At 40.5% G+C, this 53,424-nt stretch overlaps 4 protein-coding genes across 5 annotated transcripts; all 4 read right to left on the reverse strand.

The window, feature by feature from the left end:
- Positions 1-2,714: 2,714 nt before the first annotated feature.
- LOC121942087 (lysyl oxidase homolog 4-like) lies at positions 2,715-25,885 on the reverse strand. The gene is made up of 15 exons (XM_042485183.1): positions 25,799-25,885; positions 24,612-24,880; positions 23,861-24,516; positions 23,009-23,220; positions 15,727-15,765; positions 15,418-15,625; positions 13,578-13,758; positions 11,911-12,065; positions 11,659-11,826; positions 10,955-11,117; positions 8,978-9,221; positions 7,547-7,662; positions 7,035-7,171; positions 3,154-3,265; positions 2,715-3,045 (listed from the first exon to the last, which is right to left on the reverse strand). The coding sequence occupies exons 2-15, from the start codon at positions 24,877-24,879 to the stop codon at positions 2,975-2,977; spliced, it is 2,730 nt and encodes a 909-aa protein (XP_042341117.1). The 5' UTR covers position 24,880; positions 25,799-25,885; the 3' UTR covers positions 2,715-2,974.
- Positions 25,886-27,577: 1,692 nt separating this feature from the next.
- tekt4 (tektin 4) lies at positions 27,578-31,433 on the reverse strand. The gene is made up of 7 exons (XM_042485549.1): positions 30,819-31,433; positions 30,108-30,178; positions 29,857-30,000; positions 29,678-29,764; positions 28,773-28,908; positions 28,547-28,701; positions 27,578-28,437 (listed from the first exon to the last, which is right to left on the reverse strand). Exons 1-7 carry the CDS (start codon positions 31,344-31,346, stop codon positions 28,224-28,226), a joined length of 1,335 nt encoding a protein of 444 aa, XP_042341483.1. The 5' UTR covers positions 31,347-31,433; the 3' UTR covers positions 27,578-28,223.
- Positions 31,434-34,530: 3,097 nt separating this feature from the next.
- On the reverse strand, positions 34,531-39,979 carry LOC121941495 (polymeric immunoglobulin receptor-like). 2 transcript variants are annotated; one of them, XM_042484296.1, is made up of 8 exons: positions 39,886-39,979; positions 39,277-39,603; positions 38,571-38,894; positions 38,021-38,320; positions 36,661-36,756; positions 36,254-36,358; positions 36,048-36,118; positions 34,531-35,120 (listed from the first exon to the last, which is right to left on the reverse strand). In XM_042484296.1, the coding sequence occupies exons 1-8, from the start codon at positions 39,926-39,928 to the stop codon at positions 34,962-34,964; spliced, it is 1,425 nt and encodes a 474-aa protein (XP_042340230.1). In that variant the 5' UTR covers positions 39,929-39,979; the 3' UTR covers positions 34,531-34,961. The 2 variants fall into 2 exon arrangements, with proteins under 2 accessions (XP_042340230.1, XP_042340231.1); XM_042484297.1 differs by having other exon boundaries at positions 34,532-35,120; positions 36,048-36,115.
- A 3,351-nt stretch (positions 39,980-43,330) lies between these two features.
- Positions 43,331-50,272, reverse strand: metrnlb (meteorin like, glial cell differentiation regulator b). Its single transcript, XM_042485190.1, has 5 exons — positions 49,856-50,272; positions 46,629-46,812; positions 46,309-46,534; positions 44,771-44,830; positions 43,331-44,227 (listed from the first exon to the last, which is right to left on the reverse strand). The coding sequence occupies exons 1-5, from the start codon at positions 49,948-49,950 to the stop codon at positions 43,911-43,913; spliced, it is 882 nt and encodes a 293-aa protein (XP_042341124.1). The 5' UTR covers positions 49,951-50,272; the 3' UTR covers positions 43,331-43,910.
- Positions 50,273-53,424: the final 3,152 nt, after the last annotated feature.

The following is a 53,424-nucleotide window of genomic DNA, read 5'->3' on the forward strand; positions in this document are numbered from 1 at the left end:
GCCATGGGCTGTTCGATATCCCCATTATTATTTGTGGATGCTTTTGAGATCATCCTGATTGGAGCCAGGCAATCAGTCAGGTCTGAAGTTACCATCTGGTGAAAGACTCCCTGCTCTGAGAAACTATATGGATGATATCACAACCATTCTGCAGACAGCTCTGTGCACAGCAAGACTCCTCCGCTGTTTTTCAGACGGAGGCCTCTTTGGCAGAAACACTCTTCAGCTTCTCCATTAAGCTAGGATACAGGCAGGAGAAAAACTGTCCTGCAGTTGAGCTGACGGAAACCAGGGACCACCTGATGAAGAGAGCAGAGGTGGACGTCCACACAGGGTGTAAGTGGAGGGCTCATGAAGAGGTGGACCAAGCCATCAGCAGGTTGCAGCATAAAGAGGTTCTGGGGAGAGTCCAAGACAGTCGGGCAGGACTGGGCTGAGGAGAATCTGTCCAGTTCTGGTCTAAAGCCACATGAGCACAGAGAAAGAGCATGGTCCTCGAGGAGATTACACGGGTGGAACAAGAGCGCTACCTGGTCAAGGCAGTGTCCCAGGGAAGACAAGGAGCATGGACGCGATTGGAAAACGCCACAAGCAGGATCCTAACCTGAGCAGACATGTGGTGGACTCCACAAGCATGCCTCAGCTTTCTGATAAGGGCAGTGTACGCTCCCCTTCCCTGTCCTTAAAACTGCTCTCAGTGGTTCGGAAGCGAGGAGAAGTGCCCCCTGTGCAGCTTAGCCAACACAGGCCTCCAGCACATTCTTTCAGGGTGCAACGTGGCGCTGACGCAGGGGCGCTTCACATGGTGGCATAACCAGGTGGTGAGGAAGATGACAGAGTGTGACTGGGACAACAGGAGCGAGCCTGCAGAGAGCCATCAGAGAGCTGGCAAAGGAGGTGGAAAAAGAAAGTTACTGGTTGTGGCTACGTAGGAGGGACATTTTCAGGGGATTAACATCCCAGAGAGGGCAGCTGCAGGGTGTGGTGGGGAGATGTCCCCGTGTAACCACTGCCCTCCCACCGGGATATGCACTGGGAAGGGGGCGAAACATCAGTGAACGGCGGCTCCAGCTGACGACCCTGCAGCTGACCCATGGAAGTGCGGCGGGCAGAAATGCCCAGCAGGTCCAACATCACCTGTATATCATACTGTGTCATACAGAGGGATGTACTGCAGTTTGCATTTTAACATGGGGGTCTATGTGGATTGACTCACTCTCTGAGCCAGTCTCAAGTGGTCTCTAGAGCAACTGCAGTTTTTGGCACTTCCTTATTGGCATCATTTTTCAGTTCTGAGAGTTGTTGCTTGACTAATAAGTATGGTAATAAAAATTCTGGACATGATATGATGTGTTCAGGGACCTGTTTGTCCCATCAGGATGGAATAAGATTTTTTTTTAACATCCATGGACAAGTGAACATTATCACATAGCCTACATCAAAACAGGAACAGCCAACAGCAGCATTCTCCCAGTGCTGCCAATCACACTAAAATGGCATTTTAAAAGTTTTTATCACTTTCTTTATGTGCTTTGTATTACTCATTGACTTTAATGTGCCCCTTTACTTATAGAAAGTGAAAATTATACTCAGACTCATAAAAGGGAAAAATAAGACCAAAGTAGGTGACATTTTTTTAAGTAAAGCCTATGTAATGTGACAATGGGTGACTGTTAGAGTTTCCACAGTGTGTGTGTGTGTATGTGTTCATCAGTGGGAATGAGGTTGGAAACAACTATAAAACACGGGTTAGCTCCTGCTCCTTGGGATGGGAAACCCAGTTGTTGTTGAAGCCTCAGTCTTTTTACTGTAGATCTTTTTTAAATCTGCAGAAGGAAACAAAGGAGTCTAAATGCCATTGTGATCTGAATATCAAACTTGAGCAAACTAACTGCTCTTAAGATAACTTGTCACTTATCTTTACCATTGTCATTTAAATAAGGTAATCTTTTTTAAGTGAGTTACCCCAAATCTTCTGCAGAAACGGTTACATTAACCATTATCTTTGTTCTGCATCAGAAAACTCTGCAGTCAAATAACCATGCCTCAAATAACCATAGAGTTTGTCATTCTGATGTTTATTCTTTCGCTACCATTACCAAGTACTGTTAAAAGCGCAACACTGTGGTACAACCACATCTCATCTGATGTTACCGGTGTTAAACAGGTAAAAAAACAAACAAGTGAAAATATTTGTCATAATAAAATTAACATTACAAAACACAGCCACACAGGGACAAGTTTCAACTCAAAAGTACATAAAATTCTGCATAAATTAGAGACCTAAAGAACAATATTCCAAAGAGGTAATATAAAACTGTACATGACAAATACATTTGCAATACATTACAATATTTATTCAAATAAGGCAAAAATAGCACCATGAAATATAAAAAATCTCATTTAAACCACACAGTTGTAACAGTAAATACTGCATTAGTAATGTGAACAGTGAAAGCACAGGAAGCATGTACAGAGTTCGGTAGACAGTCTGGTCCCTGGGTTGACATTAAATGGACAATAAGTGATGTTCTCATGTGCCTTCATGTCATTACTTTGTTAACTGTGGTTAAGTTTTGATCAAGGGAATTCAATCGGTTACAAAATTCAGGACACACTTTAAAAATTGTGAACTACTCTACGTTTTATCATGGTGACATGATGATTGTGACAGCCTACTTTGGTCCTTTTTTTGGAAAGAAAAAAAATCTTTTCCTCTTCAAAAATTTCTCTTTCTCTTTGACTTTCTAATAGGAGCAGTCACTGCTGATGACAATCAGTCACGGGATCCTAATTAGTCATTTTTGCATCAAGTCTCTCCCATACCATCCCAGCTTCCCACCCTCCTCCCTTGGACCCTCAATTTTTCTATTTACTGGCATGTCATTGTCATTCAACCTCCTTCCCCTGACATGTTGAGGTGTGGCGAGGAGTTGTACAGTTGTTGTGTCCTTAAATCTGCATGTTCCTTAATTCACAAGAAGTTGTTGGAAATCTGACGGTGGTGGTCAAACAAGTCCTCCACCTCGGCACTATAAGCATCACCTGATGAAAACAAACATAGATAACAAATGGTATACATAGTAACAAATAGGTGAAGTATTGTAAATATTGTAAATGTGGATGTGCACTGAAAAAGTCTTCACATGTTACCTGCATGGCATCCAAACATATAAACTCGTGCTCCATCGTACTTGCACCGGCAACGCATCACGTTGTTCTGGAAATCCGACTCAGCCATGTCCAAGGAAGGGTTGACCTCCACCTGTAAAAGAAATAGATCAGAGATAAAATGCAGCAAGATTTCAGTAAGTCATCCTCCTTACAGTTGAGCACAGTGACTTTCTGATCAGACAGAAGTTACTAAAGAACTACTTTCAACAACACAAGAAGCCTGAAAAATACAATATGAATAAAAAAAATGTATTTCAGCTGCATGCTTTTCTTTTGCTATGTACAAAAAGAGCATATGTAATGTACTGTCTCTCTGTCTCTTTGCATTAACCCATTTATGATGGCAGTTTTTGCATTCCAGCATGTAATATATAGGCACGTTGTTGTATTGCCCTGTATGCAGACGATATCCTATTATATTTGTTCAAAGTCTACTTCAAGCATACACTTAAGGACTTTAAAGACATTTACAATTAACAGATTGAAATCCAAGCAAATACCCCTAAATACTGCAGCCAAAGGTATCTACCATCACCACAGTTTAACTTTATTATTCCTTTACTTACCAAGGAACAAAAATTTACCCTAAAACACTTAAAACTAAGACCATTTCCAAATACCATCACTAATATCCACAGGTATCTTTCAGGGTTAAATACCATAAAGGCAAATATTTTACCACGTCTCAATTTTCCCTTTATTTTTCAAGGAAGTAATTTGGAGTGGGATAATTTGGTCATAAACATTACAACACATAGACATCAACATAAGGTTGAAATGTGTAGCTCATCAACTGATAAACAAAAAGGTTAATCACACGAATTATTTTACACCTTCCATTTACAGTGATAATATAAATGTTTTATCCTTTTGTCTCAGGTTTTTTTTTTCTTAATTTATCAATTCCACGGTGAAGAATTTACAACGACATGGCTGTTTTCTAGACTTGGCTATGCATCTGCTAAAAAGAACAGATTAACCCTTTGGGAAATCTTCATGTTTAATGTCTTAAGAAGATCAATATCTCATATCTGTAAGTTGAATAACAAATAAAAAAGAGGAGGTTAGCTTAGCTTAGCATAAAAACTGCTTACCTGGATCTGGTAGAAGTTTTACAAATCTTCCTACAGGCACATCTAAAGCTCAGCAGTTAATAAGTTATATGAGCCTTGTCATGTATGAACATGTATAGGGTGTTAAGTGTATACTAGCCCAACGTGGCACTTCACTTGCAGGGGGTGAAATTACCAGTTATGGTAATTAACAGGTGGTTATGTGTGGGACCATTTCTTGACCTAGTACCTGTCTGTCAGCAGCACTGCAATGGCTTATAATAAAGTAAAGAAAATGTGAGAAATTAACACTTCACTTCAGACAGTTCGGAAACAACCGGTCTTCCGCGAGGTCAACGGAGAAGCCACAGGATTATTGTTCTCTTCTTCTCTATGAGGCTCATGATGTAGAAATTAGTGGTTCGAGTGATGCATGACATCACTTTCCACTGTTATCTCCATGCAGTTAAAAAAAGGGGCCAGAGATGCAGATGACAGTTTTGGGTTTGGATTTAAGTAGCAGCCTATCATTAGGCTGTAGCCATGGTTGGTTGCCATGGTTTGTTGTTTTCCACCCTGTCTGCCTGCCTGCCATATATAAGAAAGGCACACAAATGAATTTTCCTGACGCACACATCAAACAGATAACCTGACCGCATATTCAACAAAGCAGCCCAGTTTCATTTTTAACATATAGTATAAATTTTGTGGTTACAATAATATTAACAGGCAAAGATTTAAGTTTAAAATATTCATAATTATGATTTTTTTTCATAAAGCTTTCAGCCAAATTTGGTGTCAAGAGCTTCATAAATTTTTTAATATTGCATGTAGAAAGAAGCCAGTTATTTCAGCACTTATTTTATAGTCCCAATGTAAAACGTCATATTTACTGGGTGGCAGCTGATGCCCTTTTAAAAGCTCTTGTAATAATGTGAAACAAAAGGCCCACAGTCTATTTTACAGTACTGTGAAAGGTTGTCACGGTCATGTAAAAGACTATGAGGTTGTGCAGCTGATTTTCAAATGACGGAGCAATCAGGAGCAATCAAGCTGAGGTGGACGTGACTCATCGGTTTAAATGTATGGTCCTAAAAAAGGCCGCCACCCTGCGATTCTTGGTAAAGACTCAGAGAAACACCCAGCTGCATGAAAGACGAGCGTGCATCCGTGCCCTCCCTCCGTCTCTCACTTCTTATATAAATTTATGAGCAGCTCAGCTACTGTTGAACCACAGTCACAGCCACAAAGTGCCTCCAGGTCACGTCGTCATGGCAACATTGGATCTCTTCTTTACGACATGTATGTGGTTTTATCTCTTGAGACGTGGCTCGTCCCATATGTACATACAGACTAACCCTGCATACAGTTTACACACATGGACATGTGAGTCACGCATAAACATCGTGACTTTATGTAAACTCTCCAAAAATAATTACAAACTGTAAACATCATCACTTTGCTGCCATTTAGCTGTCATGAAAAAATAGAACAAATGACAGAGAGGGAGGACAGATGAGTTGGTCACCGCAGAAGATCGGATGTCTCGAAATGGACGAGACATGTAACAAAGTCCGCTTTCAAACACAAAACTCATTCTGCACAAATGTAAAGTGCTGACAGAGCTGTTCCACTGCCAATAGGCCCACACTTTGAGAGGGTGAACTAATAGCAGGTCTACTTTCTATATAAATCCAGACTAAATTCACTTTCCTTAAATACGCACACACCCTTGAAACTACATGCATACTGTACACCTGAATGGTGCAGCAGCCACGAGCAATTTAACTCAAATTATAGTCTTTTATCACAGCTTTTATCTCGTGTGCGCTTTCAGATGTTGAAACTCTGGTTTTTTTCTGCGTGGTTGTGTAAGGTGCTAAGATATGATTTCACCATGAAGATTAAGAGGTAGATTTTTCTTTTCTGCATTTTTATTGGAATAACATATTCATAATTAACTCCACAGACATCTGCACAGACCTTCCAACAGAATCAGGTGACATTTAAAGGGGTACGCCTAAATCCAAAATTCCAATACGTTAGATCCACGGCCCAGGAAACTTTAATCAATATTTCTGAAGACGAGCTAAACTTTTGATGTCACCAGATTTATAGACAATGAATGGGAGCCTGGTTTCATGGACCCACTGATTGTTTCCTTTTATAAACCCGAAAGACCTTTACTTGTAGTGTTCACAGTACTAAAACACAAAATGCCCCCATATAGTCAGATCATTCCCGTTTTCCTACAAAAAGTTATGCACCAAAATTCTTACATGTCCCACGTAATGATGAGCCAGTAACCACGTATTTCAGGAAGTTAGCATTCATGTGACCAATGTGCTGATGGTGGTTGAGGAGAAAGTGGTCCCAACAGTCCAGTTGGGAGGCATGTTGGGGTAGTGGATGTGTAAGAAAACACAAGATTTTCCTCGGGAGACAAGTGTTCAGAACTCTGTGAACTTTCATTTAAAGATGTGTCTTCACTATGTTTCTTTTTGTAAACATAACCATGGTAACTTAACTTGTCTAAACTTAAGCTACATAACTTTATGTTACGGATGTAACTTCATTTGTGAGTTACTAATTCATACGAATTGTTGCACGAGAATAATTTGCTATGAAGCAGCTCCAGACTTTATATCCTATGACACTACAAATGTGTGTCTTAGCACTTTTTTTATTTTGGATTTGGGAGCAAATTCTCCATGTTAGCTAAACGTTTTGGACTATCTAGAACCTAGGAATAACATGTCTGAATTTAACTATGGAAGATTTTTTTTTGTAATAAACAAGCTTTCTTACCTGGAAGATGTATTCACCAGGTCGTATGTCTGTAATGTCTATCCACTGGCAGTCAATATCGTGGCGGTAGGTGTCCCAGCACCCAATCGAAATGCCCTGCTGTCCCATGTTATAGCAGGCGTACCGCTTATGAATACCTGGTAGAAAAAAAACAAAAACAGTTAGAAACACATGAAGAGAGAAAAGAGACAGCGATGATGTGTAAATCATCATCGCCGTCAGTCGCTGTGGATTTGAATTTATACCACCAGCCTGAAATTATAACAAAATGATTTAAAAACCAAATCTTTTTTGGGAACTTTGAAGGATCTAAGCTGTATAAAGCTGTCTGGGCTTTGTGAAAGCCAAGATCAATTTAGGCTTGGCCTCTGATCTTACAGCCTGACTTTGAATGCTCATTATGGGATTCAAGCTTTGCACTTTAATGTATTCTTGATTGTTTGTCACGAATTCTGCTCGGTTCCAAATTTTCCTCTCAAGAATCAGATTTTTGTGACATGAATCTGTCTCACCATCAGGGCAGTAGGTGTCCTCCAGACAAAAGCTAGCCTTGTGACCTTCAGCCACCTTGGTACCATTAAACGTCAGCAGGTCGTAGTGGGTGAACACCTCAATGCTGTGGTAGTGCCTGAGAATGGAATCAGGATGACATGATTAATATGTGAAGTAAGTCACAACAAAAGAGAAAAATCTCAATTTAACCTTTTGACATCTGAGCAAACTGGATTGATTTCTTCAAAAAAAACGAGGAGAAGGCAATCAGCAATGGAAGAAAAAAAAAAGACCCCAAAATTAGCAATAAAAGTAGTGAATAGTACAGAAAAATCACCTGAAAATAAAAAAGTAGTAAATAACCTGGAAGAAATGTTTAAAAATGTATAATAATTATGTAACAGAATTTTAAAAATGTAATAATTATGTAATGTAATTATGAATATTGTTTTCCCCTAGCTTTTAAAAACCTATTTTCTAAATCGACTGATTTTTTGCAATTTGTGAAACATTTCTTGCCAAGTTGCACATTGCCTTTCCCCCCCCATGTTTTCAATACAAATTGCACCACTTTGCTCAGGGTTCAGAGGTTGAAATACCTGAGAGAGGCATATGAAAGCAGCATAAGAAAAGTAGTAGTTCACATCTAGATCACCCCTGTGAAAAAACAACCCGAGGGTTTATCTGAAATATGGCAGCCATAAATCCTGCTACGTTGTTGCGAAGGCGTCAAACAGATCAAGGGCAACAAATGTTAAAAAACACAAGAGGGCAGATAGATATCACTTCGGTGTCACTCTTTCTCTCATTACAGATCCATTCCCAGAACAGGCTGTACCAAAAGTCAAACCCTGTGTTTGCTGGTTGGGGAGGTAGTGATTGGGTTGCGGCTGGGAGAAACACCAAGCTGTGCCTCTCGTTTTGGGACACAGAACCACAACCGCTGAGATAAGAAGCCAGTGCAGTCATGGCTCTGACTGTAACAACCGGGTGACCAGAGAGGAGGATGTTTATTGTAAACATTATTTTGGAGGATAAAAGATTGTGTTTATTGTGTTAAATAACAGACTTTTATAAGTGTTGGGTTATTTATAGCCCAGACTGCAAAAATATCATTGTATTGTGATCGCCAAATCTCACAATCCCATTCATCTTTTGCTGCTGTTTTTTAGTTTTTTGACTTCTGGTAGCAACAGTGTTCTTTCTATAACACTTCTTTTTACTCGTGCCACCTCATAATGACACCCAGTCCTGTGCCATGGAGGAGGTTAGGCAGCTTTTAATTTCCAACCAAACCCCACAGCAGCTTAAGTCACCACATAGTTACTCTCTATCTGGCTGAAGGCGTAAAATGAGCGACTGTTGATTCAAATGAAAACCTGAAAGCTCCTCTGAGTGACACTATAAAAGTCTGCTTCAGGTTATGAAACCTCCCTCTGCCTGAGTGTTACCTGTGACACTGGTGCCATGTCCAGCTTTCTCTGGAGGCTCGGGGTCGGAAGTCGGCACGACCCAGGTTCATGATACGGGAGGAGAAGCGCAGCAAGCGGCGGTGTCCATAAGGCCAGTTCATCCTGGCGGCGGAGGAGGACAGGCAGTTCTCTTCATTTGCACAGGTGAGCAGGTGGAGGGGACGGTCCTCCAGGTAGGCTGTCTCCTGGACGAGCTGAGCATCCAGGACGAGGTCAGGAGCAGCTGCAGGGGCCAAAGGTCAGTGTTAAATTAAAAGAGAACTCTACAGATTTAGCATTAAATTTTACACTGTGAAGAGTGAACAGGGCCCTGCCTCCAATGCTATATCCAGTTCTCCTTTTACATCTGATAACTCCACACATTCTTCTTTCTTGTCAAAACCTGTTGACTACATCACCCACAATGCAACCAAACTACCAACAGTTCAGTCAAAAGCTATTTTTCTCATATGAACTCCAGACAAGGTCCAGAAAATCAGGTCTGCACATTGTGTGGTTGCCCTTACACACATGTGGCACAAAACAGGAGGTTGTCAGTGTCAGATGCATTCTCACCTACTGAATATATACTTTTGTTTTGCGTAGGCCAGAATAGAGTGTGCAGGAGACTGAACATGATGCCAAAAGTACGCTGCGGTAATCTTATTGTTTTTCATACCATCAACTCTTGAATTTGTCTCGTTCCTTGAATTTGTTTGACGATCTTGGTGTCAATCATTACAAACAGTAGTTCTCAAATCTTGTCATCTCTCCAGTTAGACAGTTTTGTGTGCGTCTTTTTTTTTCACCTTCAGATGTTTGTATTCTTCAAGTTTTGCATGCACATGGGAGAAGTTTGCCTTCAGTGCCTTCTGCCATAAAGTCCTTTCTGGTAGAAATCTATTCATTGTAACACAAACTAGAGATGAGCGAGTGCAGCAATATCTGTAGCTGCATTTGTATCTGTTCAACTAAATAAAAGCTCTGTATCTGTATCTGTACTAGGAATGGGCGGGGCATATATGGGACACGGGTGGGGCCTAATCCACAAATGGGTAGGGCCTGACCAGAAGTTTTTTTAAGCCTTAAATTGATAAGGTTTGATCAGAAGTTGCTATATTTATTATTTACTGGAGACCTATTTAACAAACAGTCTCAGGATTAAGGTTCAGACCTGGTTGACCAAAAGAGTAAGAGATTGAAGGAAGGTACCCAAAGAGCATTTTCCTTCATATCAAGTACAGATATCAATACATTTTACTAAGATTGTCATACTTGTAAAAAGTACTGGATTCTTGTTTCATTTGGGTATTTGCCCAAATCTTGACATAAACCACCATCTTTCTCCAAACCTAACCAAATGAAGCCTTTATGGCAGAAAGCCCTAAAGGCAAACCTCTCTCAACAGTTTTTTGTGCCAGTCGCATGACAGAAACGTCATTAACACCCTTACTTAGTCACTGGATATTCTCCTAACAATGTCCGACATCTATGCTCTAGTTATTTATGCATGGGCTCAATCAGAAATTAAAAGGGCTTCATGCTAGGGAGCTGGCAGGGTAAAGTCTATTTAATGTTTAGTCCAGCAGATCGGGACGTTTGCGTCCTCACATACAGTTCCTCCAGGTAATGTCTAGATAAGTTCAGGTTGGGGTGCACGTGTCAAAGGGACTACAGACACAAGTCTGTTATGCTAATAACAGCTAATGTAGCCTCAAGCAGAGGCTAGTTTTTTAATTCTTTATTTTCAACCCTATAGTCTTCAGACCCAACCAGTGTTGATTCAAGTGACTACTGGAGGCATATGTTTTTTTAGGTTTGCTGCAGCTCCCTCTGGAGCCACAAAAGGCTTTATGCTACTTTTTCACAGAGCAGCAGTACTCCCCAAGGCATCAATGTGTAAAATCTGTGCAGTTACCCTTTAAAAACTTTGCATAACAAAAAGTGTCTGTGTGTGTTTGCTGGTTTTGGACTCACTCTCCACACATGTGACTCCTGCGGCTCTGCCATCTCCTCCTCTGGGACAGTAGACATTTGTGTTTCTGCGACACTGCTGGATCGACATCTCTGTGCCAATGCAGTGAGTTCCGCTCAGAACCACCTCACCAGCATCTGAGGAACCAGGCCAGTACCAGGTCTCCTGCACAGAGACACAAGAGGAGAGCAAATTCACACACAAAATCATAAGTTTGTGCTGTTGTGTTAAATGCTCCTTTAAAAATGACAATAAACTTGAGAAATGCAAGAGCTGGAGGCAAACTCTGCTATAAAGAAAGAAACCCCATTTTTTATAGGAACTATCAGCACACATTATCATATTTTCCACTCTTTCTCACAATTTTAAAACTGCCTGTTAAATGTTCCCAGCAGCCCCCCTCAGAACACATTCACGCTGCCCTTTCCATGCACAGCTCTATTTTCAGTCTGTTTGCTCTGAGAATTTCTCCTGATCTCTCTTCGCCTCACTTTCCCTCCTTTATTTTCAGTGCACTGGAAGTGGACGTTTGAGAAGCCTGTAATTACCTCAGGCCTCGGTAATAACACAGCACAGACACACAAACAGCAGGACGGAGAGAAAGAGAGGGAGAGAAGGAAATATAGGAGCACACAGAACAAAAACTTAGAGATGGAAGAGGAAAGAAAGAAGCAGGAAACTTGCAAAAAACACCTCTGTTGTTTACCTGATGAGCTCGTGATGCAAAGCCCAAACCCAGCTGCCGACAGACAACCATGGCCTCATTGATGCCCCAGTTCTCGCTGCAGACGGCGCCCCAACGCTTCACCCCTCTGACCTCCATCAGCACCTCCACACGACCCTCTGACGGCTCTCTGCCCCCTGCCAGACGCACCTGAAGGAGGAGACAGTGTTTTCTTATCAGTCCGAGCTCATACTGCTAAATGCATGTGTGTGTATATGTTTGTGCGTTTCTCACTGTGGCCTGCACGCCAGTGTTGGGCACATTGCAGCGGACTGCTACATCCTGGCTGTGTTTGCAGGAGTATAGTGGCACCGGTCTGTAGGTACACTCTGTAATCGACTTCTCCCTGCCTGTACACTGCACACTGTTCATGTGGATGGGGCCGGTGCCTACAAGAAAAGGGCCCAGAGTTGATTGATTTACATGTGTCTCACCAACCATAAGCCACATGCAAAAAGGCTCTTTCTCTCTCTCTCTCTCTCTCTCACACACACACACACACACACACACACACACACACACACACACAAACACATGGACACAGTACTTAAAAGAACCTGATGGCTCTGCAGATGTCCCCAGAGAGGGATTAAAAGCCCAGACCTCTGATGTGGCTCTGAAACTGAGCTTAGCAAGGGACCTCTCTGACTAAATTACTGTACACTCTGTGCTGCACCATGCACACCAGGGCCACGCTTTATAGACCAAAAATAGATACAAAAAATGGCCAAATTGAGGAAAATCTTTGAACACATCTATGTTTGCGTAGGTGTGTGAGGCCCAGGCTAAAGCCCTATAATTTGGCCTTAAATAGCTAATGATGTCATCAAGTCCTGCTTCGAGTTCTCCTCTAACAGTGAGCCTTTACGTCGCAAATTCATCTCATATACGTTCGCACGACTAAGCTAAACAGGCCCGAGACTTTAAAAGCCACAGTGCTCCATTTTGACACTTAACTATGTTCATTATTCAGACATAACTGCACCATAGCACCTACTTTAATAGAGCCCTAAAGTAACACGCAAATGAATTTCCATGAATTACTTCATTAAGTAAAGTGAGAGAAGGAAATGCACCCGCCATTATGGGACATGCGATGTGCTCATTTGGGCAGAAAGATAATGGGAGGAAATGAACGTGATTACAGAGTTACTGCAGAGGTGCAGCAAGAAAAAAGGGACAATAACTGTGTGTGTGTGTGAAAGCAGGGTCTATTTCCTAGGGAAATGTTTAACACTATTATTGCCAGACAATTTAGCTGCTATATTCTCATGGCCACAACAACAGCAGTGCCAAAGTAATCAAGGTCCTGCTCAGTGCTGATTGCTTGACATCCTGCTTTCAAAGCTATGTTAACTTTTTCACATACAGCAGGTTTATTTTGACAACAACACATGCCATTGTTTTTGCCGCTGGAACCTCCTCACAGAGTTTACACTCGTATAATTGGTCATGGGTAGAGTTCCTCAACAATCAGCTTCTGCGATAGAAGTAGAAGTCAGGCTGTAAACATTTTCTCTGGGTTTATTTGTCTGCACGAGACCATGGTTCTTGGAGTGCTGTGTTTAGCAACAGACATTTAGGCTCAGAAGTGTTTAGTCTAAAGGATCGCTGAGCTAAACTGATCATGTTCAGAGTGCGTGCTGTACTCAATGATTCAATGTCAGTACCATTCAACACTATCAGATCCGTAGCTGCGACTCTATGATCTCATGAATGAGGTTATCTGCTTATTACAGAACAAGATGACAAAATCATAGTTTGTTTAAACATACAAATGTCTCCCACCATAACCTCACCAAGCACGGTGAGTAAACGCATCACTGGAAACCACCAGAAAGACTTCAGAGAGCACTTTATGTACACTATGTGTGTGGCTATGTTTCTGTGTCCTATCTTACCCTGTCCCAGCTGAGCCTTGGTGAGTGCCTCTTTAGCCGTGCCAAAGCCCAGCTCTCTGCAGACCACGCTTGCTGCAGCAATGTCCCACAGGTGGTCACACACGGTGCCCCACTTGCCCTCCCTCAGCACCTCAACACGACCCTCGCCAAGTCGGGGCCCCGACTTCAGACGCACAACAGGCTGTAAAGAGAAGGGAAGAGTTCAGGTGAGAAATGAAAGTTTGAGCATTGATCTAAAAATCTTACTTTTAAAGCCTGTCTGGATCTGGAAACCCATAGCTACATTTTAAGACATCAATTAGACTTTTTTTGTCTAAAATCATACTGTTGTAAAACACATTTCTTGTACTTAGTTTCAAAAACAAAAAATCTAAATCAGAATCTGAAATCCTTGCGTAGTCTTGAACTGGCGAGACTACAGCCAAAAGGCTATTTTCTCAACACAGTGCAACAGACTGCTTGACGTAAAGAAGCTGGCAGATTTGAAATTTTAAAAGAATGGTTTGTCATTTTTGAGAATATACTTATTCACTTTCTTGCGAAGAATTAGTCAAGAACATTGTAACCACAGCCTGGAGATGGATAGCAAAGACTCGAAACAGAGGTTAAACAGCTCGCCTGTATCTGTCTAAAGCTGACATGGTTAAAAGAAAGACCATGTAAAACTGCAATTTGTAATTCTTACACTTTAGTATTTTTACGGAATAAACAATCAAGATATAATGTGTTCATTAGTGTGCTTTACTGGTGCTGGCAGGGAGATTTTGTAGCCTCTGAACAGAGCCAGGCTTGCGGTTTCCCTCCCTTATGCTAACCATTTGCTGATTGCTTCATAGCCTTTGTACTGCATAGATATCAGCAAGCTGTTCTCACGTACTGTTTATAGATTTACTTACAAAAAGTAATGCACCACAATTCTTATATAACCTACATAATCATAAGCCAGTAATCCACATGATTGGGAAGACTGCAATCAGGTGACCAATACGCTGACGGGAGGCAGGTTGGTGTGGTGGATGGGTCAAACAAACATAGGACTCTCCCCAGGAGACTGGTGTTCAGTACGTGAGTGAATTTTGAATTGTTTCAAAGTATGTCGTCACATGTTCTTTTCCTAAACCTACCCAAAGTAACTTCACTTGTCTAAACATATCCTTGAACATAACTGTACAGTAATTACAAAACACCATTTGTTGGGCATTAATTGTTAGACATCAAACAAACCAAAAGGCCTGTTCTCACTTTTTTTTTTTTTAATCTAACCACATGCTTTTGACGCACAAGCAAATAAACATAAAAAAATCCTGTGAAAATAAAAGTGTATTTAATAAGTGTAAACTGACAAACCATCCTGGAACTTTAATAAAAGATGTGGGAGGATAACTAGTGCGTCACATTTAGACATTAAAGTCCACTGACAAAGTGAATAAAGTTAGGATGAGAAGCCACTGAGCCACTGTATGTGTATTTTTAAAATATCATACGCATAATTGTATGAGGATATGTTAACATGAGAGCCCTCTTTAACTCTGGAAGCATTTCTTGACCTGGAACAGTGACCTAATATTTGTTTAATTACAAATTAAACAACCAAGATATAAAGTGATTGTTGATTTGTAAAAAGCTATGCTAAGATTAGTTCTCTCCTCTTGCTTCAAATAATTACGATAAGCTAACTGTCCTGGTTGTAGCTTCACACTTAGTGAACAGACCAGAGAGCAGTATTGATCTCAGCAGGAAAGCAAATTTGCATATAAAATATTAAATGTCAAAATATTCTTTTAATTCTAACTTATTTGTTTATAATCTATATTTTTTTAACTTCTGCCTGCACACTAACCGGCATGGCGGGTGGTGCAGGTGCTGTGCCAAAGCGTGTGAACTGGGATCCAGGCACACAGCGGACCACGGCATGCATGCCATTGCGGCACGGCACATCATTCCTGGGAAGGGACAGCTGGGCCTGGCACTTCGACAGAGAGACCTCCGTGCCCTGACACTGCAACTTCTCCACCCAGTAGGCCTTCTTACTGATCAGTGTCCTCAGCCTGTTTGGAGAAAGAAGTGCAAGAAAAGTTGTGGTTTACCACATTGCTCAAAATCTTTGAAACACAAGTTGTAGCCTTTAGAGAGCAGATGTTGATTTTACCTGGAAGACGGATCGGCTAACTTGGAGTCCCACAGTTTCCTAAAAGAAAGAGCACGTCACATGGAGTTACAACTGTGCATCTTTACATCAAGTAGACTAAACAACCAGCTGTCCTACACTCCCACAGTCCACTCCTGTGTTGCATCTGTCCCCCTCAATCATCCTTTCTTCTCCTTCTCTCCTCCATTCTGTCTATCAAACTTTAAATAAACTAACTGAAAGCTATGAAGGAGACACAGCATGCTGGTAAGGGTGTGTGTGTCTTTGGATAAACATAGCCCTCATGTAGGAGACAGGGAGATTTACAATAACGGATCACATAACTCCCTCTTTCCTTCTTTCTTTCCTCTTAAACCACCACCATCTTGTCATAACTTCTTTTTTTTAGATCTTCCGTTTCTACATGCATGGGTATTTCTGTTTCAGTGTTTGTCTATATGTCTCCAGTCGATGTCTGGCTTGGGGGCATCCATGCGGAAAAAACCCTAAAAATATGAATAAGCCACTATACATTAATCCTTCGAGAAGCTTTATTGAGGTCTGCCAACTCCAACAGGGTTTTCTAAACTGTGTCTAGCTTCATTGACATCACCTTAAACTAGAGTCAAATTGTAAAGGGAAACAGTATATATACACAAAATGAGGCCCTCAACGCCTTGGCACACACGTGAACATGCGCGTGCGCGCACACACACACACACACACACACACACACACACACACACACACACACACACACACACACCTAACATGCTAAAACCAAAAATAAAAAAACATGAAGAAGAAGAAAATAAATTCAATAAAAAGAATGATTCACAAACCAGGCAGAGTCTGGGAAGTGTTATACTGTGACACACACACACACACACACATTACAGCTGACCACTTGCATCGACCAGTGCGACCACAGACAGGTGCAGTGTGACTGACGCCCTTCATGAATGCGCCTGAATTAAGTGAGTCACAACACCAAGTATAGCCTGAAGGGGAGTTTACTGTACAACCAGATTCATGATGCAATTAAATATTTGGCAACCTAAACGGGAGATGCTTTCTCTCCAGGAGAACCCCAGTATCCTGGTAATCCACAGTGTATCATATACAGTTGTGCCGATGAGAAATGTGTTTGAGGCTGGAGGGACCTGTGAGTAAACCCACAATAGAAACCCTGAGTGAGACAAACTGCTGTGTGGAACAAAATATGTTGGTCTTCAGCTGCTAAATGCTCCACTGTGATCACAACCTTGTCAGTAATTTGACTGCTGTTTGTTGCTGGGTATATACAATGGATTATCTGAACAACTCTCCGCTGCTGGAAATGATGTTGATGAGAACGGTGAAAGAACTAGGAGACGCCACTAAGAGACAACAAGGTAATATAAAAAAATGTAAAAAAAAAAAAATATGTGTGTGTATATATAATATATATATATATATATATATATATATATATATATATATAAAATGAAAAACAAAGTTGATCACCACACACTTTAGGACTTCACTGTGAGAGATGTATTTTGCCTGCGGCTTCTTCAAGTTCACTCAATGTTTGTTCATTATATATATATATTATATAATTCTGTAACTCCCATGTAGTGTTCCTTATGTATTTAAATGTGAACTTTCTAATTTTATTCTAAGAATGTTTTAGCGTTCCCTGTCTACCTTTCTTCTTTCTATTGCCCCCTCTGGTTCCTCGTCTTGCTGGTCTGAAAGCATTAACATCACAAAAACAAGAGACAGCACCTCTCCATTGGAACAACACACATACAATGTTATAGCTAAAACATAAGTGATCAAGAAGGGTAGATTTCTCCTCATGTGGATGAAAAGTGGCTGCTTGGCTTCTTCTGTGCAATGTAAATGAGTGTATATATGTTTGTGTGAGCTGTGTATGATGGTGTGTATTTGCTGTGTCTGTACACACAGATAGGCTGTTTCATAACTCTGTGGTAAATCAAAAATGAGAGAGGCAGACTGTAAGGGGGGTGTTAGTTCATGGCTTGGAGGAGGGGGGGGTGACGGGGAGTGCTACCCATATAATTGCCTGCTCCGCTTGGCAGTGTCTGCTGTGCGGTTGAGCAGTAGCATGTTGGTTCACACACACCAGACATGGAAATATGCACGTACATATCAACTTTCCCTGCCTTGCCTCTGTAAAAACAAAAGCTCTGTAAAACCCCAGCGTCCTCACCCGACGGTATGACTGCATGCTGGGAAACAAGGAGCAAGTGATGTAAGTCTCTGTGAACTGGACAACTTTTATGGGCATCGTTTGACTTCACAGAATGAGGAAAAGCGTGTCCTTTTGGTGTTCACCTCAGACACATTTAAGTTGTCCTTCTGAGTGCTAAAATCACAGTGATGTTGCTCTTTGTCAGGTCAGAAACACAAGTTGGAGCAAGGAGATTTAAATGAAGGGAAGTGAACCACAGCATCAAGCCTCAGGCACAACAAACAGGTTGCAACTGCAGCGCTGCTGAATCCTTCTAACCAGGAGAAGACTTCTCAGGATCTTCAGTCTCATTGCCAGATTTTTTTTTTTTATGCAACCCTGACCACACAATGCCATAAGTGACACTGGAGAGAGGACGACTGTTAGGAAAGCGGAGATAACCTGTTATTATACTGCATGAATGCAAAACTCCCTGACTGGAACAATTGGCTCAGCAGGTTGCCACACTGGCTTCCACCTCCATGGAACAAAAACTCAAAGGGGTCATAATGATGTACTTTCCATGAAATGTGGGTTTTAACGTAATTGCCACAAAGGGATAAAAAAAAAAAAGAGAAGCTGTTACTAAGAAAGGGAGAATGAGCAAGGGGTTAAAGTAAATTAGACGAACTGGAGTTACTGTCAGCCTCAAAGAGAGTGTGGATGTGATGAAACAAGGGAGCTGGAAAATAACTTTAGCACTCGCCTTTTGTAAGCACAGCAAAGTGGGGGAGTATTTAAAATGCCGTAAAATGCACTGAGCAACTTAACAGGCCGAGACAAAGGCAGTCACACCAAAAAAACAACCACCATGGCCAGGGAGGGTATAAATGCTGACACAGCAAAGGGTGTGCAGCAGGTTCAGTCAAGAGAGTATTCTAGTGGATCTCTCAGACCATAATTACAGCTGTTCCAGTGGACACAAACCCCAAAGAAGAGCAGGCATGGACCACGGCCAGCACAGTGGGTAGAACCAGGAAGATGTGATGGGACTGTTATCGTGTGAGGATCCATATAAACAAGAGTCTATAGCCAGGCTTGTGGCTCTGTGAGGCACAGTAGTGCTTTGAGCTTCACTTTGGTGATAAACCATAACATAAGACAAATCGAAATTTTGGCCGAAAGATGGCACTAGATGAAAAGTGGAGGGATCATTAAAGTTACGGGAGTTAATCCTTAGGGGGACCATGGATGTCCCAAATTAGCCATACTTTGTTTGTAGAGATGTTCCAGTCTAATCCAAAGTGAACAGCAACGTATTCTCATATAACTGTTTGTGTGATATCTTACGAAAAATCACACACAAAAATTTGTATGGTATCTAATAAATTAGCGTCCCATGAATGGCGTCGTCATGTTACATACTGAATGTAAAGATATGTACTTAAAGAGGAAAGAAAGAAAAGAAAGATAACCTACCTAAAATGGATTTAGGGAAAAAAAACATGGTTGGGCATCATAATGTTATTATCTGATGTTAAGTAATTAATGAAAAGTTTTGCACTTTACCCACAACTGAGAACTTAATCTAAAGTTATGTATTTAAAGTAAAGTTACATACTTAATCTAAAAATTCATAGGTTAGGTTTAGGAAAAGGAACATGGTTGGGCATCATCACTTACATACTTAATTATAAGTTATATAAGTTATAACTTGATGTAAAGTCACATAATTAACATAGTTATGTACGCAATATAAAGTTAAGCACCTAATGTAAAGATTAGTGGGTTAAGTTTAGGAAAACAAACATGATTGTGTGTTGGTAAGTTGCTTAACATAAAGATGTGTAGGTTAGGTTTAGGCAAGGTTAGGTAGGTTAAGTTTAGGAAAAGATAAAACATAAGCATGATGATGACGTACTTTAAAATACACTAAGTTCACTTGGCTTCATAAAGGACACAAACACCTGTCTCCTGGGGGAAAAGTCCTGTTTGTTTGACCTTTGCATGTCCTCAACCTGCCTCACACATGGACTTTCACATTTTATACTACTATTCCCTTATTTAATTCCATCAGCACATTGGTCATGTGATCAGATTACATGGGTTGTATGAATTCTGGTGCATTACTGTGAGAACATCCTATGGGCAGAGTGGCTGACATTGCCATCCCAATGGCTACTGATGCTTAGTGGATAAAATATGTCACAACTTCTATCTCAGGAAACATCTTCAAAAGGACAGTCACCAGCATAAATATCTGTCTCAAAGCTACCAGATGCCCATAACGCACCTCAAAAACATCTCAGATGTTTACTGTCGGACAAAAATGGCTGCTTCAGTCGTCTCCCACGTAGCTGGGTGGAGGTTGACAAAAAACAAACAACATTCTCTGGCCTGCTCCAGTCTTTACACAAGCTGCTGGTCGGGTTGTTGGCACAGAAATAGGATGTTTCTCCAGACAGCGCTGGGGTGTTTTTTCAGTGTTGTTGTCCACATTAGCATTAGATTTAGAAAGTTAGCATGTTGGATAACCAGCCAACCACCATCTTGGGCTTGAAAGGTCTGCTTGACGAAACTGAAGCACCCATTCAAGTGAAATTCTGAAGCTGAGCTTTTCTTGCATAACTGCATCTGAAGTCCACAGCTCTGAAGAAACTTCTAGAGATAAGACTGTGAGAGTGAGTTATTCATTTCTAGGCTGTGGCCGTGGTGGCAAACAGGGCCGCTGAGGAGAGGCAGTCTGTATCCAGCTGCTGAGCGGAGCAGAGCAGGACACAAGGGGTAATTATTGGCGACATGGAGAGACAGATGGTACAGGGCAGTCCAGCGGTCAGTACAGTCGTCCTGTTAGCCAAGCCATTCATTTCTAGGCTGTGGCCGTGGTGGCAAACAGGGCCGCTGAGGAGAGGCAGTCTGTATCCAGCTGCTGAGCGGAGCAGAGCAGGACACAAGGGGTAATTATTGGCGACATGGAGAGACAGATGGTACAGGGCAGGCCAGCGGTCAGTACAGTCGTCCTGTTAGCCAAGCCATAAAAAGACCTCTGTGGGCAGACAGACGGACACACAGAGGGTTGTGTTTGCGTGTGCACAAGCGTGCATGTGTATCTGTGTATTTATTTGTGTGGTCACGTGGATTTTGGACATAGTTTGTGTAAGGTCTCGTAAGATGCTGTGCGATGAGGGTGGAGGGAAGGATTTATTAGCATTTGTGTGTGTAAGCGAGGTATTGGGGTTTTTCAATGGTATGTGTGTAAGGGCTTTGAAGGTTTGTGTTGGTACCAATGTGGGTATTTATGGCTAAAGTTAGATGGATGAGCTGGATTTAAAGAAAAAAATCAGCATAGGAAGCTGACATTAGGTGAGCAAATGATTTGTGTTTGAGGGACAATAAAAAAAGTTACAAAAACATACAACAAATGGAAAGCTGAAGTCCTTTTTCTCTCCTACTTCTATAACTGAATGGGTTTTCTGTCTATATGCAAAACTAAATGTGCCTATGTGAGTCCTAAAATTTTAGCACATTGTATTTTATACAGAAAGAAAACTGGGATTGTTTTGTTGTGATTCAAAGGCTACAGCTCCCATGCAACAACTACGGATTAACTAACTAATGGACAAATCTCTCTTTTTTAAAAAAAAAAAAAAAAAAAAAAAAGACCAATTGTTTAGATTTTACAGTGACTAAGTTTGAATTTGCCTTCACCCCCCAAATGATCAGGTGTATATCGGTTACTCACCCTGCTTTATGTTGAATTTGCATTGAACATGCTTTACAATGAGAATGAAGACTCCAACAGTGTAGAAAATTCTTGATGAAGTGAAGACAAAGGGGGCTGCTTTTGTGAACAATAAAAGTATTTAAACATATCTATTAACATACTCTCTCACACAAAGTTTGCAATATAATCCAATTAATATTCATCCAGTCGAATGCTCAGTACTTTCCAATCATAAATGCTTTTTGTGCAGTGCAGGCGTGCTGCTTGTCCGAGCCTGAGACTTAAAGTATTTCAAAAATGCATGTGTTTGCGAGGCACTGCACATGCAACTGGATAAAGTAGACCTGATTTACACTGCACATGTTGTGTGACACTTTGTAAATGGATGTTGTGATACAGTTTCTATGTTGTTAGACACAATCCTGAATGACTTCAATTCATAAAGAATTTTCTGTGTTTTGTATTTTTTGTTCACTGTGGAGGCGTGCAAGAAAAACAGTTTCTTCACAAATTCAGTGTAACACAGGGTGATTGACATACAGATGATCATTTGAGGGGTTGAAGTATCCCTTTAACAGATTTTTTTTTTTGTCCAGCCAAAACAAGCTGTGACTACATCTCCTTTTTAGCTGATATGTCAAATGCATTAGCATTGAGGTTATGTTTCTATCCACCTGATGCATTCCAGGCAAATATTTGATGAAGAATTGGTCTTCATCAACTCCTGACTATCTGAATCTTTAGCTGCTAAATTCTCTACTATGTTCACCAGCTAGCTGCTGACTGCGTCTATCTGCTATCTGGTGCTGTGTAAGTAGCAGTACAGTTGGTTTTTCTAATGATGTTAACAGAGGAAATTGCTTCAATGGTATATCTACACATGTTAAACAGAAGCGAGTCCAAAGACTTTCAGATGTGCTACACTGCTTTAGAAAGTGCTGCCGCACACAGTTTTCGCTGGGGGTTTCTTAATTATATGAGATTAGAAACCATGTAAGGGAGGTTTCATGTAAAGACACACTCCATGATGATGATGATGATGATAATCTTGCAGTCTGGATCTGACATTAATAACATACTCTCTAAAACTATTTATAAAGGTTGATGTAGAGGCCCACTCAGCCAGTGGGGCAGACAGACCTGGCAGCCAGCCGGCTTCGGCTAATGCCACAGTGGACACGTCCTTCCAAGTGTGGTCGTACTAATGACAGCAGTTGTGGTTAACTTCTACTACGGGGGGATGGTGCCGCAATGGGGCCTCCTAATCCTTAAGCACGCACGCACGCACGCACGCACACACACACACACACACACACACACACACACAACCACACACACACACACACGCACATTTTCTGTCTCCTTCTTCCTCGCTTTGCTGTGTCCACTCATACACTCACCTGTAGGCGTTTTGGTCAAATGCTTCTGCAGCAGGGAATCCTAACATGCCACAGACGACACGGCTGCTGCTGAGGTCCCAGCCTTGGCTACACACATGACGCCACCTCCCAGCATGCCTCACTTCCAGCACTCCCTCAGTCACCAGACCGCCATGGTTGCCAGACAGCACAGGCCGTAGACGAGCCTCCTCCAAGTGAACCCTTTCGGAACCCTGCAATTTTTTAAAGATGATTCATAACGGAGTATGGCACCGTTTCATCCTCAATGAAGACTGCCACATGACAGAAATGGATCTGTGTCACGCAAACTAAAACTTGGTTCATTTGAGTTAATAAACATGACTTTATCTTTGCTCAAACGACACTTTGTTTGGCTAACTATCTGCAGACAGCACGCAATCGAGAGAAGACTAACATGATAAGATGGCGTGCTAATCATCACGCTCTCTAATCATCCACATTACATACACAGCAGGAAGGAAACTAACAAAGAACAGAGAGTTTGGTTGATGTGTCAGGATACGTGTCATGGTTATGGTAAAGAAAGTGTCAACCCTGCACGAATGAAAGCGCACTTGATAGATGTCCTGCAATTTCCTCTGCTCTGAGTTTCTTGCACGTTTTAAGAGAGAGGCTGTTGAGCTTCTGGTGGTTGGGTCCTAAACTTTAAGGCTGAATAAGAGCTGGATCTGGAGAAGGTCTGGTTTTAGGTTTGTCTCTAATTATACATGTCCACTGGCCTGTGGCTCCTCAAATGACAGTTATGTATGGGAGTCTGAATAAAGCTAGATTTTGCTACTTTTTTGGTGTGTACTAGAGGTTGTGTGTGTCTATGTGTGTGTGTTTTTTTACCTGTGTGTAGTGCGCATCAATCTCCAGTCCCATGTCTGGATAAACAGGGTCTGGTTCGACATGGTTCCCACTGAGTTGCTGCTGCCTTTCGCTTCTTCGCTCAGATTGGAGTGGGGGCTGAGGCTGAGGTTGGGGTTGGCTGTTCGTCTGTGCCTCTGCCTCTCGTCTCACTGCTTGTGGACTGGTCCTCGCTGTCTCCTGTCTCTGCCGGTAGGTTGCGCTGTTTGCCAGACGTGAAGGTATCTGGTGCCCCTGTGGCAGAGCTGAGCTAATCTGAGGGCTTGGTCTGGAACCACCTCGATTCCTTCGCAAGATCTGGATTTCGTGACCATTTTCCTGCGGCGAGAGGATGCTGCGACGGGAAGAAGTCGGGTTGCGATGGAGGGCAATCTCATGGCCTCTTGCAGAAGACGAGGTTGGGGGGTACACAGACTGTGGTGAGGTTGGTGGTGGGTTCCTCTGGCTTGGTTGGCGTCTGGAGGATGAAGGACCCTCCGCCACGGGGGCACTGGGGGAGCCAGGTCTCCTTTCTGCACTGCAAATGACCCCCAGGTCCTCAGCATGGGTGCAGTCATTGATTCCCCAACCATTGGAGCGACAGTCTGCAATAGAGGCCTCTGCGCCCGTGCAGCGCACATTGTCCAGCCAGATCAAACCTAACAGCAAGAAAGGGTGTTGATTTATTGAATCAAGAGAAATAAAAACTTGAGTAGTAAGCTGTTCAAAACTAAACACCATTGGTTGGACATACCATGGCCCTCGCCAAACCTGGCGCTGTGTGCCCAGGTTACGGCGTGTTGAAAGCCCAGCTGTCGGCACACTACATTGGCAAGGTTAAGATCCACCTCGTCATCACACACTGTGCCCCATGCACCATTGTAGAACACCTCCACACGCCCCTGGTTCGTGCTGCGCCGGCCTTCGTTTGCAAGACGCACGCGTCCATTCTGGGCAGACAGCTGAGGGGGGTAGAGGAAAAGCAGGAGGAGGAGTGTAGAGAGGGAGCTGAGGGACAACATCCTGGAGGAAGCAAAAAAAAAAGGAGAATGTGAAGAAGGGGCTGATGGGAATGGAAACAGAAGCAGTGTGCTATTAGGTAAAGTGACAGAAATTGGAGAAGATGCATGTAAAGCGGGGTCCCTTAAATATATACGCACGTGTTGCCACAAAAATCTCAAAAATCACTCAAAGCCATGAAACTCACATTCCATACGCTGACAAAACATATAATTTGAAACTTCTCCACTAACCCTAATGGGACATTACACAGTAAAAAAATGAAAGATTGATAGATGTTTTTATCCTTTCAAATAATCAGAGTCGTTCAAAGGACAGTCAGTGAACTTGAGAAACACTGTGAAAAACATAGCCCTCAGTCTGAACCAGTCAGGGCGAAGGGAGTAATAACCCAAGCTAAAAGTAGCCTCCCTCGATCCAGCCAACGGAAACTTTGGCTTTCCGCAAACCCTCAAGCTTAGCTGCATGCATTTAGCCAACAGACACAAAAGCAAATAAACACAGTCATAAAAATGTTCTCACACATAAATAAAGCAGCAGGTCAGAGTCTGTGTGAGACGTTTTGGTTAATGAGCAATGATTAATTCATCCTTGGACCACCCCTTTAAAAAGTTTTCTTTTAATTGAGGGGAAGAAACTGGAGAGATAAAGCAAGAGGAGAGGAGATCTGGAGGATGAGACAACTTGTAGTTTCAGGGGTTGAGTAAATTCTGCTTTCCTTAAAGCTGCATACATACATGCAACAGGACAGAAAAAAAGTGTAAAAAAACCCCAAAAAAAACTAAATTCAGAATCCTGTGGGCTTAATTGAGGTTAAAAAGAGATGAGTTCAGGCAGCTGCAGGGATGAAAATTTAAATGATAGAGGACAAAGTGTGAAGCAAAGGTGAAATGAAGAGAAAAATGCAGAAGTCAAACTCACCTATCTGTGGATCTCAGCCTGGAGTCACAAGGAGAAAGAAGGGAGAGAGCACTGGAGGAAAAGAAGGCAGTGAGTTTGGTCCTGCTGTCTCCCTATTCTCCTCTTCTCCCTCCCTCTTTCTTTTCTGTCACTCCCTCAGATCTGCTCCTTCATCCATCCCTCCCATTTTCTTCATTAAAGAAACTTTTTTTTTCTCCCTTTCATCGGGTCAAGTTTGTCCTTTCTGTCACCCAGTGTCCATTAAAAAATAAAATTAAAAAACTGACCACTGAAGTCAATGAAAACACAAAGAAAAGACCAAAAACGATAGATGAACTTTATGTTTTCGCATTTCGCCACTAAATCAGATTACCACCATTTAGGTTAATTTGTGCATCCAGACACAGACTTGTCAACACTTGTTTTACATACTTACAGTGTTGCTTCTCTGCAGCAGGTAGTTCAAATCCAACCAACTTTTTTGTTGCAGGCTGGTCACATGGTCAGGGTGCACAGGACACGTGAGCTCAACCTGTAAAAGAGCATGAATGCCTTTGGATTTCTCTCTCCCTATATTGCACACATTGTCCAGCCAATGAATACTTGTTTTGTTGTTTGTGTATTGAATGTCGTGCATCAAAGTTTCACCCAATGCTTGGTCTCATCTCATGGTAACCCTCAGTATAAAAAAAAAAATCACTTTCCCCTCTGATGTCTGAAAAGCTGAAAGGGCGTCATTTTTATCCCACACAATGGTAAAATCATATGCACAAATACATAAACTTCTCTAAAACACACACACACACACACACACACACACACACACACACACACACACACACACACACACACACACACACACACAAACACACACACACACAGCATTGGCATCATCCCATGCCCACAGTTGGTGGTGTCATGAAATAAATACTATGTGCTTGGCAGTAAGAACGGAGCTGCCTGTCTGAACGACTTCTCTTTGCATAAAGTTCAGTTTCATAACATCCTCAGTCGTGGCACCTCCTCACATGGCGGAAGCTCTCTCCAAGAATAGAGACAGACAGTTGCTTAATATTTAAATGAAGGAGGGCAGACATATTCTTAAAGATGAGACTACTGTGCTTTAACACTCAATGAAGTGAATCTAAAACTAAATGTGTGATAAAGTTAAAAATCGTCATTACAGAAAAAGTTAACTGACAAACTGACCATTTTTATATCAGTTACTTCCCCGGTCTCACAGTGAAATCATGAAGAAAACTTTTCTCACACTCCTCCACTGTGAACAAAGAATCCAAAAACTAAGAAATTTATTGATGCATTTAAGTAAATGTGGGCCATGTTTAACAACAGCAAAACTATCAAAACATTTGTTTCGAAAATCTCCCACAACTGATGCATCATAATCCAAGTGTTTCAAAGTTTTAGCAAAAACACATGGGGTTGGGTTCACCAAGGAGGCCTGTGAGAAACAAAAAGTTTACAAGTTAAGCAATTAAATATTTAAGTGATCATTTTGTGGGCAAAGTATTCATTTAATTTGTAACATAGCAATGTCAGAAACGTTTTTGAAAGTCAAGAAACACCTTCTTTTGACGATGTAGGGCTGTGTTTTCATGTCACAGATGTTGGTGCACTTGATTATTATTTATTATTTTATTATTTTACTTTTTTAATACCAGGTAGCTTTGAGTGCAGATTAGCAAACAGAAAACATGAAAGATGCATTTTGATTAGAATGAATATCTAGTATTTAAAAGTAATTTTATATACATTTCAATATTTGCACCATAAAGGACAAAAATAACATACTGGAGCACCTTAATGTGTCTGATTTTATTATTTTAGATTTAGATGTAAAATATTGCTACACTAGTGTTTTGTGCTGTGGTAGAAGACGGCACACTGTAATGATATGACAGAAGATGAGATATTGAGGCTCAAGAGCTCACTCTAGTGGAATAAATTATTGTCAGTCTCATATTTAACGATAGTGTAGCTTGAAATTACTTAACCCAAGAAGTGATTTATGTGCACATTTTTTGTCACCAGGGACATTAATTGAGCATGGCTACCGCTATCTTAGATCTTTTGTAGGCCTACTGCCCCTTATCCTGTTTTTACTGTATAATTCAAATTTACTGTTAAAAAGTGACTGCCAAACATTTCTGCTATTTACAAAGAGAAAATGTTTTTTCAATAGTTTAAAATAAAATTTCCATCTTGCAAAAATGAATGACTACTGGTTCCGCATTACATAAAGGGGGATAATATTAAAAATATTTTAGTACATTGTCAGCAGAGGTCAGTTTTAAGGCTTTCTTGATGACACAATATCTCACTGATTCTTACGACACAGCACAACAAAGACACTAAAAAAAACAACCAAACAAATAAACAACAATGCAAAGCAAATACCACACACAAACAGTCAGAGTCGTCTGCCTCAGTATCCTGACAACGTGGAGACTGCTGGGTATCGTTTGCGGTGAGTCATGCACTTTTCTCTCTCGATGAACAGTGAGTGTGTTTTACAGTTAATGTCCTTCTCAAGGGTAATGCGTGACTCTTCTAGGTGGGACAGGGAGCCTCTGGCCTCGCTTAGCTGCTGGTGCAGAGACGCCAGAGTGGCATCAATCTGCCTCACCTCCCCTTCCAAACTGAAGACATGAGAAGCAAACAAAGTAAAGATAGAAAGAAAGGAGATCAATGGATTAAGATGAGACTGTGTTTGTGTGCGAGCATGCGAGCGAGCGTGCGTGCGTGTACCTGAACTGAGGCTCATCTCTGCAGAGCTCCATGTTGGGTCTGAGGGAGCGGAGGTACAGTCTGGACTGAGCGACCCTCAGTGGAGCCTCTTTGTTGTGGATAGCCTGCTGCAGAGCCACAATGTTCCTCTCCTGGGCCCCAATCTGCTCCAAAATCTACAAACACACACAATCATACAACAAATAATCAATCACTCACTAAATCAGTCAATTATCTGTTCATCTACCTGTGCGAGCCTCATCTCCAGCTGGGTCTTTGCTTCTATCAGCTCCTCACAGCGCTGGCTGAAGGCTCGGTCCACAGTGGAGCACTGGACTCTCAGGTCCTCACTGGTGTCCTGCAGCACTCGCTCCACCAGCACTCTGACACACAGCAAGAGCATCACCATGTTCACTCAAACTTTTGAATAATGAGTCACATTGCTGCCTTTACAGTAGATTCCATCACAACCAGCGGTAGAAGAAGTGTTCAGTTCTCTTGCTTAAGTAGAAGTACTAATACCACACTGTAAAAATACTCAGTTACAAGTGAAAGTCTTGCATTAAAAATGTAACTTGCATGTAAGTGAGTATAATCAGACTAAAATACTTAAAGTATTAAAAGTAGAAATACCCAATGCAGAGAAAAACAAAACAAAAACAAAACCCTGACAATTATTTTTTTAATTTGAAAAACAACCCAAACCTTAAAATGATTCAAAAGAAAACAAAAAAAACTAAAAAAGTAAACTTAAGTTATTAGAAAAAATTAAAACAACACCCCACATCTCAAAATTATAAAAAAAAAACCCCAAAAACTAACAAAAAAAGTTTTAAAACAATTATTAATCAACTACTTATTCCAGCTGTGCTTGTATAAACTGTTTGATTATTTAATATGTCAGCAAATATATTTTTTAGACTCTTGTTAGATTTTTATGCAAAAATCTTAATTTGTCAAGTAACTAATGCTTTCAGATTATAAATGTAGCAAAGTAAAAAGTACAATATTTTCTTCTGAAGTCCAGCGGAGTAAAAGTATATAGTGGCCCAAAAAGAAAATACTCAAGTAGCGTACGATTATCTCAAATTTGTACATAAATACAGTACCTGAGTAAATGTATTTACGGTCTGAACCACAGCACGTTCTGACCTGAGACTGTTGGTGGCCTGTTCTTCCTGCAAGGCCTTGGACAGGTTGTCCTGTGTAAATTTTGTCCATGATGTGCCGTTAGAAACCCTGCAACAGACCACAAGACAAAAAAAAATTGTGCATACTGTTTCTCATTTTATGTTTTGTAAAAGATGTTACGCACAGAAACAAAGACTCACTGGTCCTGCACGGTGGCTGAGCTGGGGTGGTGCTGTGTAGCCAGACTCATGTTACTGTATCTTCCACTCTGGTCATCAAAGTTGTAGGCCTGGTATTTATCAGACCAGTCCAACTCTAACGTCTGCTTGGCTTCTCTGTTCATCCTGATGCACACAAAGACACAAACTGAAGTAAGAGCTTCAGGACATTTCATACTTGGGTTTGCATATCAGGCAGTTTAACACTCTGGTTTACAGGTTTTGACACTCACTTGATCTGACTGACAACCTGAGCAGTTGTTCTCTTCAGAAGAGCCTGGACGCTCCTGATCAAATCCACTTCCTGCAAAACACACACACTTCTGGTTAGTGTGTGTCACGGTGTGCCCTCTGCTGGTGCTGTTTCAATGTTACACTTAATTCACTGTTAAACACATGATCCTGAGAATATTAGGCCTAATATAAGAGCACAACTTTGGTACATGAAACATCAGAAAAAAAGAGACAGCAAAAAAGGTACGACATCAAGTGTCGGAATGAAAGTCCAAAAGTCAAATAATTCATATAGCTAATTTCGGGGGGAAAAAACAACAAATACAAACACAACACATTTCTCACATTTTAAAAGCCGGAGTAATAAAAAAAGTTTGCATTTTTGCTTAAAAATAAAATAATTATCATCAAGATGGTTCAGATATTTTTTAAATCACTTTCCATTGATTGATTCCGTTGATTTTTATTAATCTATAACTTGAAAAAGTAGCATCCCAAAATAAGTATGATGTTTCCATTCTAAAAGTTTTTCTTATTGACATTACTTTTAATGTGTTAACATTGATATATCAGGCTATGTTGCTTACATTTCACGTTACATTATTTCTCTTTTTTTCATGCAAAGACAGTGATCCTCAGTGATATTGGGGATGAGGAGTGATTCTGTTTTACAAACAACCTTATGATAAACTTTATTGTAAATAAGTTACCTTGAGCAGCTCCTCCTCCACGGTGTCTCGGACCAGGTCTGGTCCCAGTCTTCTGGTCCTGCAGTTGAGATTATCGGTAGCGATGGCGTACGGAGTCTCAGTGGCGTCCAGCGCCTTCTCCAGCCGGCTCTTCAGCGCCAGCAGCGCCTCCGTGTCGGCCAGCAGCTGCTCGATGTGCCGCTGCAGCTCAGACTTCCAGTGGTGGATCTCTTGTAGTCTCCCTCCCAGGAGACGTGTCCCCTGGGCCTGGGTCTTCAAAGTGGCTGTCTCGGTGTCCTGGTACAGAGTTTTGGACTCTCGCTGGATGCTCCGGGCCTCATGTTGGTCGGCACCGGCCTGCTGGAGGATGGTGTGGTAGTTGGAGAACCACTCACCCGCAGAGTACTTGGCAGAGCGGTACCCCGCTGTGGCTGAACCCGAGGATGGCTGCGGGACATCCGGCTCTACAGGAGGCTCTCTCTGTGGGACACCCTGAGCCACAGCTCTGCTGTCATAGTGTGGCCTCGACACTAAAACCTCAGAGCTCATTTTCTGACTATCAACGGCAATTAAAACAACTGATTGGCTGATTTGCAGATTTTGGCCAAAACAAAAAAGCTGAGCGAGTGATGCAGAGTTTGTTCAGTCCTGAAGCAGCTGTATGTTTGTTTGGTGTTGCCTGGTTACTCCTGTTGGCAGCAGCAGCTCCGGCAGCTCAGCTGACTAATTATCACAGCTAATAGGGACTAAATGATCATTTTAGTCATTAATTAAGTGGAATATAGGCTACTCAGCAGAACAGTTCCCAACTGCTGCAGCCACTGGGTGAAAATTTCTCCTGAGTCATTAGTTCACGAGCAGCACATAAGAGAAATTATTATTTTTAAATAGAAGGAATTAAAGCATATTGCAAGACTAAAGTGCAATTATTTAAAACCAGGGGCATTTCTAGGATTTGAAGACATTGTCACAATAGTTTTTAAAAGAAAACATGCCTTCCAAACCTGGCAAAAAAGGGAAAAGGACAAAAAGTTGAATTTTAAAATTTTTAATGATATTAAAGATCTTTCAAACTTGTGTGCCTGCCAAAATAAAAATTGTGAAAGTGACACTAGCCAACAAGAAACTGTAAAAACAGAAATTATTTTTGGATTTGTTCTTGAACACGTCATGTGGAACTGAAACATTTTCCCCAAGTCACTCAGAGAGGCTTGAGAAAAAATATTTGTCTTTGGGGAGGGAAAAAAAAACAAAAACAAAACACAAAAACAGCCACCACTCCTCCTCTGATAAATAAAGAACCGTCCCTTAGGCCTGTTCTTATTTTTGAAAAAACAAACAAACAAACAACAACAGAAAACAAAAAGATTAGGCCACATAATACCAACAACAGGGCAATAAAATAGTTACTGTGTGGGGGTGACGTCATTGAGAGACGGATTCTGCGCAGTAGTGATATCTGCGGCGGAGGAGTTCCCACCAAAACAGCCATGTGACCAATAGCAGGCAACTCCACTGGATGAGAGCATGTTGACTGGCTGTTAATCATGGCGGAAAAAAACCCATTTGTATAATTGAATAACTCATTATAACTCATTTGAGGTGTACTTTGAGTTTTCAGTTTGGCCTATGTCCACAAATATGGAGGGGTGGGCTTTATGACCTATACTGCAGCCAGACACCAGGGGACGGTCGAAATTGAAAAGCCACACTTTGGGGAAGCTGTTATGTTTTCCATCTTTACATATAGTCTATGGTTATATCAGCCTCAAACAGAAAACAACAGAAGTGGCACCAAATACCCAGAATGAGCCCTCAGTGTATGTTTAATTTTCATGTTTAAACTGATACTGAAGCTTTTTTTTAAAAAAATATTCTGATTATTTCGTCATCAACAAAAAGAAGAGAAAATGGGTTTTAATTTAAATTTCCAGCTGTGTTGTACCTCTGTTGCTCTTTTTAACATCTTACCGGACAGTTGAATCTTGGTGTAGTTAGCAGCAGTCCACTGTGAATCTGAACCACACCAGTATGTCCCAGCATCCCCTGCTCTCAGCTCCGTGATCGTCACCAAGAAAGAGCTGGAGGAAACATAATCATACAGCGTGAACCTGCTTTGACTCATCACCACTTCTGTACAGTACAGAGGAACTTCCTGTTATCGATGTCTTTGGGCGGATAGGGGCACTGCAAAGCTACCAGACGTCCCACAGTGTCACTAACATCTTTTGACTTTACACAGCAGCACTCTGTAAGAAAGACGAATGAGAAAAACATTTCAAAATCACAACACACATGCAGTCATCCAATTTTCTTCCATACAACTTTCTCAAGGCATTTAATGCCTTTTGTCAGACATTAGAGAGATGCCATGAAAGTAAGGGCGAGGGAGAGTGATGGGGAATGACATGCAACAGAGGATCATCTGACATTTAAAAAAAAGCTTTGGTTCATGGTTCCTTAGCCTCTAGGCCTTTCAGATTTTTTTGCGCAGCAAATAAACTTAAAATAAAAATTTTCTCATGACTTTGGGTGTTGGTTGCATTGTTACGGCAGCTGTCTGACGGTAAAACAAACAACATCAGAGGCTGTCATAAGCACAGACATCTGCCTCAGAAAAGCAATATAAAACACATGACAAGGAATTGGAAAATTAAACACAAATGCCAATTAAATTGAAATTAAATTAATTATTTTTTTATGCAGGGAAAAACTGTGCAACAGACATAATATATACAGTATTGTGTAGAAGTCTTTATGTGCAGTGTATGTGCAAGATGTAGTCCTTACATTATGCAGTTCTTCTTATTGTTGAAAAAGTTCACAAAATGTTATATAACAACAGCAAATAATAAATAAATAAATTTGGGGATGAGGGATAAAGAAATGAGAGAGACTGAATTTCCACTGTCATATTTTGATAAACAAAGAAATAATCAGTAAACAGCATATGACTAAGCTCTTGTGAAATAAATCAAATAGATGTTTTAATTTTTAATTACATTAACTATGAATTCTATTGGATTTTTTTTTAAAACTAACTAATAACAATTGATTCCTTTTATGCTATTATTATTATTTTATAAAAATTGGGCAGCCTGTCATACAACAATGGCATAAATATTCATACCATATTGTCATCATAAAATTTAGCAAATTGGTTTATTTACCTGGCACTACTACCAATTTTACTTTAGCAGGGCAGGAATCATAACCAGTCCTTGTTACCCCACACCAGCATGTCCCAGCGTCTGTATGACTCTGATTTGAAATGGACGCTGTAAAGACTCGTCTCTGTTTGTAATCATGGACGGAGTATCTGTTCCTTTTTGTTTCCGTTGTCCTAAAAAGAACGTCATCATTGTTGTCACAGTTGTTCTTACACAGGAACTTCTCATGAGACTCATAACCTCTGTTACAGCGACAAGAAACTTTCACTTCTCCCCTTTCATATCCTGACACATGGATCTCCTTTCTTTCACTCCTCACACAACTCAGAGGGACTGAAGCCATGTTATTGAAATTGATTAGCATTACCAAATCAAAGCAATCTTGTGGCGTTGTGTTTTGTGGACACTCCTTGTTATTTGCTCTGTGCGATTATATGTTTTATTGTTGATGAGTGCACTGAAACACATTCAAAATCAACTGGTTGACACTAACCAGAAATCTGACTGTATGTTTAAGGATGTGGAATTTATCAGCGGGTTGATCTGAAGGGGTGTGTCATCCTCTAATTTACTTAAATGAATCACTTTTTTTTTATGTTAATTCATTAACTGATATTCACTGACAATGTGGCGGAGTTGAGTTTATGTATCACTTCTGCAGAGTAAAAAAATTGAATAAAACAAAAAACATTAGTGATGAGTTGTCTCAGCACAAGCTTACTTTTCTTGGTTTTGTTTATTTATTCACTTTTACTAGTAAGACATATATATATAGGTTATTTACATTTGGGATATTCAGCTGAAATGTTTAACCACAATTTCTTATAGGGAATGTAACTGAGTAACAGTTTGTTATATTAACATTAAGCAAAAAAAGTAGTCCTAATGACTGTGAAGTAAACGAAAAAATGTGTAAAAATATGGCGTGGTCAGGTTCATGTGGTTCCAAATGGGGCCTAAAAATGCAAGGTTTGATCACAGATGTGCATGTCGTTCATCTCCTATTAGCGTAAACCTGATTGCAGTAGATATCATCTGTTGTGGTGAAGTTTTGGTACACAGAGTCTTGCTCGGCATCATCATAGAGTTGACAGGCGCTCTGCTGTTTGGAGGTCCTCTGCTTTGAGTACGCTACACCTTGATTTTCATAAAACTAAAAAAGCAACAACAAAAATGAACAGATAAGAGGGTGACGTTACTCAGATGGTAATTCATAGTATTGTACATAAGAAATGGCCAAAAATGTAGTTAGCTGCTTTTTACATTTTCTCAAAACTTTGTTCCAGAGCAAGACACTGTTCAATTATTTTGATGACCCCTTAATTTTCATTTTGCACTCCTGTCAAGTTACAAGAATGAGAGTCTCATGCTGGCAGCTCTGTGAGGCTATACTTACACACAGCAGTCTTTCAAGCTAAATGCTAACATTAGCACACTAACATGCTTACAGTGGCAATACCAAGTTGCTGATGTTCAGCAAGGTGTAATTTTCACCATAATCTTACTAATATGTATTAACATGCTGACATTTGCGAGCTAGAAATAAATGTAAAGTACACTTGAGGTTCATGGGACTGTCATTACTTTAGCTGACTATTAAATTCTGACATGACACTGGCATCAAAGTCACCTGGATTGACCCTCTGGGAAACATGAATGTCAGTACAAAACTTTGTGGCCACCAAATTGATAGCTGTTCAGATATTTTGGTCTTGGCCAAAGTGGCCAAAGTGGTAAACCAACTGACAGTCTGTTATTAACATCCTTAAAGCCACGGGGCTATAATGGTTTAAAATATTTTCAAAGAAAAACTGCCAGCAATTTTCCTGCAGGTATTCCAGGCAACACAAGAAATTGTGTTTTTGGTGACCTCCTGACCTTTCCTCTGATGCTATTTATGGTTTCATGAGTATAATCCCTTCAGATTTTAAAGATCGCACTCCCTTTCAGTACCCTGAAAATAAACTTTACATATTCAGCCCCACCATTAGAAAAAAACAAAGTAATTTGTTCTGACTGTAATAAAAACACTGTAGTCTCGTTTGTCCATTGAAAAGACTTTCCATTTTAGCTTTCTTACATCTGCTCCGGCTATCACCTCCTCTGTTATCGTTGCCATGGTTTTGTTTTCTTTAATGTTGGCTCCAGCTGCTTGAAACACACATGGTTACACAAAAAACAGTTACACAATTAGTTTGAATACATACATGTTTGCCTGTGTGTGTGTGTGTGTGTGTGTGTGTGTGTCTGTGCACATAGCTCTGTGCATTTGTGTGTGAAACATACCTCGCACTTTGAAACATTTGTATTTATAAACCATGACCAGGGCAAAAGTCAGTGTGAGCAACAGAGCAGGCACAATGGCAACCACAGGCTTAAAGAGAGCGGCATCTATGGAGAAAAAAAAAAACTGAGTAAAAATACACTTCCTGAAAACACACATCAGCTGCACACTCCTCACATATGTGTTATCACACTTTTAAGCACATTTCAGCAGAAGTGGCACTAAAATACAGAACTATGCCCTTTTGTGGTGGAATTGTTAACATTTAAATATATATAAAGCACTAACGGAAAAAGTAGTCATTGTGCAGAATGGCCAGTTTCAGAATCATATATTCACATCAAACCAATTGTACTATTGGTATAATTTATACAGTTTATAGTCCACATACAAACACACAAAAATCTACCTTTGCTCTGTTTTCCAGGGATTTGTGTTGATTGTGATTCAACAGGTTCCACTGCAGGGATGGTAGAGATAACAGTGCTGGTCTGCTGTGGAAAGACTGAGAAAGATTTTTTTTATTATACTTATCAAATATTGTTATTGTAGCTGTGTTGGCAGCAGGGCTCTGGGGATAGGGGATCAACAACTATTTAAAGTACTGAGATGAAATTTGGTACATATATTAATATTCCTCAGAGAATGAATCCTTATTATTTTGGTGATCCTCTGACTTTTTATCTACAACACCAGAAGGTTAAAAATTTCACTTATCCAGTGAAAAATGTTTGAAATGTCTCAAAATCTACTGCATGAATTGACACATTTTATACAGTCGTTTGTGGTTCTCAAATGATGTATCCTGATAATTTTGGTGAGTTTTCCACTGGTCCTGCTTTGAGGTTGTCTTAACAACTGACAGATATACTGCACAATTTCTTTACACACATTGATGATGGTGATGCCCTGACTTTTTTGTAGCATCATCAATGGGTACAATCTTCCGTTTTTTCAAGTCCTTCACTTTATGACCAAATAACTGCACAAGTAATGACATTAACTCGGCATACTTGATGTTTAGTGCAGCAGATATTAACATGCTGACATACTGGACTCCGGTGGCGAACAACATAAGAATTTCACTTGCAATGCACACACTCTACAAATCATGCTTTCAATTCAGCTTTAAATATATACTTGATAGAATATAAAGGCAGTTTTGTTATCATTATGTCATGGTGGCATGATGCAGACCTGAGTGAACTCAACATGCAGAGAATACCAAGTTTACACAGAAAGGATTGAACCTGGATATAACTCACAGCTACAGACATGTATACTGTAATTTATCAAGTTATGCTCACATCTGTTTTAAGAGACAATTGAAAACTCAATTGTTCCGAGAACACCTAGGCACTTAACCTGACTCTTCTCCTCTTTGCCCTTTGGGGTAGAGTAAGTCAGATGGTCCAAAACCCAGCACCTAATGATTATCTAGCACTGACAAAGTCGTGTGATGTTGTATGTTGATTGTCATCGTAAGTAGTGAAACTGAGATTGTTGAATCTCAGATGCTGAGATCGCTACTGGTTAATACTTTGGTTTCCAAAAAAAAAAAAAAAAAAAAAAAAGGGGGTGTGTGGCTGTGCAGCATTTCTTCTGCCACTAGACGGCAATACCTGTGACCAATCACACCTGAAGCACTTTTTGCACTTACTAAGGGTTTTTTCCTTAAGTCTAAATTCTTGCTTGTGTTGTACGTCGCTTTGGATAAAAGCGTCTGCTAAATGAAATTGTAGAATCTGTTGCTCTTTGCATCATCTTACCCACTGACAGTTGAATCCTGGTGTAGTTAGCAACAGTCCATTGTGAGTCTGAACCACACCAGTATGTCCCAGCATCCCCCACTTTCAGCTCCGTGATCAACACCAAGAAAGAGCTGGAAGAGACATCATCTTGCAGCGTGAACCTGCTTTGATGCGTCACCATGTCTGTACAGTTGTTGCGGTGGTCTCCTTTACAGAGGAACTTCCTGTTATCCCTGTGTTGAGGTGGATAGGGACACTGGATAGCCGCTGGATGTCCTACAATGCTGCTCATTTTGTTTGACTTCACACAGCACCACTCTGTGAAAAATAACAGAGGTGTGAGCCAACACCGCATAATGCTCAACTCAGATCAGAGAAGGATGTGTTTGATTTGCCTTTCTTTCTAATATTTGATATATTTTAAAAATCACCCAGGTGACAAATCAAAACCTGTTTCAGAGACCTTTTTTCCCCCTCAATATCTATTTAACAGAAAACTGTTTTCTGAATGACTTACATACTGTGAAAAATCATGGTTTACTGAAATATGATGAGGTAAATCTCTTACCTTTGACCTCTAGCTCAAAAGCAGAGAAAATATCCAGGCCAGAGTTTACGCGGACACCACAGAGGTACGACCCAGAATTATTTAGCATCAAACTGGTAATGGTCACTGTAAATTTCCCCAACGCCTTGTCATCTGCGAGTCTGAACTGTCCGTTTTGTTTGTTGTCAGAGGTGATTATTGCCGTCTCCTGACATGTGGAGGGCTTGTTTCCTCTGCAGATGTACTTCAGATTGTCCTGGTACTTACTGGACACATATGGGCAACTGATGGACCCTGAACTCCCCTCATAACTTTGGATTTTGGTGGATTTATCACAGCAGTTGTCTGTCAACAAAATAAACGTCACAAACTGTTAAAAATACAGATGTTTTACTCGAATAAAAAAAAAAAAAAATCTTTTTTTAAGTATTAAAGTGTAAAAAGTAACTATTTCTGTCAGATAAATAATGAAGTAACAAGTACATTATTTGCCTCATTAATGTTAAGTAGAAGTATAACAACACAGAATATAAAAAGTATACGTATCTAAAAAAATGTACTTAGTATACAGAGCTTGAGCAAATGTAATTCCACAACTGTAAATGAGTCTAATTGTTTAATGTTATATGGCCTCATACTTGGAAACAAGATCTGGATGAAATAATGAATTTTACTTGACAATGTGGGAATTTTGCCCTGTGGTTTATTTATCTATTTTTTCATGTACCTTGTCCTACTTCAAGCTTTACTTCAGTGTAGAAATCCTTTCCAGTCCTCGTCACCCCACACCAGTATTTCCCAGCATCCACAAGACTCAGATCAGAGATAGTCGCTGTAAAGACTCGACTGTGTTTGTCATCACTGATGGAGTATCTGTTCTTCTTTGCGCTTGTCGTTGTAATAAGAACATCATCGTTGCTACATTCATTCTTGCACAGGTACTTTTCATAAGATTCGTAACCCTCTCCATAGGGACAAACAACTTTACCTTCTCCCCCTTCATATCCGGACGCATGGATCAGCCCGGCTGCACTCCTCACACAGCTCAGAGCCACTGAAAAGACACGACAATATGAAATAAACAACAACAAAAATCCCTGGAAATGGGTTATTGCAATTTATATTTTTTCCATTTTAAGGTTTATGCAACTTCTTAACAGTTTATTGAATATTTGAATCTGTTGCCATTTTTAGCTTATCATGCCTACACAGTGTATGCTTACTGTGTTACAGCTGTACAATAATATTACAAAGACCAATATCAAGGTTTAGTGTTCTGTCATATTGCATTTGCATAATAGTAAATGTATTTACTAATTTAATCAAAATAACTTACCGTACAGGGTGATCATTAGGTTCTGAAGGCTCCACATCACCATCTTATTGCATTGAAATTCATCAGAAATAGAAACACATGAGACATGTCTTTAGAGAAAATGTCACACCCATAATATGTCAGCATGCAACAGAAACCCTTTCACTTCCTCAACTAGATCACGAAGGTTTATCAACCCTAAACTACAATAACAATACATCCGTTAAAACAAATTATTTTCCCGTCTTGTGCAAGCTTTCTCATGACTGAATTGTTTTATAAAATTGCTACAAATCTGTAAAAGAAGGAATTATGTGATCGATCTAATGTCAGTGAAACTGACTAAGTGGAACAAAGAAAACAAAAACTCACCTTCATTCGAATCAGATTGGCATGAATTAATATTTGTATAAATTACAAAAAATTCTTTCTTTTTAGTTTTATAGACGTGTAGGTAAATTTGCAATAGAAGTTGAATCACATGTTCATACTGAGACCACAGAGAGGCACTCTATTCAACCGTATACTCTCGTGTACTCACATAGTGCATGAGTGCAACTGCACAGTAAATGAGCTTTTATCCTCATCTAACATTTAAACATTATCCTGTTACCAGCATGAAAGTAAAAAAACAAACAAACAAGCAGAACAAAAAAAGAGTTTCAACTGAATAATTTGATTTTTGTTCTTCTTTCTAATTTACCTAGTCCAATAATGCAGTTTCAAAGAAACTTCACACAATAACTTCAGTACACTCTGTGCCTCCTCAAGCTACATAAAATATCTTTCAGAAGGCACTCAAATAGTGAAATCTGAAAACAACTGCTAACTTGAATCACTAACGCTACATAAGACAGATTTATCCAAGTGTTAACTACAAAAGTCTTTGACATTCGTGTAGAAACCTGCAGATACTCTCGTAGACTTGTGTTAATACTCAAGTATTTTAACAATTGTCAGAAACAAACATAAAGTTTTAAACGGACTAACTAGATTTTTATAATGATACTATTAACAAAGCTATTGAATTGAAAGTCATTAATTAATTAATTACTGTTTTTCTCTCTATGAATCCATTTTAAAGGGGTGCTGTAGAATTTTCATTTCTTTAAATTTCATTTAACTGTTTGGAGTAATCCACACTCTCTTCAGTCTTTCATAAAATGCAGCCAATGGTTCTGTAAAACTATGTCTTGAGTTATTCTGTGTATAAATGTGGCATTAAAAGTCATTGCAAAACAGTTAAAGAAATTCTTTTAATAAATGCATTTACAGTTTTATTGTTATGTCCACCATTTATCAAAGTTATTATTTGCACCTCTCATGACCGTTTTACTTTTTTAAATAGCATTTTAGTACTTTGTGTTTCTGAAATTACTGTAGCACTGACAACTAACTGTATATTTAGTCACTTCATAAAAGTCAAAAAACATTCAAAATATCCATAGTTATTGTAGTGGCATACAGTTGTTACTCTAATAGTATATAATAAAATAAATGCCAGATCTGTGGTTAAGATCTCTATTTTAAGTTGATATGTAAACTTCATTGATTGCATCAAGACAGTTTCATTGAATATGAGTTTTTTGTTTGTTTGTTTTTGTTTTACTGTGGACCCCCTGTAGAAACCAGACATACTTACAACATAAAATTTTGTGCCACCATTTAAAGCCACTGACCCCACCCTGTCCAGCACATTATAAAATGCCAGTGGTGGTATATGTGGGTGAAAGCATGCGTGTATTTTCCCTGAGCTCAGCCATTCCCTGGACTCCAGCTGACCGCTCAGCTGTGCTTCTCGCATACTGCAGCACAAACTGTTTCCATACCTCGCACACTCTCACACCGAAAGGTTAACATTAAGACCCCCGTGCGGAGGGATAAGTGTGTCCCGAATTAGCGAGGATGCCAAGGCGAGCTGGGCTGTTGCCAGGTTGGCTTGCCAAGGAGTGTTGGGTGTTGCTACGGTGGGTTGGGTTTCTGCCGTGAGGCCTGTTTGCATGTCGGCAGTGTGCAGGACGCGTGTGTTGTGGTCTTCTCAAACTACCCAAGACACACACAGGCCCGTGCGCACGCACGCACGCACACAGTATGGGGAGGACTGTTATATATAGGTGACCCTCTCAAGTCTTTGGGATCTATCTTAAACCTTCAAGGCATGTGTTAATGTCTCCCTCTACGTATTAGTCTCCTACCCTCTCTTTCTCAGTTATTCAATCACTGTAAGCTTCGTTTGCAATAAAGAAAATCATTTTACCTAATACCATAGCCTTAATTTAAACTGGAGACACTCCCTGCCTGTTTAAAAGTTGCATCAAGGGAAGCTCTCCTTCTGAACACACCTTAAAAGTAGGATATCTTGCTTGGATTTTGACAGCTCTGTTTAATCTGTCCCATTTTTAACTCCCTGCACTTTAGTGGCTGAATTACTTATTACAGATTTGAAACAAAAAAAGCACCAGTTTCACTCACCTGCATGCTGAAATTGTGCTTGTCAGGTATAAGGAATGGTTGTTTTTACTCGAGAGTACTGCACACATGGTTTGTCTCTGCAGACAGAGGTGTGTGTGTGTGTGTGTGTGTGTGTGTGTGTGTGTGTGTGTGGGGGAGGAGACATTCCATCCATTCTTGCTCTTCCTGAGGAAAGAGCGAAAGCATCACACACATACAACTGCTGACAACAGGCGGAGGGAGAGGTGCACATACACCCCTCTAAGGTCATTCACACATCCGCCTCTTCTCCTCAGGTCTCCACCCATCGAACTCTAACAGTCTCAAACATCCATCCATCCAACAGTAGTTTTTATTCTGACAGCTGTAAATGCCCCACTGGAAAAAAACATTGTTGGTCTGAGTTGCATTTGTACGGAGCCCCTGAAATCCAGAAAGGTAATTCATCTGTTGTGCTCATAGTTCAGGCTTGTATGATAATTCAGGCCTCAGGAGTCTGCTTTCTTAAAACTCGAGGGGGGAAAAAACATTAGCACATTAGCTATTCAATTGGACCTGGATGGCCATGTTGGAAAATATAACTGCTTCTTGTTTTTCTCTCTCAGCGGTGAATGTATGAACACACGCGCACAGGCACAGAGGATGCCAACCAGAACGGTGGCTCCTCAAAGCTCCACAGGGGTTGCTACGCCAGCACTGACGCACTGCTGCTCTCCCGCCGGCTTATGGTCACTGAACACTCATAATGTTTTTTTTCTTTGGGTAGTTAGGTTGATAATATCTCTTTGTTTGCAGCAGAACAGGCTGGTAACTTTTGCTCCTTCATTTTTTGGCCCTACTATAAATTCACTTGCCATCTGCCTTTACTTATCTGCTCCTCAACCACACTGAGACTCACTGTGTCTTACAGTACGAGACACACTAGTACAGGTTTGTTCAAATGAAATATTAGGACATGCATGCTCACTCACAAACAGAGGAATGGACAGATCAAATGTACACCTTTTAAAAGAAAGACAGGCTGAAGCGTGGCTTTTTATTTTCTGTATATGTATCAGACCCTCTGAACTCAAAACACACACTTAAAGACTCACAGAGCTGCATACTGAACACTTCTGTCAGAAGACTCCTAAATTTTACAGAAAGCTTTTTACAAAGCAAACATTCATTTCGAGAATGATCACACAAGCAGTATCGTCATGGGAATAAAAACTTTGACCAGTTAGGCACAAAATTAATTTAAGCTCATCATTCATTCATTCGCTGCCTCACTCATGCATCAACATATTTACAGACAATATACAAGTCCAGTCAAATGGGCAGATTTTAGTTTAGGCAGCACAACAGCACTAAAATGTTTAAACTATCCGACTGGCTTTTCTGCCACAAGGCAACAAACAACTTCCACAGCACTGAATAGAGCCATGCTAAAGTTTCCCTTAATGACGATGGGGGTCTGAAACTCTGCTTATCTTTCTGATGGCCTCAAAGATTAAGTCGCTCCAGCCTCCAAGTGTCTGCATGTCCCCCTTTGTGTCTTCCTCACTGACTGTTTTTGAGAAGCACTTCACCCTGTTTTACCCACCAGGAGATTTTCAGTCTGTGTCTATTTCACAGGGGTTTGTTCCCGCTCTCTGTGCTGTGATGTACAACTTCAAGAAGTCTTTGTAGCGAGGTGCACAGCCAAGCCAGGCTTCACCAAAATAAATAGAACCAGTCAAAAGGTACTCATCTCCTCCAGGATGCAAAGTGCACTGTGCGGGAACATTGATGCGTCCACCCCAGCCCCGCCCTTTGGCCCCACCCCAAGCGAACACCCCGCTCTTCTGACGGAACAGCCGACTCAGAGTCACCACAACAGCAGAGTGGTCGTCTGTACCTGACGCCACGCTTCGCAAGATGCCACTGCCAGCTATAGAGACAGGAACAGGAGAATTAATTAATCACAAATTCACATTTTGTGGTTGCCCATTGTTGCCCTAATGGCCACTGTTAAGTATCAGTTTAATAGTTTTGCTTTTAGTTTGACTGTTTGGGATGTGCTTATTTGCTTTCATGTTGAGAGATACATAAATATATATCTTCAGCTAGTGAGCTTGGCTTAGTATAAAGACTAGATAAGAGTAGTATAAGACTTGAAGCAGTAACTTCCTGAAGTCTCTGCTGGTTGAATGTCAACTGCTCCCAACCAAGAAAGAGCCTGGCACATTATCCCCCCCCAAAATACGTTTTTTTTAATGCACTTTAATGCACAGAGCTAGCAGTTACCTCTTGTTTTCGGTCTTTCTCCTAAACTAAGCTAATCTACTGCAGGCTGTAGCTTCATATTTACCGCACAGACAGGAGACTGGTTTCAGTCTCCTCGCATAACACTTTGGCAAGAAAGGGAATAAGCATATTTCCTAAACCATAAAATAATTTCTTTAATTTAGTTGTGTGTTTGTGTGTAGTTTACCAAAGTCGCTGGTGCACACAGCCATAAGGACCTCTTCATCTGAGCAGGGTTTACAGGTGACTAAAATGGAAAACGTGAAAAAAAAAAACATAAGAAACCACAGCTCTTATCGACACATAATTCATTTTCTTTCCTCTTTAGTTTTCTGTCATCCTGTGAGTTGTGTGAGCCTCTATCTGTTTCCTGCTCTCTCTTTTTCTCTGCATTAGCGGGTATTTATGAGTCAACAGAGACATCAAGAGAGTATGTGAATGAGAACAGCAGGTGAGGGAAGAAACGTAATCACAGAATTACCCCTTGACCCTGTCAGCTATAAAAACAGCTATAAAACGCCCAGACGCCCAGACAGACAGGCATGGACAGGCTTTCCTCTGTCTCATTAGTCCTCCACTCCACCCACCGTCCCTCTGCTACACAAGACTGCTTTACTCACACGGGTGGGCTCCCCCAAAAAACCCTGCTTTTCGGGCGGGGGTCTGTTCTTGATTGACAGTTGAGAGGCGATTGGCTGACCCTTGTGTTTGACCCTGACGTGACCTTTTGATTGGCCTGCTTGTTTTCATAAGTCTGACTGAGACGAGGGAGTGTAAGAGTGAGGAAGTGGGAGAGGAGAGGGTGTCGGAGAGGAGCAGCATGTAGGTGAGATGAAGAAATAGGGTGAAACAGTAAAATGGCCTTTTGTCACATTCACTTTACGTCAGAGAGAGGACGGTGCAGTAATTAAATCAATTTACACAGAAACAGGCCGTGTAAAAACAACTTAGTCGAGTCGGTTAATCTACTGCTGTGAACATTTAAAAATTTTCAACAATGTTTTTAGTTCTTCTTGTGATAATGAAGTCTTAATCGTGACCAGTTTTGGGAGCATTTGCTTGCTGGTGTGTTCAAATTCACAAACACTCAACAAATGGTGGACAAAATATAAAAATAATTTACTTAAAGGTCCAGTGTGTAGAAAACCTCTCCCGAACTGAATGGCCCAATCTAGAGCAGGTGTTCAATTTGTCCCTTCTGAGCTATTTTAGAAACAACATGGCAAACTCCGTGGAGGAGGATCCTTTCTATTTGTAGATTTAAACGGCATACTCTCAAATAACTAAAACACAACAATAAATAATACACACAATCCTTATTTTTAATAAGACACAAGTCTTATGTTTGGAAAATGGCTATCAGTACTGTAAACAATCACCAAAGCCACTATCATGTTTGTGGCATAAGATTAGTGTCAAAGGAAAATTACATTTTCAGTTCTACTGTGTGTTATGAACATGTGAGTGACAAGTGAGACTAAATGCTGTGACCTGTTAAAAAACTAATATGAGCTGGTAGAAAGGAGAAAACAGTCAGTATCGCTGTTTGAATAGAAAATCACAAGATAAAACTCAAAAACGTCAGTGCTTATTAGTGCACAATACACAATAGTGCATAATAGTGCATAATACAATGCTTATTAGTGCAAACAATACAACGCAAATGTCCAATGTGAATAAGACTCTATCTCTTATGATGAAGAATGGGTGCATGCATCCTCTCACCTGACTCAGGGTGCAGGTACGGGTACATGTGTGCCCCAGGCCCTTGACTGGACACCAGCTCATATTGGAAAGCTGTGATCCTCCGGCTGATGTCTGTCTGAGGGACAGCCTCCACAAAAAGCGCTCCCTCTGCCAGGCTGAAACAGTGCACTGTGCCCTGAAGCTGATCCTTCTCTGCCAGCAGCAGCCTCAGATCTCCGTTATGCTCCAGATACACATGAGAACCCTGAACATGAAGGGAACAAACAAGAGGACACATGTCAGCTCCTCCCATCTGAAACATCACGCTGCAGAGGTAATACTCTGGTGTCATACTCTACCTTGGAGTAAGCGTGGGGTTTGATGCACACATGGAGACCTGCCATGTGTTCTGTCGAGCGCTCTGTGTTTGGCCGCAGGTTAACAATGATGGCTCCAGTGGGATAGAGCCACTCCAGAGACCCCTGCGAGCAGCGGAGGTAGACCTGCTCCACATCTCTGCGGTGAGACTCATGGCTCAAACCACTATGGGAGAGAATTTTTCATTTTATATCTTGAGGATAAACAAGATCAAACGCTTAAATTCATCAACAGTAAGGAAACTTGGATTCAGGACACTAATATTTGACAAAAAAATAAACTAAATAAATAAATAAAATAAAAAGTACTCTTTTTCTTTACTCTTAATTTCTGTTTCCCTTATATCTAATTATTAAGTTCACTTAAAATGTAATAACATTTACTTAATTTTGTGGAGTTGTGGCAACATAATAATGAAAATAATAAGTTAAACTAAATCATAAGTTTTGGCATCTTCAGTAAACCAAGTTTATTGTACTATATATCTGTATTCTGCTGGATGTAAACAAGACCATCATATTAGTACATTCTTAAACACGTTAAGAAAACAAAATTTGCAGATCTCCTAACTTCATCACTGGAAAAATCCTGTGTGTCATGATCAAGTTCAGTCAGACTAACTTGGTTTTCTGAAGTTGCCAACACTTAGAAAAAACACAGTGTAATTCCAGCTGTCATTTTTAAATTGCATCAACTTCACAAAAGTAAATGCAGCTCATTTTGAGTGAACTTAGCAATTAGATGTAAAGTAAAGATTAATAGTTATACTAACTTTCCTTTTTCAAGGCAATCAGTTTCCAAAATTATTTTAAGTAAGATCAACTTGTCAGATTTTACAGTGTAAAGAGTCGCAAAAATGCTCCAGTGAGCACATAAAAAAATGTAAAATAACATGCTGGAAAAACAGAGTTATGAAACATATGGAAAGGATTTAATGACATTGCAACATTCATTAAGAATAACTCTGCTGCAGCTGTCTGCCAACAAATCTTTCACAGTTTGGATGGATGTGGTCGCTTGTCTCTGATGTGCATAAGCTACCTCAGCACCAGGAACTGATTGGGCTATTAAGTCGTTGGAAGTTGGAGGCCGGTAAACTTTACAACACAGTGCGGAGCGTGGCCTTTCATATTTTATGACTTGGGGACTTGGAGGAGTGATCAAAGAGGCCATATAGCTGTGTTTACTAAGATATGAACTGAAGCAGTGACATTCCTCTGATCATAAGTGCATTTTGAAAATCTTAAAGGGATAGTTCAGGTTTTTTGAAGTGGGGTTGTATGGGGTACTTGTCCATAGACGATCTATTATGTATAGTAGATGTCAGTCGGCACACCCCCAGTTTGGAGAAGCAGGCTGAAATCTGACACAGAAAGATGTACTGCTGTGGATGGACACTGGCGACAAAATGTATTTTAGACAGCTAAGTCCAACCTAAAAAAAACAATTTCAGTTTCAGTGTACGCTATACTGAGAGTATTTCCATTGCTTTACCTTAATGTCAGTCCGTTTCAACAGGAGAGCCATCAACGGCTCAATTTCTCCATCTATGCTCTAGTCAGAGCCACCGGACTCCATTGAGAAAAAAAGTAATTTTAGCCCCCTGAACAGAAGAGTTGCTTGCCTACAGATGCTTTGCTCAGGTTGTTGGTTTGTGTTACAATGTGACTTTGGTAAATCCAAACCAACCTTTGCTAAAGTCAAGCAATAACACAAACAAGCTGACTGATCAGGGCAGCAGCAGACTGGCAGCTACTGTGTTTAGCAATGTTAAAGCACTGTTTTTCTTAATGGAGCCTGACTTTGAAGAGAGCGATAGAATGGCTTCATTTTTCTGTCAAAAATCACCGTCTGACATTAAGGTAAAGCACTTAAAATACTTCCAATATAGTGTACTCTTAAGCCGACATTGATTTTCTTTCGGTGGAAGTTTTTTAGGTGGCTAAAATACATCTTGTTGCTAAACCCTGTCCATGGAAGTAGATTGCTAAGATTCCATGTCCAGCCTGCTTCTTCAAACTGGGGGCGTACTGACCATCATCCACCTTAGGTAAAACATAAAACTATTGATAAGTACCACATTCAGTCTCACTTAAAACGAAACATGAACTATTCCTTTAACCGCGAAAACTCTGCTGGAGTAGTCATTGGCTCCTGTGTTTCAGCAATATGTTGCTAATATCTATTATAACAAATCAATGTTTTCAGAAGTTAAAACTATAGCATATAACAATCTATCATTCTAAACAGTTCTTAAGTCCCAAAACACAATGTTAACAATATTTTGGGAGTAAATAATTTGTTAAAATGATAGTTAACATGTATGCATTTAACTGTTGTAATAACTTTGGTTCTACAAAAATGTTATGTAATAAGTTGGTTTGTTCTGTAAAACAATAAAATAATTAACTGATCTGATAGTTATAATCTCTAAAACCATAAATTTTCATAATAAATGTTTGTTTTTATAAACATTTCTCCAACATTTCGGTGGAAATTCACAATAGTCCCGTTGTGGAAAGTTTGAATCTCTTGTAGAATTTAAAATTGGGTTAACATTTTGCTGAGTCAAGAGGAGTCAAAGAAATTAAAGGGATCACTAAAGTCAAAATAGTCCCTCAAGGTCAAATTAAAGCCCACAGACTGCCTTATTGATTTTAACCGTTTTGTGTGTAATGCTCCTTTCTGAGAAGAGATTATGTAAAGATTACAATAAAGATACTAATATGAGTTACTGAGATGTGACGTCAAAAACATTTCTGAGTAGTAATCACAGGCAATGGCACATTCAGACACATCCTCATCTACTTTACTGCACCAGAATATAAAAAATCACACATTTTGTTCTGACCTACCAGTGTCCTTCTTGGAGATTACATTAAATCTAAATCAAACGTCCACGCATCTAATTAGGCTACTCCTTTGAGCCCGCTGAAATCCCAAAGAATGCACTACAGAGCCACTTCAAAGACGCAACCTCCCTCTCACACACGACTCAAGCCCCTCCATGACTCCTCTGCATTTCCACAATTTAACATGCGTTCAAGTCAAAAGAACATGAAAGTGGGAGATCGAAAACAAGACGGATAATATTTCCCCATGGAGTACCTAGGTATGTCCTAGGTTTGTTTTCTTTGTCGCTTGCTATGATCAATTATAATCAATTAAACAGAGGTTATCATAAATGCTTTACCATCTTCACCCTCACCTTCCTCGCCAGCTGCACTGGTCGCTGGAGTACTGTGCCACCGCCCGACACAGGAGCACAGCTGGGATCCAGAGCGCAGCCCACGGCCGGAGCATGGTGGCCCGTCCGCCCGGCGGTCACCGAAACCCCGCACAGCAGACCAGCAAGCCGCGCGCTCTGCCGCTCCCGAACCGCAAGATCCCGTAAAAAAAAAAATCCCCCGGAGCTCCGCAGCGCGCGGTCTCTACATGACAGGTTCAGCCGAGGCAAAGGATGAGGCAGAAAAACATTTTGGTAAAAGGGTGGGTTTAAAGACGCGGAGAGCGCGCGCAGCAGGAAGATAAGGCTGTTTAAGAAACTTTCGATCTGTGCGCTCCGCTTCACGTCACCGGGGGGCGCGTGCCAGCTGCTGACTCCGCTTGAGTGACACGCGAGCGCTCGCTCCAAACCACTCCCACACATCCCCCCAAACATGTGTAGAGAGAGACCTCGAGCTCTCATCTCAGCATGAAGAAAAGGCTACCATACAAACTTTGTAACTCATCCTAGATCCACTTGAGCTGACGGACTGAGCTCGTTTTCCCCTCATACCTATCTATCTATCTATCTATCTAATTTTAAATTGGCCCTTTGAATTTGTACAGAGCAGCAGCGGTTGGTTATGAGTTTAGAAACACAAAAAAACACCCCCCCCCCCCCCCAAAAAAAAAACGTCAAAATGAACAAATGAAAAGATGGTTAAATTAAAAGCAAACCTGTAGACACACGTAAAGGGGCATAATCGCCAATGACCTTTTAGTTTTGTTCATTTTACCCTTTATTTCCCAAGATCCTACAAATAATTTATATTTAGCATGTCAGATCCCCGTGCACGCATGTCGTTCAGGTCTTGATGCCAGAGAGAAACAGTATAAGATGGTGTGATTGTGTTGTGCGTGCTTGTTGACTTCATGAACAGATGGATCATATTATCGCAGTGAAAATTAGAGCAGCATGCAGGTCTGAAACAGCAGCACTCCCTTTAAACACCCACCCCAAAAACCTCTGCAGTCACCGCCAGACTCTTAAACACCGTTAAGATATTTGAATGTTGGTAGCCTATGTATTTTTTCATTACCACCTTACCTGACATAGTTGTCAATGGGATTGAAGTAGCTATGACTTTATGTTATGAAGCGTTTTTTTTTGCACTTATATGAATGTAATATGTTTTAACTAACCGCATTACCAAGAAACAGAAAGACCCTGACAACCCTTGACTAACAAGAAGTCACACGTGTGCTCTAAACGCCTGTTTGGTTCTCGGGCGGTTTTCCCGTGAGAAAACAGTCGGAACAGCAAGCATGTTACTGACTCGTCACATTCCCCCACACAGCCAGAGCTATGTAACACATTTCAAGAAATACCGAAACACAGGCTCCCTTACACACACACACACACACACACACACACACACACACACACACACACCCTACCTCCCCTCACACACAAACACACCCACTCACACTCCTTCATTATTATGTCTCTGTGGAAATGGGTATTTCCAATACTGCTATGGTGCTGTCAAGATGCCATTGATTTTATTTGTTACAAGTTTTACTATAAAAAACATTACTGATTGTTTGTGATGATGTTCTGCTACAAGTCAAATAAAAGTAAGATTTCAACACTCAAACTGAACTGAATAATAAAAAAAAGAATTAAAATTCACGTTCTAATAAAGAACCTTATCTAAATGTTTTATAAATTGTAACAACAATCAAAAGATCAATCATAATCTATTGGTGAGGACAACATCTGTCAGGTTGGGAAAACCCATTTGACTTACTGGACAAAATGACCATTAAAAACTATTCATAACTTATTTACCATTTATCATTGCATAACATTTATTATTGCACCAAATGAAAGATGGACACAAAAAAAAGGGATTCGTCCCAACCTGGAAATCCAAATTTTTTTCTTATAAATGACAATAAATACAGAGGGTTTAATGGGCTGTAACTAAAATTATAAATACATAAACAATGATATAATTAAATGAATAAATAATTACATATATAAATGAATTAATATTTATAATACAGACAGACATACATATACAGTGCCTTGCGAAAGTATTCGGCCCCCTTGAACCTTTCAACCTTTCACCACATTTCAGGCTTCAAACATAAAGAAATAAAATTTTAATTTTTTGTCAAGAATCAACAACAAGTGGGACACAATCGTGAAGTGGAACGAAATTTATTGGATAATTTAAACTTTTTTAACAAATAAAAAACTGAAAAGTGGGGCGTGCAATATTATTCGGCCCCTTTACTTTCAATGCAGCAAACTCACTCCAGAAGTTCAGTGAGGATCTCTGAATGATCCAATGTTGTCCTAAATGACTGATGATGATAAATAGAATCCACCTGTGTGTAATCAAGTCTCCGTATAAATGCACCTGCTCTGTGATAGTCTCAGGGTTCTGTTTAAAGCGCAGAGAGCATCATGAAGACCAAGGAACACACCAGGCAGGTCCGAGATACTGTTGTGGAGAAGTTTAAAGCCGGATTTGGATACAAAAAGATTTCCCAAGCTTTAAACATCTCAAGGAGCACTGTGCAAGCAATCATATTGAAATGGAAGGAGTATCAGACCACTGCAAATCTACCAAGACCCGGCCGTCCCTCCAAACTTTCATCTCAAACAAGGAGAAAACTGATCAGAGATGCAGCCAAGAGGCCCATGATCACTCTGGATGAACTGCAGAGATCTACAGCTGAGGTAGGGGAGTCTGTCCATAGGACAACAATCAGTCGTACACTGCACAAATCTGGCCTTTATGGAAGAGTGGCAAGAAGAAAGCCATTTCTCAAAGATATCCATAAAAAGTCTCGTTTAAAGTTTGCCACAAGCCACCTGGGAGACACACCAAACATGTGGAAGAAGGTGCTCTGGTCAGATGAAACCAAAATCGAACTTTTTGGCCACAATGCAAAACGATATGTTTGGCGTAAAAGCAATACAGCTCATCACCCTGAACACACCATCCCCACTGTCAAACATGGTGGTGGCAGCATCATGGTTTGGGCCTGCTTTTCTTCAGCAGGGACAGGGAAGATGGTTAAAATTGACGGGAAGATGGATGGAGCCAAATACAGGACCATTCTGGAAGAAAACCTGTTGGAGTCTGCACAAGACCTGAGACTGGGACGGAGATTTATCTTCCAACAGGACAATGATCCAAAACATAAAGCCAAATCTACAATGGAATGGTTCACAAATAAACGTATCCAGGTGTTAGAATGGCCAAGTCAAAGTCCAGACCTGAATCCAATCGAGAATCTGTGGAAAGAGCTGAAGACTGCTGTTCACAAACGCTCTCCATCCAACCTCACTGAGCTCGAGCTGTTTTGCAAGGAAGAATGGGCAAGAATTTCAGTCTCTCGATGTGCAAAACTGATAGAAACATACCCCAAGCGACTTGCAGCTGTAATTGGAGCAAAAGGTGGCGCTACAAAGTATTAACGCAAGGGGGCCAAATAATATTGCACGCCCCACTTTTCAGTTTTTTATTTGTTAAAAAAGTTTAAATTACTCAATAA

This window comes from Plectropomus leopardus, chromosome 4 (genome assembly GCF_008729295.1).
Source record: "Plectropomus leopardus isolate mb chromosome 4, YSFRI_Pleo_2.0, whole genome shotgun sequence".
Classification (NCBI taxonomy): Eukaryota; Metazoa; Chordata; class Actinopteri; order Perciformes; family Serranidae; genus Plectropomus; species Plectropomus leopardus.

What these genes read in the sequence shown, in the direction of transcription:
- LOC121942087 (XM_042485183.1), bottom strand. Translation starts at nt 24,879, where the DNA reads ATGTTGTCCCTCAGCTCCCTCTCTACACTCCTCCTCCTGCTTTTCCTC. An exon ending in CTGCACCACCCGCCATGCCG is followed by an intron (nt 13,759 to 15,417) that starts GTTAGTGTGCAG and finishes TTCTCTTTACAG; the next exon opens with CCTGTTGTGCGTCTGAAGTC. An exon ending in TATGTTTGGATGCCATGCAG is followed by an intron (nt 3,046 to 3,153) that starts GTAACATGTGAA and finishes TGTTTTCATCAG; the next exon opens with GTGATGCTTATAGTGCCGAG.
- tekt4 (XM_042485549.1), bottom strand. Translation starts at nt 31,346, where the DNA reads ATGAGCTCTGAGGTTTTAGTGTCGAGGCCACACTATGACAGCAGAGCT. An exon ending in CAGGCCACCAACAGTCTCAG is followed by an intron (nt 28,909 to 29,677) that starts GTCAGAACGTGC and finishes GCTGTGTGTCAG; the next exon opens with AGTGCTGGTGGAGCGAGTGC. An exon ending in AGAGATGAGCCTCAGTTCAG is followed by an intron (nt 28,438 to 28,546) that starts GTACACGCACGC and finishes TCATGTCTTCAG; the next exon opens with TTTGGAAGGGGAGGTGAGGC.
- LOC121941495 (XM_042484296.1), bottom strand. Translation starts at nt 39,928, where the DNA reads ATGGTGATGTGGAGCCTTCAGAACCTAATGATCACCCTGTACG. An exon ending in AAAGCTTGAAGTAGGACAAG is followed by an intron (nt 38,895 to 39,276) that starts GTACATGAAAAA and finishes TTTTGTTGACAG; the next exon opens with ACAACTGCTGTGATAAATCC. An exon ending in CCCTGGAAAACAGAGCAAAG is followed by an intron (nt 36,359 to 36,660) that starts GTAGATTTTTGT and finishes TTTTCTCCATAG; the next exon opens with ATGCCGCTCTCTTTAAGCCT.
- metrnlb (XM_042485190.1), bottom strand. Translation starts at nt 49,950, where the DNA reads ATGCTCCGGCCGTGGGCTGCGCTCTGGATCCCAGCTGTGCTCCTGTGT. An exon ending in CAGTGCAGCTGGCGAGGAAG is followed by an intron (nt 46,813 to 49,855) that starts GTGAGGGTGAAG and finishes TCTCTCCCATAG; the next exon opens with TGGTTTGAGCCATGAGTCTC. An exon ending in TGTGTGCACCAGCGACTTTG is followed by an intron (nt 44,228 to 44,770) that starts GTAAACTACACA and finishes CTGTCTCTATAG; the next exon opens with CTGGCAGTGGCATCTTGCGA.